At 42.3% G+C, this 70,426-nt stretch overlaps 4 protein-coding genes and 1 non-coding gene across 11 annotated transcripts; 1 reads left to right on the top strand and 4 right to left on the bottom strand.

Moving 5' to 3' along the window:
• Positions 1-4,097: 4,097 nt before the first annotated feature.
• Positions 4,098-5,869, bottom strand: LOC132673451 (gamma-crystallin C). Its single transcript, XM_060626121.1, has 3 exons — positions 5,753-5,869; positions 5,400-5,642; positions 4,098-4,437 (listed from the first exon to the last, which is right to left on the bottom strand). Exons 1-3 carry the CDS (start codon positions 5,759-5,761, stop codon positions 4,165-4,167), a joined length of 525 nt encoding a protein of 174 aa, XP_060482104.1. The 5' UTR covers positions 5,762-5,869; the 3' UTR covers positions 4,098-4,164.
• A 4,945-nt stretch (positions 5,870-10,814) lies between these two features.
• LOC132674019 (U6 spliceosomal RNA) lies at positions 10,815-10,920 on the top strand. Its single transcript, XR_009608347.1, has one exon. It is a non-coding gene; the product is annotated as a U6 spliceosomal RNA (small nuclear RNA).
• A 2,436-nt stretch (positions 10,921-13,356) lies between these two features.
• Positions 13,357-15,787, bottom strand: CRYGB (crystallin gamma B). The gene is made up of 3 exons (XM_060623270.1): positions 15,722-15,787; positions 15,384-15,626; positions 13,357-13,697 (listed from the first exon to the last, which is right to left on the bottom strand). The coding sequence occupies exons 1-3, from the start codon at positions 15,728-15,730 to the stop codon at positions 13,422-13,424; spliced, it is 528 nt and encodes a 175-aa protein (XP_060479253.1). The 5' UTR covers positions 15,731-15,787; the 3' UTR covers positions 13,357-13,421.
• Positions 15,788-25,396: 9,609 nt separating this feature from the next.
• LOC132671882 (gamma-crystallin A) lies at positions 25,397-27,402 on the bottom strand. Its single transcript, XM_060623271.1, has 3 exons — positions 27,291-27,402; positions 26,944-27,186; positions 25,397-25,733 (listed from the first exon to the last, which is right to left on the bottom strand). Exons 1-3 carry the CDS (start codon positions 27,297-27,299, stop codon positions 25,461-25,463), a joined length of 525 nt encoding a protein of 174 aa, XP_060479254.1. The 5' UTR covers positions 27,300-27,402; the 3' UTR covers positions 25,397-25,460.
• Positions 27,403-28,964: 1,562 nt separating this feature from the next.
• CC1H2orf80 (chromosome C1 C2orf80 homolog) lies at positions 28,965-55,815 on the bottom strand. 7 transcript variants are annotated; one of them, XM_060623265.3, is made up of 10 exons: positions 55,696-55,815; positions 52,975-53,104; positions 51,136-51,217; positions 49,033-49,115; positions 47,384-47,471; positions 46,900-46,971; positions 36,265-36,352; positions 35,598-35,716; positions 32,657-32,713; positions 28,965-29,431 (listed from the first exon to the last, which is right to left on the bottom strand). In XM_060623265.3, exons 2-9 carry the CDS (start codon positions 53,013-53,015, stop codon positions 32,690-32,692), a joined length of 597 nt encoding a protein of 198 aa, XP_060479248.2. In that variant the 5' UTR covers positions 53,016-53,104; positions 55,696-55,815; the 3' UTR covers positions 28,965-29,431; positions 32,657-32,689. The 7 variants fall into 7 exon arrangements, with proteins under 7 accessions (XP_060479248.2, XP_060479251.2, XP_060479250.2 ...); XM_060623268.3 differs by lacking the exon at positions 32,657-32,713; XM_060623267.3 differs by lacking the exons at positions 28,965-29,431; positions 32,657-32,713 and adding an exon at positions 34,489-34,661.
• Positions 55,816-70,426: the final 14,611 nt, after the last annotated feature.

Here is a 70,426-nt window from a genome sequence, read left to right as displayed (position 1 = left end):
ATGTTTTATCAAGGGAATTTACAAAACTTCGGACTTGCAGGTACGCCAAACAATAGCAAAGACAATAAGAACACACCAGCAAGCACAGATCTGAGGTGTCTGGTCGGAATCTGTTACAGCCCTGTCTGGAGGTAAACTGAGGATTAGATGTTTCAGCGTGGCCAATTGTAATTCAAAAGGGAGAGCAGTGTTAAGAGGCTTCATCTCAGAAAGAAGAATGAAAAGGGAAATTCCTAAGTTGGAGGAAATAAGAAAAAGTGAAAACACAAAAATCGATGACCTCTCAGGTTATTATACAGTAAAACCCAATTCCTAGAAAACCCATTTCTGGTAGGAATCCCGATACCCCTTTTTCTCTGGGGAACAAGAGTACGCAAAGCTTTTGACTCAAAGGAGATTAACTGCGTGAACACAAAGAGAAGTTATAGCTAAAATGGTGTGGGAAGAGGAAGGAATAAATCTGGAAGCTGAGACTCTAGGAAGACTTTAGAAAGTATTTATTAGCCTGGAAGAGAATAGTTTGATGGGCTGGAAAGAGCACTGGAGTGGAAGATGACCTATGCCTTTGGCCTCTTTCATGTCCAAAGAATTATTCACAGTCCCGTGTTGTCTCATGGAAATACTTTGTCTTGACTTTGGGTCATAAGTCTTTGTAAGTCTGTATTTGTGAATAAACACCAACTAACGTACAATATGATGATTTCCGTTCTTGTTAACCACTAGATAAAGGCATATGTTTGCAAAATTACTTCTGTTTACAGAGTGGAAAAATAAGTAGAATAAAAAAATCATCATTTTAATTAATAATTTAAAAATTAATCATTAACAAAATAAAAAGGTTAAAATTGTCGTTTTGCTCAGAGTTGTTTCTGCGGGGAGAGTGTTGAGAGGTAAAAATAGTAAAACATGAGAAAGAACCAAATGCAGAGCCCCAGGGAACACCCAGAGGAGCATGGTGGGAGTGGGCTGTGGGGACCACCAATACAATTACAAATTTATGATACATGTAGAGGACCAAACAAGGGAGTTGGGTTTGGTATTTTCATTGACTAGGAAGAGAAAAGGCTTTATTTCAGCCTGGAGAGACAAGGAAAAAGAAAGAAAAAACCAACTCACAGTTTTCACAGAGCTGAAAAGTGATTGGCTCGGGCCAAATGTGCCTTGATTTTAATGCTCTACAGAGAATTCCTGGATTGACAAATGTGTGTCAGACCAAGGCCTCAAACTGCACTTAGTGTGCTAAGTGAACATAAGCTAAGACTTGAGAATCCTCACGCCTGTGGCACTGAAGCAGAGGTCTGTACAAGTTGCCTGGAATGACTGATGGGGACTGTCTTTGGAGGGAGAATAAGAGATAAGGATCAGGCACCCTCAATCCTGAGCTCTAGTCTGGGAAGTAGCCCTTTGTCACTCCCGAAATATTCAGGTGGTTTCAAACAAAAGTGAAGGCAAAAGAGACGAGTTCAGGTTAAATTTTACTGCACGCAGAGTCAAAGATTTTTGTAGCTGCTGTAAATGTCAGTCTACAGAATGAAGTGTATGAGAAGTACCCCTTTCCTTATTTTCTATTGTTGAAATATTTCATGAATCTAAGTCTCATTCCACTAGGATGGACAGAAAATTGAACTGCAGTCATTGTTGGGGTTTTGTCTTCTCACTTTCCCAGGCTCTACAGTTGGGTTCTGTGGGCATTTCATGGCGGTATTGGGTGTGCTGGGAAGTCCCGTGTTAGCCATTGGCGGTGGCTGTCCCCAGCTTTCACACCAGCGTGGAAATGAGCATTGGCAGCCCCGAGGGCTGTGGGAACTGGGATGTGTTTTATTTGGCCGGCACAATGTTTAGATGTTTTTCATGATGCTTTAGGTTGGTTCGCACAACCCATAGCTCCCCATACTCATCATCACTCCTTGTTGTCTATAAGAAGTTGTTTTATTTATTTACATCATTTCTCAGGCCCCTGAGGGCATTGAGCTGCAGCCTCAAACAAGAGTTTTCAAACTCTGCTCAGTTTTTGCCAGATGAAAACACTATACATCAGAGCAAAATCCCAAGCATTCTTCCTTGGTCGGAGCCATAGTTTACTAGGAGCTTGTGTATCTTGGGGTATTAAAGTGTCCTTTTGTAAATGTCTCTTCTTTTGTAAAATGATGTACGAAGAGATGGTGCTTAGTTTTACAATTTTGCTGGTTTGTTTAAATTTTAAGTGTCCTTGCTTGGCAAAACAAAAATTGGCAATCTTATGTTGGTCTCTATTTAAAGAAAACCGGTCTGGGAAACCTAAGCTACTGAGAATCATTTGATTTGATATCATGATTTGAGCCATTTGGTATCATAAGAAATATGTAAATAAATATTACTCCATTTATTTTCCCTAGAAATTTGTCTCGGGATGACTTTAAAGTACTAAATAAAAGTACTTGATAAACAAAAGTGATTATATATGTATTATTTAGTACCTGAAAAGTACCTGACTTTAAAAAGTGATTACATCCTTATGTTTAACATAAGCATCTCATATTTCTGGGTAGAGCTCTGTGGTGGTAGGGACAATGCCTTTCATTTGTTTGGGTTGTTTCATCCCCAGTACTAACATATGACAGGCCTATGGTAGGTGCTTAGAAAACGGTGAAGATACTAACTCAAAAAAGTTAGGATCTTTGGGTGGCCAGTAATTGGGCAGAATCTAATAAAATTAAAAATAACTTGTGCTTTGATTGGGCGGTCTCACTCCTAGGTCTCTATCCTCCAAAAGTTATGGCATGTGTAGATAAAGGTACATGTACAATGATATTCTTTGCAGCCTTGTTTGTAAAAGGAAACTTGGACAAGCCCAGTCACCAATGGGTAAATGGTAAAATAATCTAGGGGGTCTTCAAATCACGGAATGCACTGCAGCCATTAAATAGAATAAGATACGTATCTAGATCTATGTCCGTATCATTTTTCATGGTAAAAGCAAGCTGCAGACTAATATGTGCAAGTAAGTAAATAAATAAAAAGCATGCATTTCATGAGATGTCAATATAAACAGGGAAAAAATTCAAGAAGGGTGCCCATCAAGTGTAAAGCAGGGTTGGGGAATAGGGGCGCCTGGATGGCTCAGTCGGTTGAGCGTCCAACTTCGGCTCAGGTCATGATCTCACAGCTCATGAGTTTGAGCCCCGCGTCAGGCTCTGTGCTGACAGCTCAGAGCCTGGAGCCTGCTTCGGATTCTGTGTCTCCCTGTCTCTCTGCCCCTAACCCACTCGCATTCTGTCTCTGTCTCTCTCAAAAATAAAATAAACGTTAAAAAAAAAAAGCGCTAGGAAATAAAGAGTGGGATCAGAAGGACCCTCTCTACTTCTTTCTTTATAGAGTTTGTGAAGTAGTAGGATTATAGGAGGCTTTTCTTCAGAGGAAAAATTTTAAAAATAAATTAATTCTCTACTAATGGAAAGATTTTCAATTTTTTTCAACATGCAAGGCTTTACTTGTGAGCAAGCAGGTTTTACTTCAGTCAAAGTCTATTTAAAATATTTACATATATCTCATTAATTGCTTTGCATTAGCTGCACTTCAGGTAGGGTTTGGCCCAGGGGATATACTGGCCAAGAGGTGCACTGGGGGCTGGAGCCACTTTAGAAAAGGAAGGGGGATCTATGACCCACCCAAAAGTATGACAATGTCCACTGGCAGCTTTGACATTAGTCATGTAATACTGTGCTCAAAAGTAAACAATACTACAATTCCTTATGTAGCCTAAACAGGCTTTTTGCCAAATGGGCTTCTCTTCACTGCTCATCTGGGACCTCCTATGGCTTCCACTCACCTGCTGGGTCAGAAGGAAACTCCTAGAATGCTGTTCCTCAAGACCCTCACCTGAACGCCTCCCTCCTCACCAGTCACCCTCTCCCATTTTTCTACCTTGACTTCCCTTTCCTTGTTAGACAGGCTACCTCATCCCTCCACCCCCACTTGGGAGCCTGTTCCAGACTCATTCTACCTTGAAGTGCTTCTAGAACTGAGCCCTCCCCACCTAGTCACACCTCAACCTTTAACAGGGAGCCTTTAGAGGTAAATTAATTGGCACACAATGAAAGAAAAACAGAAGTCAGCAGTTGCCAACAATACAGACTAAATACTTTATTAGGTTCCAAATTGAGAAAATGGTAGTGTGAACCTATTTTAGTATAAATCCACCACCCTCCTCAATGCGCCTGCCTTAGCATCCACGGCCCCCCAGTCGTGGTACCGCCTGTATTCTTGGGGCCTCAGCAGGTATTGCCGCCCCTGGTAGTTGGGCATCTCATAGAGGACCCAGCAGCCCTCCAGCACGTGGAGGGAGCGGACCTCACTCAGGTGGAAGCGGTCCTGGATGCAGGAGCAATCCTCGCTCAGCTCCATCATGAGGCCTTTGTGGTCCTCTCTCTCATACAGTCGCAGCCTGTGAGAGCTCGTCTGCTTGGTCCACAAAGACAAGGAGCAGAAGAAGCAACCAAACAACAGATGAATTTGGTAGGTTGGGGGATGGGACTACCAGTGTCAACACTGAGACTCTGAGATTGCTGCATATGCTGTGGATAGCTCTGTGTTCTACCAGCATTTAACAAATATTTGCATATTCAATTTTTATTTCATATCTGGGAAATACAAATTTTAAGAGGTTCTAAGTCTGGGTTAGAGTGCATTAAGAATTCAAATATCTAGACTCCTAATTCCCTAATTTCCATTGATTCCTAGGTGATAAGTCAAATGTATATTTTGGGGAAAAATACAAAGTATTTTAACTAGTATTATTTTAATATGAGTATCATCTCCCCAACTTATATACATACAAGTGTACAAATAAAGTTGGACTTTTAAAATTACATACTTCAGTGAAAATTGGTTTAATTAGTCACTTGGAACCAGAATTCAACCGCTTTTCCAAATCAAGGGCAATTCCCTTCTCCAAAGTTGGACACAAACTTAGAATAGCCTGTATTAACAATAGAGTTTCCATTTTTACAAGTCTGTGGTGGAACCTATCTAATTCATTCATGGTCAGTTCTTTACTACTAATTAAAATTACAATTTAAAAAATTTTTAATTTGTTCGAAATACTACCTTCTTAAGTCCAACCAGCTCCTCATTCGCAAGTTTCGGTCTCTATCTCTGTATATTACATTTGTTACATAATGGTAACAAAACTTTGTAATTGACATAACGGTAGCAAAAATGAAAACTAAGACCGACTCTTCCCATGAGTGAATTCCTCTCATATTCTCTGCTGTTTCTGTGCATTTATCTCTCTGGGCTTAGGCAGTAACCAAAGCCCACTCTACCCTTCCGTGTCTTTAAAAGAAAACCTGCCTCACGTTAACCCCCCAGTAATCCAGTGAGGACACTCAGGCAGCGTGATGAAATGAGGTCGGACTCACCTGGGGGATGAGACAGCAGGAGCGGACCACGTCGCTGACGCCCATCCACTGCTGGTAGTCCGGGTAGTCCCCGCGCCGCAGGAAGTACTGGCGGCCCTGGTAGTTGGGCTGCTCGTAGAGCATCCAGCAGCCGCTGTCCACGCGGATGGAGTTGCAGCGGCTGAAATAGGGCTGCAGGTTGGGGCAGTCGCTGCTGCACTCGTAGCAGCGGCCCTGGAAGCCCCGGTCCTCGTAGAAGGTGATCTGCAAAGGAAGAATAATTCTGAATTAAATCAGTTGCTCCCAACAGATCTGGTATAGAGGCATTTTCTCTCTCTTGATGTCTCTTTTTCTTTAACTTGTATCCTGCTCACCTTCCCCATGGCTGGTTGACACGGATGTGCGAGTTCAGTGCGCTGGGCCGGCAGCGCCGCGGGTCTATATAGCCAGGCTGCTGCTGCGTTGGCAAGAACAACACAAAAGGGGCCCCCGGGGGTGAGTAAGGGGATTTTATGGATCCCTTTTACACGCTGCATTCAGTGGAAATGCCTGTAGAGTTTGCCCTCATTCTCTGGTATATTCTAACGCCGTTCTGAATGCGTCCTGGTTGAGTCCCTAGAGTTGCTTTTATGTGGATTCTTAGTATTTTCTAAATTTATCAGCACCTCAGTCTGAACTTTTGACCTGAAATTCATGTCGCTACGGATATGATTCAGTTATGCCCCGTGTAATTTCTACGGGAAAATCTATGCCTTTATAGCAGTGCCCCCCCACTTCCAGGGGCTGTGATGTGGAATGCCACAAACATGGCCTAATTTTCCTTGATGACAGAGGCCACTGTGACTTAACATTTTTTTTCCTTTATACGATTAGCCAGTCTGGTGCAGGACACAGGTTTGGTTTCTGATCTTTGCTAGTTTTGACTGTGGTGATCTGATGCTTTAAGACATAGCTACTACTCCTTTGGTGGGCGTACTTCATGTACGAGAAATCAGCCCCTGCAAGTGAACTTGTCATAAGAACCAAGGGAAAGGTTTGTTTCTAGGGACTCTGGGCCCAAGACTAAGAAGTATATTGTTTTTTGGCGTAACTTCCCTTTGTTGGGCCCAGGGAGGCAGTAAAGCTTTGCACGCTCAGAATGTCCACTGAGGAGCCACATGAACTTGGCAAGCCACGTGACCTCTCAGAACCTGAGTTATTTCATGGTACTTATCTCCTGGGATATAGTAAGTTGAGAAAGAAAGAAAGAAGCAAACGAGAGAGGTATTTGCCTACAGAAGCTGTCCTGGCATTCAGAGCTAGGGCATGTTTTTCCTCTATTAGACGAGAGAGAGAGAGAGAGAGAGAGAGAGAGAGAGAGAGTCTCTGTCAAGAGGAAGAGAGAGAAAGGGGAACAAGAGAGAGCCCCCCTCCCCGCTCTCGCTCTCTCCTCCCCCTCGCTCTCCCTCTCTCTCTCTCCCTCTCACTTGAGAGCTGCCTCACAGAATACCAGCTGCCGGCAGGGTTCCTCTGAGATCAGGATGCAGTGAGACAAAATAAGGTCACTTCACAATGTTAAGCACACGCGAAAGCAAAGTCACCGTGTCACCCACACAATACCAAACACACCCCTCTCAGCCTCCACAATTAACTGTAGCTTCATCCTTCTTCTAGGCTACCCTCCCCATGAGTAGATTTATTGAGATGTCGAATCATAACATTACCTCCACTTTCTGACAACATCCAGTTTAGACTGAACCCCTGCTTCTTCAGACTCTTCCCCAAATCACCCAACCAAAGTACAGATCCTATAGTAACATCCTTTGCTGAGACCCCCCCGTGCTTTCCCATGGTGTGTGTTTTCCCTTGCTGTGACAAGTAATAAAACCAACTTGTTTTGTGACAGGTATTCTGGGGGTCTTTGGCTGAGGGACACTGACATGAATACATGGGATTATGTGTGCAATGTGTTTGGCACCCACTTGGCACAAATGAGCATTAAGTACATATCTCCTGTTAGTAATAGTGTGACAATACTAAGAATGACTTCAGCCTATTAATCTCTCAAACATACGCAATCCTCTCAAAGATGCCTGAAAAATTTCTTTGCTATGAATCCATTTTGCATATATATGTGTATATACACATATATATACACACATGTATATATATGTGTATATACATGTATATATGTGTGTATATACATATATATACATATACATGTATATATATGTATACATACATATACATGTATATGTATGTATACATACATATACATGTATATGTATGTATACATATATATACATGTATATATAGAGAGGGGGGCACTTTAGAAATCATCTAGTGGCTTTCATTTGGTGGCTTTCAAACTCCAGTGAGCATAAGAATCACCTGTGCTTGTTAAAACTGCAAATTGTCAGGTCCTCTCCTCTCCTGAGATTTTGCATGATTAGATGTGGAAAAGACTCCAGGAATCTGTATTTCTAACCCACACCAGATCATTCTTGCATCAAACTTTAAAAAATACTACTCTGGTTTACTCTTTTTTTTTTTTTTTTTTTGGTAAAGAAAACATGTTTTAGCCATCTCCAGCTAATGTTTTATTAGCACTTACGCATCATTTTCCTTAAACACGTAGGCAGAAGAGCTCTCTGCTTTGTTCTACAAAGTTTTATATGCACATAAAAAGAGAACCAAACAGAAATACCAGTATTATATAGCTGACTAGATAGGAAAAGAGGTGAAAGGGTCAGAAAATGCATAGTACTAAACTTCAGTCTTGTTTTTTTCAGATCTTTCTCTTTGTCTCTGAGGCCCCTGTCTTCCCTTCCTTTACCCACTCCTCCAACACCCCCCTAACACCATCACTGCAGTTGCCTTTCTTGGACTCTCACGATATCTCAACTAGACTGTCCGCGGTCTCCTGACTTTGTCCAGCCTTGCCTTCTTCCAAACTACATTCTGTCAGGATGCCAGGGTGATCAGAAGCAAAACACATAGGAGTGCCTGGGTGGCTCAGTTGGTTGAGCATCTGACTCTTGATTTCAGCTCAGGTCATGATCTCAGAGTCATGGGATCAAGTTTTGAGTTGGGCTCCATGGTGAGTGTGGAGCCTGCCTGGGATTCTCTCTCTGTCTCTGTCTCTGTCACCCTCTCCCCTGCTTGTGCTCTCTTCCTCTCTAAAATAAAAAAAAAATTTTTTTTAAATAAGATAAAGTAAAAAGAAGCAAAATGCATCAAGTCATGTTCTTGCTGTGGACCAAATGTTTGTGTCCCCTCCAAATTCATATGTTGAAACCCTAATCCCCAGTGTGATGATGTCTGGAGATGGGGCCTTGGGAGATAACTAGGTCATGAGGATGAAGATATCATGTTAGAATTAGTGTCCTTATAAGAAGAGCCAGGAAAGAGCTTGCTTCCACTCCTTGGGCAAGGAAGCTGGCTCTCACTGGATACTAGATCTGTTGGCATTCTGACCTTAGACTCCCCAGTCTCCAGAACTATGAGAAAGAAATGTTTGCTTAAGTCATCCAGTCCATGGCATTTTTTTATTTTAAAATATTTTTGAGAGAGAGAGAGAGTGCACAAGCAGGGGAGAAGAGCAGGTTGGGGGGAGAGAGAGAATCTCAAGCAGGCTCCACACTCAGCATAGGGCCTGACATGGAGGTCAATCCCACAACCCTGGGATTGTGACCTGAGCCAGAATCAAGTACAGTTCCTTAGCGTGGCATACCTGACCCGAGATCCTCTGTCTGTCTGAATCGCTGAATCACTTGTAGTTTCCCAAATGCACAATGTTATTTTCACTTTTCTCATTTACCCCCTAGTTTTACTGAGATATAATTGAAATATTACATTATATAAGTTTAATGTGTACAACATATTGATTTGATACATTTGTATATTACAAGATGCTTACTACCATAGTGTTAGCTAACACCTGTGTCACATCCCATAATTAATTTTTTTTGTGATGAGAACATTTCAGATCTACTCTCTTAGCAACTCTCAAGTTTATAATACGGTATTATTAACTATAATCACTATGCTGTACATTAGATATCCAGAACTTATTCATCTTACAGCTGGAAGTTTGTCCTATGTACTTCTTTTGTTTTTTAACGTAGCGATCCTTCCCACTGAGACACCAGTTCTACATTTTTCACCCAGAGAAATCTTACCCCTTTTTTAAAGGTTCAACTCAGGTATCAATTCCTCTGTGAAGATTTTCTTGAACCTTTCCTAATCTTTCAGGCTGAATTTAGTGCTGCCTACTTGGTTCTACCAAACATCTTGCTCATACCACTGTGATGGTGATGATCGCTTATCTAATTATGTTGTTTAGACATCAGTTTCTCGAAATAACTGAGGACAGCTCCTTTCTGGACTATTCCACCTTTATTTTTGTATTCTCACTGATCGGCAAAACAGACAGGCACATAAAGGCAACTCATTAAATGCCTGGAGGATATGAATGTTATTCCCTAGTCTGAAATCCATTGTTGCGATAGTCCATGAGACCTATTTTGAATGCTCAGCACAACAGGCATATGGGCTCCCATCAGAGTTCAGTATTTGCAACTTTCAATGTGTAGGATGACACAAGCACTCTGCATTTGATCTATTTAATGGGCCTTTATAACAGGGGAGATGAGTAAGCAAAAGAGAGAAAACAGGAATGTTGTGTTGTCCCCTAAACCCTCTGTTCCTTGGTCATTCTGTCTAATTTTTGTGTTTCCTGAGATGCCAAGTTAATGTCACAACAGCAGTGGCCAATTCCAGAGTATTGCTAGTGTCCGAGGTCCAGCCAGCAGTTGATCTTAAGCCCACCCTCCTGCTTCCTGGTAATTCATGTAGCATTTGTATCACATACAGGCTTGGTTAAATGAGAAAAGGTCAACCGGTTGGCAGCTACTTAGACCAAACTATCCCAAACAAGGAGGCTGGGAGAGAGACTAAAGCATCACCATCATAGCCCCAGCCTCTGGTTCTCTTTCTCTGCTTGTCTTTGAGGACTATTCAATAAATGACAAGAAGACAGGGGGCAACCTGTCTTAATGACCCACCTCTGCTTAACTCCTATGGCATTCCATTTGGATCAAATTGGCTTTCGTGTTAAACATAATACATTTCTTCTTGCTCGGGTGGTTGTGATTGTCACTTTAGCTTTAATAAACCCACAAAGAAGAACCCCTAAAGTCTGGAGGAGAAGGAACAGGACAAAACTAACATCAGGACCTAACCCTGTGGCAGCGAGGAAGGATCATTGGAGAGAGAACCCACAAGGAGGAACACTCTTTGAGGGTATCCATCAGTATGGCAATTCTTGGCACTTCTTTACGGAATGACCTCAGTTGCTTTGCTTGGTGGGTCTTCTATAAGGTTAGATTGGCCAGAAGATGCTATAGATTCAAAGGGAGAGAAAAGAGGAAAAGGAATAAAAAGATTTAGATTCTGGTGCTTACTTTGGCAGCATGCATACTAAAATTGGACCAATATAGAGAAGATTAGCATGGTCCTGCACAAGGATGATGTGAAAATTCTTGAAGCATTACATAAAAAAAAAAAAAAAAAAAGATCTAAAACCTGGGCTTATTACAAACTAGGACCTATGTGAAATACTGGTGAGTATAGGGTATATAGGCTGACAATGGGGTTATCTTGAATTGTGTTTTCATCATCCTGGGGAAAAGGTTAGTGGGATCCTGTAGGGTATCCCTTCTCGCATTCCACTCTTGGAGCCTGCTTTCATCTCAGACCCTTTCACCTCTCTGAGGCTCCAGTGTGCACTTTCAAGAGAGGAGGGAGAGGAGGAAGCATAGGTGAGGGACTAGTTTGAGCGTTATTCCTCTCCTGCCACCATTACTCCCCTCTGTTGGCTTTTTTTTAATGCTGGGATTAGAGGGAGGATACCATTCTCTTTGCCTGTTCCCCAGGGATGGAAATATAATTTTCACGAAGAAAAGCTTGATCAGTGACATCCAGGGTCTCTAATTTTACATGCTTTCAGTTCAGGTATTTCAGGATAATTTCCATGTCTGCAGTCTGTGATTTTATGTCTACCAAACAAATAATGTGAAATCCAGCACTCCAAGAAGCTTTTGGCTTTGTAATTTATGCCTGATGTTATTATTACTGACAAACAGAATTCTGGCTGATGTTTCCAGTAAGCTAATACTATCGTTGGGAGTTTAAAGGTTGAAGAACTGAGAGTTAGGAATAATTGATACCAAATAATTCAAGAATCTGACTATTTTCCAGGGAAAGAACTTTTATAAATAGCCTAACCTTGTGCCCCAGTTTGCCTGGAATACTCCTGGTTCATGCCTCTTGCCCCAGTGTAATCCTTAATAGAATACCCTTTCATTCTTAAAAATGACTCAGGTTAAGCAACAAATTAGATGCTTGCTCTGTTCATAGACATGGAGATATGGAGCCCTTGAGGGCATAGGATGGAAGGAAGCTATAAAGAGTGAACAGCCATGTGGGTACAGCTCAGAATAGAGGAGAGAGGAACAAGAATGAGAAAGAAGACCAGGCCACCCGGTAGCAGGTTGGAACTTGCAGACTGTTTAGAGCAAGGCCATCTAATCTTAAATTTGTACTGTTGTGCTGCTGTGATCTAAACATGTATCTCTCCTCCCACAACCTGTATAATAAAGCTGTCTGCACCCATGAAGGCTTTATATGAGAGATAGTTCAGGAACTCAAGGAAAAGAAACTGTCTCCCATCTGAGTCAGTGAGATGCATGGGGCTGGTCATGTGGGGGAGAACAAAATGGTCCACCCAATGACAAGGCAGGAGTTCAGAGTGGAGGGTTACTGGGAAAAGCATAAACAACCCATTCCCTTTCCAGAATTCCAAGAGACTTTGAGGATATATGTGTTGGAGAAAGTGGGTACACAAGTACCCCACTCCACGTGAGATGACACTTCAGCCATTTCATTAGAATCTCAAAGAATGGGGCACTTTAGCTGAATTTTGATCTGAAGCCATCAATTTCATTGTGGAACTTTGTAAGAAAGATCCAAGAACCATATTTAATTACTGCAGGATGATACTAAGGATGTTGTTTGCTCAGTACTCTCTTTACTAGGACCCCCATGAAAACTTTCTTTTAGGTGTTGGTACTGGGAACGGGTAGGTTAGCCTTGAGTAATTAATTGATTTGTGTTATGGACTCTGTTAGTCATGGGACTTATCTTGTTTCCCCTCTCTGTCTTGGCTGCTGGATTCAAATCTGGCTTTGTCTACGGCCAACATAGTGCAGTAGATAACAACATGCAACTTGGGCTTGAACCTCACCCCTGGAAAATAAACATACCCAAAGGAAACATACATGCCATCAAACAAACTTCTCCAGGAAGTTTCAATTCCTTGTTTTCCATTTAGTATCATTTTCCATGTATAGTCATAATTCTTTACTTCCTATTAAAATGATACGGGGCTGAGTTCCCCCATGTGTATGTGGTTTTGGTAGAAAACCTGAAATTCTTCTATAAAGCATATACAGCAAAGAGACAGTGAATTCTGTTTGGACTGAAAACCTCATGGAGGAATCAAGTACTGAACATGGAATTGGCTGCTGTTAGAAGGATAAGGCACGTAACAGGTGAGGGTGGCCGGTTTGTTCGTTTGTTTTTGAAGCTAAAGTAAGGGTCTAGATGCTGAGAACAACTTCCCTCATCAGCTAAGGCTTGGACTATATATAAAAGATGGCGGGGATAACCTAGAAGGACAACTTGGGGTGTTACAATAGCTATTTATTTATCATTGTAGCTGCAAAATTATCCTTCTAAGACTAAGCATAAATGGCTTTTGCCGAGTCGAATCGAACCTTGAGCCTACATGGGCTAGTCTTTAAAAGAAGGCTGGTGATGATATCCTTTACTCTTCTTATAGTTTCCCATCATGAAAACATCTGTCATTATGTTTGGTGAAGTGCCATTATTGCTTAGGAAGTCTTAACAGATTAAAAAGAAAAGCAGGACTCCATAGTGCGAGAAACACAAGCTAAATATTTTATTGGATTCTAAAAGAGAAGAGCGGAGAATGTAAGTACTTTAGTAAAAATCCATTACTCGTCTGAAAGAACCAACTTTGGCATTCATGGCCCCCCAGTCAAGGTATCTCCTATACTCCCCGGGCCTCAGCAGGTACTGCCTTCCCCTGTAGCTGGGCATCTCATAAAGGACCCAGCAGCCATCCAGCACATTGACAGAGTGGATTTCATTGAGATGGAAGCGGTCCTGAAGAGAGAGACAATCATCTGTGACCTCTGACATTTGTCCCCTGAAGTCCTCTCGCTCGTAGATCCTCATTCTGAAAGTGCCGGTGTGCTGGGGTGGCAGAAAAGAAAAAGTAAATGAACACAAGTGGAGAGAAATGAAAGTGTTCTAGCTCCTGCACCTCCCTGGCCACACCTACCCAGAACTTGTTGGAGTCCAGGTTTGCTTCCAGAACAATCACGTTGCAGTGTTAAAGAGCCTTGCCTGCCCCCTACCCCATCACCTACCGAGGCATCTAGTGATTTATGGGTAATATGAGGAACAGAACTCAGCTACTCTTCACTGCCATCCACATCTCTGTCCTTAGCAACAAGATTTGTCCAAAATAAAATTGATCATGTTAGTGCTTGTTGTTAGAGAAGGTCCTTCTCAAAGGTGAAAAGTGTAAGTCATTGGAAAGAAAAGTCCCATTCGATACATTACTTTTGTTAAAGAGGAATCAACATTTAGCTATTTTATGTACATTATGGAACACAGGATTATTAATCTCTTGTAAAAAATAAAATGACACATTTTCTTTATCTCTGTGTTCAGTATCAACTTATCTGGTGTTTAAACTTCCTTTCTGGTCTCTTCCCTTCCCATCTTTATTTCCCTCAGCAACAAGAACCATCTCCATTAAGCTCTGTTTGGATGACACTATACCCGTGCCTCCCACACTCCAGCACATTCCTCTAAGAACTGTGAAATCACTCTCTAAGAAATATTGAATTCAAACTTTGATTTTGGATTTGGCCTTTCCTTTAATTTATACCTCTAAGTAAACTAATAGGTAGTGACCTTGGTATCAGAATAAAAAATAGAGGGCAGGAAGATAATTAAATAGGAAAGTGAGCCAAAGCAAGCAAACATATATTTATCAGGTAAGCAGACCCGGAGCCCCTGGGTGGCTCATTGGGTTAAGCATCAGGCTCTTGATTTCAGCTCAGGCCATGATCTCATGGTTTGTGGGTTTGAGCCCTACATCGGGCTCTGTGTTGACATGCGGAGCCTGTTTGGGATTGATTCTCTCTCTCTCTCCCTCTCTCTCTGTTCTTCCCCCGCTTGTGTTCAATCTCTCTCTCTCTCTCTCTCTCTCTCTCTCAAAATAAATAAATGAACTTAAAAAAAATTAAGCCGACCCAGATTGTATCTATCTGAGTTTTGATATATTATTTCTGAGTTGATACAGTTCAGAATGATGACATTAAGTTATATCTTGGGGCGCCTGGGTGGCTCAGTCGGTTAGGCATCCAACTTTGGCTCAGGTCATGATCTCACAGTCATGGGTTCAAGCCCCATGTCGGGTTCTGTGCTGACAGCTCAGAGCCTAGAGCCTGCTTTGGATTCTGTGTCTCCCTCTCTCTCTGCCCCTCCCCCACTCATCCTCTCTCTCTCTCTCTCTCTCTCTCTCTCTCTCTCTCTCAAAAATAAACATTAAAAAAAAAAGAGGTTATATCTTACACAGATGGCAACTTGTTTTCTATTTGTCCTGCTTTTTCCTAATTAGACTTTGGCCTTTTAATTTTTTATTCCATTTAAAATATAAAAATCTGGGACCATGTGAGTAAAAAAGCACACACCATAGGGTTCGTGAAGACCGACTTCCCATCTGAGACAGCTTTTTAGAACAGACCACATGCGGTAGCCTCACTCCCACCTTCTGCTGTGTAGTTGGAATGATTTGGTTGAAGAATGGTATTCGTTCATGGCTTTCACTTCCAAAGCGACCAGAGACAAAGACAGAGCCACACTCACCTGGGGGATGAGGCGGCAGGAGCGGACCACGTCGCTGACGCCCATCCACTGCTGGTAGTCCGGGTAGTCCCCGCGCCGCAGGAAGTACTGGTGGCCCTGGTAGTTGGGGCGCTCGTAGAGCATCCAGCAGCCGCTGTCCACGCGGATGGAGTTGCAGCGGCTGAAATAGGGCTGCAGGTTGGGGCAGTCGCTGCTGCACTCGTAGCAGCGGCCTTGGAAGCCCCGGTCCTCGTAGAAGGTGATCTGCAAAATGGAAGGTGCGGGAGCGTAAGGCCATGTGCCCCCGCTGAGGATGCTGCGCCAGGGCAAACCCCCGGCATCAGGGACCCAGCACTTACCTTTCCCATTTTGGAGAGAGTGGTCAGGAGGTGTTCGCTGGGTGCTGTGTGGGCCGAGGGGGAGTGCCGCTGTATATATAGCAGCCCTGACTGCTGCCTCCGCAGGAAATCACACAAAAGGGGCCCATTTCGGTGAGTAAGGGGATTTGCAAGCTCCCCGCTCCCCCTCCCCCTGGTCATTGGGGTTAGCTGAATGGTTCTCTCATTCTTTCTGGTAGGTTCGGGTTGTTCTCATTCACTAAAGCTGTTGTTGCCACCAAAATGAAAAGAGTCTTTACTCTTTTAGTTGAGCAAAAGGATGAGCGAAATTCTATCCCCCGTGCTTTTATTTTGTCGCCTAATCTGCTTCATTGACTCCTCAAAGGTAATTAAACTAAGTAATGTATTCTGCTCCGGGACTGGTGTATTTTTTTAAAACGTATTAAAAAGCAGAATTTAAATAATGAGGAATCTTAAGGAAGAGGAAACCAAGTGAAGCAATCTGTGAAAGTGCTTTAAAAAGCACAAAGCTTAGTTCGGGTTCAAGACTCTGTGGTCATCATTGTTTGTATTTTGGGGTCTATCTGGAGTAAAATCGATACTTGACTGGAAATTCATAGGTTCTTGGGGGCTGGGAATTCTCTCTTGTTTCTTTGTGCCCCGGGCCCTAGAGCAGAGGGTTGGCACATAGTGGGCCCTCAATACCTGGCTTTGACCTGAGAGAAAGCAGATAGTTATGACTTTCCTTCACTTGCTGAGGACTCCCCGAGAGCCTAAATCCTTCCTTCTGCCGGTGGCTGCCCGGAGTACTGCTGTTCTTTGGCATTGTATTCCTGCCCTCCTTCAATGTCCTAATCTTGGTATCCTTGCCCTCCTTCAACGTCTTAAGATGTTTCTTCTCTCTCCCCCATCACGGACGCTTGCTCACTTGGTAAGGGTGGTTTGAGCTACTGTAAGGAGTAATGTAGAAGCTCTCAAAATACCAATGACCTACTTCCTCAGACTTTTGAGATGTGGATGGCACCCAAGCCAGATGGCAGCCTTTGGACCGTATGGATCTCACAGTGTGGTATGGGACCCCTGAGGCCCCTGGGACACTTTCAGGAAGTTCAGAAGGTCAAAACAGTTTTCCCAACAATATCAAGATGTTATTGACCTTTTTTCACCCAGTGGAGTTTATGTCCAGAGGCTATATGACTTGAAGAGATTTGTAAAAATGTCTAATAATGCCAATCCTTTCACTAAATGTTTTTGTTTTGGAAAATACAGTTATTACTCATAAAAACGTGTTATTTATGTTGACATGTAATAGGTTTACCCTCTAAGGCCTTGCGGCAGAGGCCTACACTCAGGCCCTGTCAGTCGTATGGTCGCCCTGTCGGTTCCAATGGTCAGCTTCCAATGTTCGAGCATCAGGGACCTGGACTGGGGGCGGGTACGGGGTGAGTGGTGCTGTCAGGACCTACACCCTCACAAGTGACACTAACTGTGACCACCTACCCTGCCTATCCCGTGCCTTGCATCCACACTGCTTCCTCTAAAGCTGTTTTTCTTCCCAGTGCTTACAAACACCATGAAATTGTTGAATAGACACCGTTTATGGAGAATGCATTCAGGGACCAATGCCTACACACCTCCATCTGCACGCACTTCTGCAGTTTCTGTGGCTGTTTGTGTAGTCTCCGTTTCCCCATTTATAAAATAGGAATGGTGATGAAAATCAAATAAGATAATAGATTTGAAAGTACATGGAACATTGTAAAGCAATACCAGTGGTAAAAAAAAAATATATCATTCACATTTTAATAAATGCTAAAGATGATAACGTTAATAGAGCTCAGAGCCTGGAGCCTGCTTCGGATTCTGTGTCTTGCTCTCTCTCTCTGCCCCTCCCCTACTCTCTCTCTCTCTCTCTCTCTCAAAAGTAAAATAAAAACATTAAAAAATGTTATAAATAAAGAAATAAGTTTCTGCTTCCGGGCTTCGATGTCATGGTGTCTACACTTCTGCTTATTGTATACAGACTAAATGCGATCCGTGGATAATTGCATATATTGGAACGCTTGATCTAATTTAGCAAAGGTCTTCTGTTTGGTAACTTTGATTTCATAGTCAAATGACGACTACCATTTGGAGGTGGTCTTGAAGCAAGGCACCGAGAAAAGGAATAACATAGGCAAGGGCTGTGTGGTCAGAGCAGAGAGATTCCTTGAAGTCCATCCACTGCTGGTGTCAGACACCCCGGCACGGAGCGTCCAGCTCTTGCTGTCCACCTGCACGCACCCTGTTGCTGTGGATAAACAGGTCTGCAGGTTGGACTGGTCGTTGCTGCCCTCAGAAGAGGTAACTTGCGATGGAATGTGCAGTAGGGGAAATCCCCCCAAGAACACGTTGCCGTCAGGTCGTTGACAAACCCCCGTTCTACACCCAGCCCACTGTGGTTGATGGACTGAGAATACAGAAGCCAGGGTCGTCATCAGCCATAGCAGAGACTCAGGGTATGTGTGCTTGTGTGCGTGTGTGGGTACATTTCAGACCCACTGGTGAGTTAGGCCTGATTTGGCCAACAGTAGCATTTTGCCCTTTTCCTCATTTCTATATTACCAATGCAGTCTTTTTAAATGTGTTTGTCTTTCATTCTCCCTTACCTAATAGCTGTGTGTCCTTTCTGTTAAAGTGCCTTGGAGGTCTTTGAGGTGGTGCGGGAAAGGGAAGTTGATACGTAAAGCACAGGTCAGAAGAAGTGTCCCTGCTCTCATTGTTTGATTACACTCTTTCACGTTTAAGTAGAGAAATAGTAGGAATAAACACAATCCAGCTGAAAAACTGTGGGGGCGTGTGTTTTCAATCTTGACAGTGCAGGAGGGCTTATTGGGGAGAACCTGTTCCCATTCTGCCTTTTGAACTCAAGATGTCTGTGAGGATCCAGGCCCAGGGAAGGAATCATCCCTCGATACTGGAACGCCTTCCCTTCCCAGAGGCTTATCAAAGCTCACCCAGTCTTCAAGGCAGCCTAGGCCCGTCTTCCTAGGACACCCCCTCTTCAGGCCAGCTGTTACTTGGCTGTCCCTTCTCCGAGCACCTACATGCACTTCGTCACCACCCAACTTAGTACTGCAGCCTTGCCTTTCTTGTCGAATTCCTTCTTTTCCTTGTCTTCAGCAAGGTCATGAGCTCAAGAATAAGGGCATGTCACACTCCTTTATCCCCCATGATGATTTATCAGTTAGGTGGGTGGATAAATAGAGCCCTGGAAGCACGAAGAACATGAAAAAATAATGATTCTAATTCTATTTTGGAAAACGATAGTTCTCCCGTGTGAGGTCACCCGTGTGGACGCTCAGAGACACGGAAGCCAGTTTCTCCCACTCACTCAGCTACTGCTCTGGTTCTGATGCTTCCTCTTCTGTCCGCCTTTGTTGACCTGGGAGGACTTGAAGGGAGGTAAAAATGGCCCAGAAACCAGGCAGGCTGGTGTGTGCAGAGGGCAGCGAGGCCTGCCGTTGGGGTGGGGAGGTTTTAAGCACCACCGGGGTATGCTGTGAAGGTCTCAGAACTTACCTCTAGTGTCTAAGCGTGAGAGACAAGAGAGGTGGCCTGAGAAAGAGAACGGAAATGAAGGAAAAAGTGATAAGCAACATTTTTGTGAAGGAAAATGATAAAGAAGATTCTTAGCTACTTCCTTGTACTTTAAAAGATGGATGGATCAATGGAATGAGACTTGGGGTCCCGGGGGCTGCAAGGCATGCTTTGTAATGTCTCTTTGTATTATCAGCCAGCAGCCCAGGCTAAAATATGTCAGAGGTTAGGGCACTGAGGCCAATGAGGCTTTTATCAGAAATATTTGAATACTGAGTTTATCTCTCAAGTTAGGTACAAGCATTTTATTTTTCTTTAAAAGTAACTGTAAAACTCTCTTTTGGAAGAACTGGTCTCATTTACATCAGGAAAAAAATTAGAAAGCTGTTTAAGGTCCTCTAGGAACTCAATGGTTAAATAAACTTGTATATCAAAATATCTGAAAGTATCTACTGTAAGCCTGGCTTCTTCTTTAAAAAAATTTTTTTTTTAATGTTTATTTTTGAGAGGAAAACAGAGCATGAGTTGGGGAGGGGCAGAGAGAGGAAAACACAGGATTTGGAGCAGGCTCCAGGCTCTGGACTATCAGCACAGAGCACGATGCAGGGCTCGAACTCACAAACTGGGAGATCATGACCTGAGCTGAAGTTGGACGCTTAACTGACTGAGCCACCCCTGCGCCCCAAGCCTGGCTTCTTGTAAAAACAAAATCATTCATTTGGGAGCCATTATAGTTGCCTGAGGCCTATTAGGAGCCTCAGTGAAAATAGTTCATTACCCTTTGCCTCTCTCCCCACACAAACGTTTTAGTTTATACGCTGGCTTTTCCTGAAGCATTTGCGGACTTTTCTCCTGACTCACTGGTAACCACTCCCAAGAGAAATCTCTCGAGTTCGTCAGCACATCGTTGACATGACACTCCGCTGAAGGAAGCCGTGTCTACCTTCATTTACGTGGTTAGGATTGAAACTGCAGCAAATTTTACAGCACTCACTTGGCTCGGGGTGATGAAATAATAATAGGTATTAATAAATAGCCTACCTATTAATAATAGGTATTAACGAATAGCCTACTGTATAAAGAGTGTCTAGTATGTTCCAGACATTATACCAGGAATCTGGTACAAAGTACATCATGTAGCCAACACAGCAGTTATTATGGAAACTCCCAAATGTTTGTGAGGTCTGGGGCAAGAGCATAAATCGAGCCCCCTCCAGCTTCTCACTCCCTCACGTATACACACTCTATCTGCATGCTCCTTGCCCCCTCCACTTCCCATAAACAGCCGCCTTTTGACTCCCAGTGGCCTTGGGAGGATAGGCCAGGCAAAGACTCTCCTTTAAGTCTTGGAAACAAGGGTCTAAATAGAGGGAATTCTGGAGCTCCAGGTAAAAGGTGTGTGGTCTAGAAGAAGTGTAGGCTTGTCTTCAGGATCCAACAGATTTCTGTCCTGTGGGAACGATTATAGCTGGGAGTCTAGAGTAAGGCTCTCTGAAGCACCCAGTTCAAGCCAAGATCTCTGACTAAGTCTAATAACAGTACTGATCACCATAGAGAAACAAATCCAAAAAGGTAGATGTAGCTAGTAAGTGGAGGAACTGGGGATTGAACTCAAGTCTGTCAGCCTCCAAGGCCTAAACTAATTGCCTCTCCATGTAATAATGGTTTGTTTTAGGTATTACCTTTCTAGGTATACACTTCTAAATTATACACTTCTAGGTATCTCTTCCCTAAATTACACATTTCTCAATGTCACACTTTTTTTTTTTTTGTAATTTGCAAAGGTCCAGCCTCCAACTGGCCTGCTGTGTCCCTACAAACCCTGAAATCTTTGTCTTTAACAGTTCTGGTAAATTCTAGTGGACTCTTCAGTGACTGATTGCTGCCAGGCTGAAGAAATCAGCATTAACTGACCATAAAGAGCTCTGAAATCCCCTATTTATTTATTTGGGTGTAGACTTCTAAGACAGTAGTATTGGGTGACTGTCAAAGGGACATTGAAGATGTTCACATTTCCTTGACTTAAAAGAATTTTCTAGAGAACAGCTCATTTCTTCCGACCCCTTTTCCTTATCAAGTCCATGTATGTAGCACAATTAGACACAACTGATAGAGTCATGGCTACTAGTAACTGAGCTCCTGCCATAGGCTAGCTTCTGTACATGAGGTAGCTCATATATTCCTCATAAGATTATGCAAGCGGGAAAACGGAGGCTCAGGGAGGATAAGCAAGTTGCTTAAGGTCACCCAGCCATTAGGTGGTCAAGCCAGAATCCAAGTCCATGGACCTCAGAGTCTGCATTGGTAACCACTGAGTTACCCCACTTTGGTAACCACTGAGATACCCCACTTTGAAACCCAAAAGAGTCTTAAAGTATCAGATCTGGAAGGAAATACAGAGCTCATCTTGTCCATACTCTTCATTTTACAAAGAAGGAAACTCATGGCAGACTGAGCTTTGTGAGATGAAATGCTATTTTCTAAGCCTATAAATTCACCAGATTAAAACAAAACCAAATCCTAAATTAACAAAGTTATTTTCAGTGACACAGGTCACTTGGCTTTTCATTTTTTGTTAAAAGAGAACTCATATGAAAAAGACCCCAAAAAACAACAAAGCTCATATGTCATTAGTCACCCAACTATAGGACGACACAATGATTTAGCTAGGCCAGCAAGAAAACCTCAAATCTTCTGCATACTTGGTATTGATAAAAACCATAACATTTTGATAATATGTGTATATTTATAATTTATCCCACAAGTTCCTTCAACAAGAAGGAATCTTATTTTAAAAGAATCTTCATTACTTAAGGTTTTATGCAGAGCATTATCTTTTTAAAGATTTATTTATTTATTTATTTATTTGATTTTTTTGTTTGTTTGTTTTCAGGTCATCTCTATACCCAACATGGGGCTCAAACTCAAAACCCCAAGATCAAGAGCTGCAAGTTCTATCAACTGAGCCAGCCAGGTGCCCCAAAGCATTATTTTTTAAAACATTTTTATTGAGATATTATTCGCATACCATACAGTTCACCCATTCAGAGTATATAATTAAACAATTTTTTGCTTTTTGGGGTTTTTTTTTTTTTTTTGAGAGAGAGAGCAGGGGAGGGGCAAAAGGGAGAGAGAGAGAGAGAGAGAGAGAGAGAGAGAGAGAGAGAGAGAGAATCTTAAGCAGTCTGCATGGTCAGCGTGGGGTCCTTCTCGGGGCTCGATCTCATGACCATGAGATCATGACCTGAGCTGAAATCAAGAGTCAGATGCTTAACCAACTGAGCCACCCAGGGGCCCCTAAGGTTTAGTGATTTTAGTATACTCATAGATAATGTGCAATCATTGTCACAGTCAGTCTTAGAACATGCACATCACCACAATGAGAAATCCTGTACTCTTTAGTTTCATTCCCTATCCACCCATCCCCCACCCAGCCCTAAGCAACCACTAATCTACTTATGGTCTCTGTAGATTTGCCTAATCTGGGAATTTCATATAAATGGAATCCTATAATACATATTCTTATATGACTGGCTTCTTTCACTTTGCATAATGTTTTCAAGGTTCATTCATGTTATAGCAGGTATCAGTATTTCATTCCTTTCTGTGGCCAAATAGTATTCCGTAATATGTATATATGACATTTTATTTATCCAATCATCCATTGATAGGCATTTGGGTTGTTTTCACCTTTTGGCTATTGTGAATAGTGCTGCTATAAACAATGCTTGTTTGAACACTCCTTTCAACTCTTTTGAATATATATCTAGAAGTGGAATTGCTGAGTCATATGATAACTCTATGTTTAACTATTTGAGGAACTGCCAAATTGTTTTCCATAGCAGCTGAACCATTTTATGCTTGCACCAGCAACTTATAAGCATGCCAATCTCTCTATGCCCTTACAAATATTTGTGATTTTCTGGGTTTTTTCCCTAAAATTATTATAACTATCCTAATGGGTATTAAGTGGTATCCCCTTGTGGTTTTGATTTGAATTTCCCTAATGACTAATAACGTTGCACATCTTTCCATTTGTTTATTAGCCATTTGTATATCTTCTTCAGAAAGATATATATTCAAGTTTTCTGTATATATATATGTATATATGTATATGGATACATGTACTCAGGTATATAGTTCGTAAATATTTTTTCCCATTCCATAAGCTGTCTTTTCACTTTCTTGATAGTGTCCTTTGATGTGTAAAAGGTTTTAATTATAATTAAGTCCAATTGATTTTGTTGTTGTGGTTTATGCTTTTGGTGTCACGTTTAAGAAATCATTGCCTAATAAAAGATTAAAAAGATATATGTTTGTGTTTTCTTCTAAGTTTTACAGCTTGAGTTTTTACACTGAAGTCTTTGATTTTTTTTTTGAGTTAATTTTTATATATGGTGTGAAATAGGGGGTTAACTTCATTCTTTTTCACGTCATTGTCCAGTAGTTTCAGCACCATTTATTGAAAAGCTACTCTTTCCCCATTGAATCATCTTAGCATGCTTGTCAAAAATCAGTTGACACATGGGTTAGTTCCTGGACTCTCGAGTCTATTTTATTCATCTATATGTCTACCCATATAGACACACAGGTACCCAGGACCTCACTGCCTTGCTTTTCTTGTTCGTTTGTTTTTAATGCTTATTTATTTATTTTTGAGAGAGAGAGAACAAGAGAGAGAGTGCACATGCACAAAGAGGGGAGGGGCAGAGAGAGAGAGAAAGAGAGGGAGACACAGAAGCTGAAGCAGGGTCCAGGCTCTGAGCTGTCAGTGCAGATTGTGACCTGAGCTGAAGTCAGATGTACAACTGACTGAGCTACCCAGGCACTCCAAAAGTCTCTTGACACATGGGTTAATTTCTGAACTCTCGAGTCTATTTCATTCCCCTCTATGTCTACCCAATGCGAGTACCTCACTGTCTTGATTACTGTTTTTGTGTAGTAAGTTTTGAAATCGAGAAATACTCCTACTTCGCTCTTCTTTCTCAAGATTCTTTTGGCTTCTCTGAGTCCCTTGCATTTCCATATGAATTTTAAAATCAGCTTCTCAATTTTGACAAAGAAGTTAACTGGGACAGGGCACTATTTTTGCTTATATAAATTTGGAAAGAGAATTGGCATTCTGGGAGAGCAGCTTTAAGTGGAAAGAAACTCCAGAGGTACGCAGGAAGTAAATATTAATACTTCATTCTGCATGATTGAGTCTTTGGTAATTGAGTCCTGATAAAAATTCATATTGGAATCCAAAACAAAGATGACCATATCGCACTGTTGAAAATGAGGGGACACTGAGGGTGCCTGAATTTTCTGCATTTGTAATGTAGAATAATAATATAATAATTATTGTATAATAATTTAAAAAGAACAAAGTGTGTTCACAATCTTTCCTTATCTTTTCATCATAAGTGTACTGGGATTTAGTGAAGCAGGAATTTCTTATCCACTTGTAGTCTTCAATAAGGTAATTCAGGCACAGAGAGGATAAGAAGTGACTTGATCAAAGAGATAAGCCAGTTAAGTAGGGTAACCAACCATCACGGTTTACCTGAGACTGAGGGGCTTCCCACGATGTAGGACTTTCGTTGCTGAAACTGGGAGAGTCCCTAAAAAAACTCATCTGAGTTGGTCACTTTACTAATAATTAGCAGAAGCAGGAATGACTCAGGCCCTTTAACTCAGCGTACACACTTTTCCTACCAGTTGAACGCATCAAGCATGCTTGACTTTCTCTACCTTGGGAATTCTGCGTAAAAACCCGTCTTCACTCAGCTTTTCTTGACTCGTCTTATCTGGGACTTCAGCTGCCCTAAGCTTTCCAGCAATCTCTTGTCTTTGGTGTCCCAGCCACAACTCATTCTATTTTCTTTTTTCAATTGTCTAATAGTTTTTCATTCTATCTGCCCTTCCTCTCTTTTGCAGATCGTGGGTTGCAGAAGCAGACATAGTGCTTCTCCCTGCTTCCCATGACGCGAGTGGGGCCTTCACAAATACCGTTGCCTGACGGAGAGGAAGTCCGTAAACACTCAAAACACCTGATCTTCAGCGTCAGGTAAGTTGCCAGGGGTCACCATTCCTTAGAACTCAATTATTGTTTAAATATGAACAAGAGTCACTTAGTGCCAGGAACACAATTTGTATCTTTATTGCATTTTGACGTGGATCACAACAAGAAACACACAGCCTAGTACAAATCGATGACCCGTCTCAGAGAGCCCACTCTGGCATCCATGGCCCCCCAGTCATGGTAGCGCCTGTAGTCCCCCGGCCTCAGCAGGTACTGCCGCCCCCAGTAGTTGGGCAACTCGTAGAGGACCCAGCAGCCCTCCAGCACGTGGAGGGAGTGGAGCTCATTGAGCCGGAAGCGATCGTGGATACAGGAGCAGTCCTCAGTGAGCTCGGACACAAGGCCTCCGTAGTCATCTCTCTCGTACAGCCTTATCCTGTGAGAGCTGGTCTGTTGTGACAATAAACAAAAGAAGAAAAATCAGTTGTGTGCCTCCCTGATCTCCGTAAAAGTGGCTCAGTCAGCCTGTACCTTCATGAAGCATGGTTTTCAAACCATCCTGCCGAGTATGTGTCCTTTCCTCACATTGTTGGAAATTCCTAACAAGTCAGGACGAATATTAAAATAAGACTGTGGACTTATTGTGGAAGAAACCAGTGGACTGTCTTGTGGAAGAAACAAACATTGAAATAAAGGTCACAAAAGTCCTTTGTAGGAAACCATCGGGCCCAACTGTAGTTAGTGAGTCTGCAGAGAGGATGTGAACTCTTTTCCATTATGGCTGCATATAACTGAGTCCTAAACAAGCTTGTTTCTAAGTCGCTTTTCACTCAGAATGTACAACAGTTTGTATTTACTCTGACATGTCTTGACATTTTACCAAGTCACCTGAGCCATTTGAAGTTCTTGCTTCAAAGTAATTCCTCTTATATTTATATGTCTTTTTGCATCTGCAAATTTCTCTAGCCTACTTTTGGTTTCACTTCTTGAATCTGCTTGTCATACCACATAATTTGGTATCATCGGCAATCAGAAACACAAACTCAACATGTTTAACAAACATGAGCAGTGCTCTGAGGAGGGCCATGCCCATGAAATCTCAATTAATGACCCTGGAGAGAAACTAGGTGATAATGACTCCTGGGAGGCACGGAGGAAGCTGAGACATATCGTTCTAGTTTCTAGACCCTTATGCCATAGAGGCTGCATAGAAAACAGTCACTAATACAGTCAGCACACATTACACTGATATTGTTCTCCCAGAGTCTATTAAGTGTTTCTATTAATAAAAGGCAATGATCTAGAACAGGCTTTTAGCTATTCTGAGCAAGGTGATGTTTATTTCGAATTTAGGGATCATCTAAAAGCCACCAAATTTAACTTTAGCGCTATGTTGTTGTGATTTCTTGTGCCCTAAAACAATCTTGTCCTTTTTTTTTTTTTTTAAGTCTTGTCCTTAAGTAAGAAAAAAAAGAGAGACAGGTTCCAGTGATTCATAAGCCTACTCACAATTTTCTTTTCAAGGCTTGAGAGCCAGGTATTGCTATCCTTACTGTGAACACTAGTCCTGGGTTGAAACAAACTGACTTTTTTACAAACAGGAATTTACGACGACGGATCAGTGATGCTTTCGCATCAGTCTGGTTGAACCAAGACTCACGTAAGGGATGGCCCGGCAGGAGCGGACCGAGTCGCTGAGGCCCATCCACTGCTGGTAGTCCGGGTAGTCCCCGCGCCGCAGGAAGTACTGGTGGCCCTGGTAGTTGGGGCGCTCGTAGAGCATCCAGCAGCCGCTGTCCACGCGGATGGAGTTGCAGCGGCTGAAATAGGGCTGCAGGTTGGGGCAGTCGCTGCTGCACTCATAGCAGCGGCCCTGGAAGCCCCGGTCCTCGTAGAAGGTGATCTGCGGTGGAAAACAAGGGGACAGCCAGAAGTCAGCGGGGGAAGTGCCCCGAACACAGCAGGCGCTCAACAGACATGGCATGGCACCTCGCTCAGGTGGCTCACCTTCCCCATGGTTGTCGGCAGCGATGATCAGCATCCAGTGTGATGGGGACAAGAGTGGCAGCCGGTATATATAGCAGGAGGGCTGCTGCGTTGGCAAGAACAACACAAAAGGGGCCTGGGGGTAGTGCGTGAGGGGATTTCTATGTTCTCACTCTTTTTTTCATTTGGGATCATGGGGCAGGGGGCTCTTATTCTCTCTGGCATTTTCGAGTTCTCCTCACTAGCTCCAGTGAAAGGAATTGAAGTCAGCAGAGCCATTATGACCTTGGAGACAAAGGGCGCACTTCTCATCCTATGCAGCTCTCTAGAAATACATTACATGCCCAGCATTTTGTGGTGTTTGCCTATGGAAACTGCTGAGATGAGGTTGGTGGTTCCATCTGGGGTGACTCATGACAATCCTATGAGTTCCAGAAGGACTTGAAGTGCTAAGGGTGACCAAAAAAATCCTCTAATTGAGCGACAATTACATTTTCTAAACTACCTCATCAGTATGATATGGTTTTGATAAAAGCATTTTGCGTATGTTTATGTAGGGGAAAAAAAAGATAACAATGGTGTATGTATCCACCAAAATGTCAGTTGTGGTTATCAATAAATGGCAAAGTGATAGGTCCTAGTTTTATGTTTTTATTTCTCCTTTTGGTTGTTTTTGATTGCCTTATATTTTTTTTTTTTACATAAGTATATATTACTTTCATGGGATGAGAAACAAACTCAATTTGTAATGTATAACTTTGAGTTGCTGGTGAAAAGCAGCAAATTTTGAAACTAAGTATATTTTGTTTTGAGCTCGAACACTTCTCCTTGGGCTAAAAATAAAGAGATTTCCCGAGACCCTGTGAGACCCTCTGAGAGCAGGAAAACATACAGGATCCTTCCATTCCCTCTCTCCCACCAACGGTCGTCTAAGGTTGCTTTTTGTTTTCAGAACTAGCATCGTGATTTGTCTGATTTTTCTTTTCCTGGAGTGTCACTGCTTTCTAGAACCCAAGTGACTGCCCAAAGAGCTTTCTCCACCGCTGCCAACCTATTGACTCGTCTTTGTCCCCTGTGGGTATGTAGAAAGATGGTAGTTTGTGATTCATGGAGGGCTCCGAGAGGATAGCCAACCACAGCTACCAGTAAGTGTTCACAACACCATTTGGGCAAGTCCTTGGGCAGCACGTGAAGCAGATGTGCAGATGGCAAAAGGAGAGACAGCAATAGCCACAGAGGAAAAAAAAATGTTCCCTCACAATTAGCAGGGCTAGACCAAAGAAAACCCGCGAAGTCCTAGGAAGCTAGACAGTGTATCCACAGGTCACTGATGTATCTTCAGTCTCCACCTAGTGCTGCAGGCCTCAGGTAAACCTCAGTTACAGCCGCAACTGAACCCGTGTGGAAAAGGAGGCATCGGTCTCCCCAGCCATACCACCGCATCGGGACACCCCACCATTTTCAGCAAAAGCCAACAAACGAAACACCGGTTTTTGCACCTGTTTCTGCAGAAAGGTGACACATCAAAACCTCAGAAGAGGTGAAAGCTGTACTCACGTTCATTTGGTCAAATTATTGCTACATGTATTTACAAGCTAAACCAGTGCTTAATCAGCATTTTGCAAAGTGCTGAAGGACTAGAACATTTTCTTTTCCTAGTAGATATTATATTTATTGAAAGAAAGCCTACATTTTTCCTTTACTGCTTTACTGAAATGATTTTAAATGTTTCCATCGGAGAACATAGTAAGGGCAGTGAATGACAGATTAATTTGATTTGGGGTCAAAACTTCGGGAAACTGCCTCCTACCCCCCTCACTCTGCAGTACTCAGTGCTAAACACTTGTGGCATTGCTGCAAAGCCAGTCTGTTCTGACCTAGAAATACTACATAGTCTTGAAATTCTCCGACCAGCCGTCTTCCAGTGACAATGAAGTAGCTTAAGATATACATTTTTTAAAAACCACACTCTAGCCACACAATAGGATTCTAAGAGAAGAAAGCCCAACATCCAAAGTAACCCTTCAACAAACTTTGCACCAAAAGCTAACCATAAAGAAAAACGTGCTGGCAAAAGTTACAGTGTTAGGATGATGTTTCTTTTCCCCTCCTGGAGACTTTATTATAGACTCTCGTGGTGCAATTCCATGTTTCTAAGTGACCTGCAGAATAAAAAATAAATAAAAAAAGATTTTGGTATCAAGCACATCAGTTTCAGATGGACACAGACATTAGATTTCAGTCTATAGGGAGTTAAGATCAAATATCAAATACTAAGTTACTGACAAAGATGGATTAAAATCCATGTAGGAACAAAAGAATATCCATGGAATTGTTCTGAGAGGTTTAGGAAATTGAGTTATATTTCTCAACTAAATACAGTATCAGATCCCACACTGAATCCTGTACAGAAAGGAAAAATGTTTAGAAAAGGACACTATTGGGCCACCTGGGTGGCTCAGTCAGGTGAGTGTTCCATTTTGGCTCAGCTCATGATCTCACAATTGATGAGTTCAAGCCCACATCAGGCTTTGTGCTGACAGCACAAAATAAATAAACATTTTTTAAAAATTTTAAAAAAGAGAAGGACATTATTGGGTCAATTGACAAAATTGATATATAGGCGGTAGATCATATAAAAATATCAAAGTTGGAGGCACCTGGGTGGCTTAATCTGTTAGGTGTCCAATTCTTGATTTAGGCTAAGGTCACGATCTCACGGTTCCTGAGATCAACCCCCATGTTGGGCTCTACACTGAGAAGGAAGAGCTTGCATGGGATTCTTTCTCCCTCACTCTCTGTCCCTCCCCAACCTGTGGGCATGCATGAATATGCTCTCTCTCTCTCTCTCTCTCTCTCTCTCTCTCTCTCTCTCAAAATAAATAAATAAACTTAAAAAAATTATGTACTATATACCAAGAGAAAGAGAGACACACAGAGGAAGAGAGTTAGAGTGACAGAGGCAGATAAAATGGTAATGCTAATGGAGCAAAACACAAATATTTGGTGAATCTGAGTAAAAGGTGTATGAGGAATCTGTGCCATTCTTGCAAACTTCCTCTAAGCTCAAAATTATTTCCAAAGAGAAGCATAAATAATAAAAGTTATACTTCTTTTGACTAACCCTACCCAGAGCAAATCAATCTTTTTTGCCCCTGAGCAGTTGCGTGTTTTTCTTATACTATATTGTCTTGAATTGTTAATATATTTCTTATGAATTTAAACTTGAATCGCCCTCTCTCCATTTCTGATGAAGGGATGCTGAAGTCTCCAGCTGTGATAGTGGAGTCAGCGATTTCTCCTTGCAGCTTTACCTGTTTTTACCTCCTGTGCTTTGATGCTCTGTTGTCCCATGCGCACGTGTTAAGGATTGTCTTCTCGGAGAATTGACCCCTTTATCATTTTATAATGCCTTTCTTCATCCCTGACAATTTTCCTTGCTTTGAAGTCAGCTCTGTCAGAAATTAGTACAGCTTTTCCTTGCTTTTGATTAGTGCTGGCATGATTTATTTTGTCTATCCATTTATCTTTAATCTATATGTACCTTTATATTTAAAGCGGGTGTCTTGTAGACGACACATAACTAGGTTTTGTTTTTCGATCCACTCTGACCGTTTCCTTTTTTTTCTGCTTCATAATTTCATCATGAAGACATTCATGCAGAAGAGTTGAAATATTTGTACAATGAAGATACACACGCCCCCACCTGGATTCTCCAGTTAACAGTTTGGATTTTCTCCTCTCTGCTTCCATCGCTATCTCTTGTTGCATGCTGTGTTCCTTACCTATTAGAGCTCTTAGCATATTAATCATATTTGTTTTAAATTCCTGGTCTGATAATGCCAACATCCCCTGCCGTATCTGTTTGTAATGCTTGCTCTCTTTCAATTATGTTTTATGCATCTTACTATACCTTGTCATTCTTTCTTGATAGTTAGATATGATGTACTGGGCAAAAGGAACTCTCTGAATACGCCTTTAGTGATGTGGTGCTGGGGTGTGTGTGTGGGGCGGGGGGGAGGGAATAGTTCAATAGTCCTCTGATTAGAACTCAATCTTTGGTGAGCCTGTGTTTCTGGACTGTGAGCCTCACAAGTGTTTCTCAGTTTTTCTTCTCCTCCAGCTGGGACAAGATGACTACAGCTAACTGGAGTTGGTATTTCCCTTCCTTTTGGTCAGCTGGGCTCTGATAAAACCCCAGAAGGTGAGGTTCTAGTTAACTAGTTTCCACTTGGGGCAGGCCAGGTTAAGAACAGCGTGCTGTATTGAAACATGATTCCTTTTCTCCTCCTGCTGCTGGAAGCATGAAAGGAATTTTCTCCAATACTTACTGTGAGAACCTGCAGAGCTCCTGGAGGTAAATTTCACAATATTGTGGGTGTCCTGCTATGACTGGTCCCCCTGGAGTTGTTAACCCTCTGAGTTGTCTGCACTGAGGTTCCCGTAATTTGCCGATTACAGTTGAGGTTTTCATACTCCAATGCTGTATCCCTGGAAGCTTCCACTTGTGAGTCTTTGCTCTCGTAAACCGTAACTTCCTATTCCACCTGTCTGTCTCTCCAACCTTTGGGGGCAGAGGTTTGCCTTTTGACCTCCCCTGTCCTACAGATCCACGAGGAGTTCATTTCTCAGCCTGTTCAGCTTTTTACTTGTTAGGATGAACGGCAGTTTCTAAACTGTGTGGAACCAGAAACCAGAAACCCTCAAATTGCCCTCTCTCCGTATCTTGTTCCGGTCCATGACCTTGTGATTTTGTCAGGAGTGATAGTAACGGAAGCAGTTGTATTATGGCTAGCTAGGTCCCGGCACTTTGCTCAGCCCTTCCACATAGGCAGTCCTTGTAGCGACCTTATGAGATAGGTACCGCTGTAATCCTCTCTTTATAAATGAGAAAATGAAGCACAGAGGGATTCACTTAACAATTCACTCCAGTTATCAAATGGGAGAATCAAGAGTCAACTCTGAGCTGTGTGACTCCGGAGTCCATACTCTTAATCATTATAGCATGCTGTTTGCTAGCTCTTTTGTATGGTCCTGTCCATTCCGAATCCATTTCCTGGTAATGTGCTCAATGTCAACACTTTTCTAGGGTATGGTGTTGCTCATATTCATTTTGACTAAGAAATGAGGAGCACCTGGGTGGCTCAGTTGGTTAAGCATCCAACTCTTGATTTTGGCTCAAGTCATGAGCTCACATTTCATGAGTTTGAGCCCCGCATTGGGCTCTGTGCTGACAGTGTGGAGCCTTGCTTGGGATTCTCTGTCTCCCTCTCTCTCTGCCCTTTGCCCACTCGCTCTCTCAAAAATAAACATTAAAAAAATTAAGAAATGAGTTACCAATGTCAATATAATACAAAAGAAATCTTTCAAACTATTTTCCAAATTACCTGGATTAAAAAAATATATATTCTCCTTGTCCCTTATTTTATGAAGCAGTTCTGTGCCTGGAAATAAATAGAAAGTTCTGAATGAGACATCGTTTTATCTTGAGGTTGTAAATGTTCACCAGTTAAAAGACACGGTACAATATCCATAAAACATATGGATAAAAAGACTAGGAAGCTCAAATATATAATTTGAAAAACTTCAAGCAATAAACTGTGAAAGCATATTTTCCATTTAATAAAGATATTGCTTTCATTAATTTCTTTGTTATTTCTAACAAATCAATAGGACACATGTATGTATATTTATATGTACATGTACAACAAATATTTTAATATCACAAGAGATATTAACAGTGGTTATTTCTGAGGAGTAGGACAGGAGTGTGGGGAAGGCGGAATTCTTTTATTTTTCAGTTTATATTTCCTGTATTGTTTGAAAGTTTTACTATAAGCACATATTACTTTTATAATGTTTTGAGCTAATTTAAAAAGTACATTACCCAGGAGTTGGAAAAGATGCCTAATGTACACAAAGGAAAAAGAATGAACATAAAGTCATAATGAAAGTAAAAAAAAAGTCATAAATGTGTTTTCTGCTGTTTGATTATCAAGAAGAGGACTTTATGGAAGGGATTCACCTCAAGACCTGGCCCTACTGCAAAACAGGCACTTATTTTTTGGACACTCCTGGGCTTACAGGCAGTAATTAGCCTATAGAAACGGCTGGTCCCTAGAAACGAGCCTGTCGGTCGGTGTAGACAGAGCACAGTGGTTTGAGAGCACTCGGGACAATGCAGTTTATTGCCAATTCAGTAATGAACAATAATTACTGAATATCCACTGCTTGCAAAGCACTATATATACATGTGGGAAATAATAAGGAAAGAAAAGATCTGCTTCCATCAAGAAGCCAACAATCCTTAATGGCGGTGGAAGAAAACACACAGGAAGTGAAATTGTATTTTCAAAAAAACATACCAGTGAGTCATCTTGAGAGCCAGATTTTCGGTACCTAAGATGCATAAATGGGCCTATGAACTCCCGTTTCAGAGATCTGCTTTTTCATAATTAAGTTTAACATCTAGATATCAGTGTGTGTGTGTGTGTGTGTGTGTGTGTGTGTGTGTGTGTGTGCACATGCATACGTGAGTGTACATCTGTGTGTTATTTCTGGAGTTGTTACTTTTTTTCCTGTTGTTTTGTTTTACTTTCTAAAACTTGCCATCTCCAAACTCATATTAAAAAAAACAACAACAGCACACACATCTTACTTCAAATAGTTCTTCAGTAACACAGATACGGTTCTAGAAAAGCCACGTCTTTAAATCTCATTATAGCAAATATCTTTAAAAGAAAACAATATAGTAAACCTTTCCCAATAGTGGGATTGATATGTTACTGGAACAACACTTTTTTTAAAAATTTTTTTTTATATTTATTTATTTTTGAAAGACAGAGAGAGACAGCGTGAGCAGGGGAGGGGCAGAGAGAGAGAGTGAGACACAGAATCAGAAGCAGGCTCCAGGCTCCGAGCTCTCAGCACAGAGCCCGATGCGGGGCTTGAACCCACGAACCATGAGATCATGACCTGAGCCGAAGTCAGAAGCTCAACCGACTGAGCCACCCAGCTGCCCCAGAACAACACTTCTTAAAACCCTGATATGACCAAAGAATTCAGGCAGTTCCAAAAGCAATTGTTATGATAAGGATACATTTCTTACCAGCCAATAGTTTGCCTCTAAAACCTGAATAAATCCTGAGCCCTGTGTGGTCCAGTCTATTCAGAGATTCACATTAAAAAATGAACAGTACAGCAACCAAACTAGAAAAAATTTTTATTTGTTAAAGTAATTTTTTAAGTTTCTTGATTTATTTTTGAGAGACAGCATGTGCAGCGGAGAGGCAGACAGAGAGAATCCGAAGCAGGCTCTGCACTGTCAGTGCTGAGTCAGTCCCATGCGGGGCTTGAACTCATGAAACCATGAGATCATGACCTGAGCTGAAACTGAGAGTCAGACGCTTAAGGGACTGAGCCACCCAGGTGCCCCATAAAAAGAAATTTTAATTTTCACTTGTGTTTCTGAAAGCAAACCCAATTCATAATCCAGTGTACTAAGTTTCAAAATTCCCTTTCCTTGTCCTAGCTTATAGCCCTGCTGCTGACCCATAGTCCCTCATTCTGCAAAGCGCTAAAATATCCCAGACGCCCAGCTGTACCACTTATCTGACTCTTCCCCCTCTCAGCTTTTATTATGTTGACGAACTGGGTTTCCTGACATCTTTATAAATTTCCTTTTCACTTTGCACATTACAGTAAAGAGCCAGGGCGGGAAGGGCAAAGAACTCGCTTGCCTTTTTCCTTTTTCTCCAGCCCAGTGCCTCTCTGACCTTTCTCTGAATTCTGCAGCATAAATGTGCCAGGAATCGGATGGACAGGGCAGAAGCAGCAGAGATGCAAAGCAGGCAAAGATAAATTTTCATTAATGTGAAAGGGACCAAGAAGAGAAACACTTAGGACACAGGCATTCATATAAGTCTCCTCAACACATTTACTTGAATCAAAAAATAACAGCTGATTAATTTGTGAATAGTATTTTTTAAGTGTTAAAAGATAATAATGGCTAGTATTTATTTAGGGTTTACTAATCTAATCTCTTAAAATGCATAATCTAATCTCTTAAAATGCATAATCCCAGTTACTCATCCCAACAACCTGGACAGTAGGTAACCTTATTTTTCCTGTTTTGTAGAGGGGGAAACTAAGGCACAGAGAGGTTAAGTAGCTTGTCTGAAGTCACACAGCTTCACACAGCAAGGAGTGGCTTGATATTCAGACCCACAGCATCTCTCTCCAAAGGCTAGACTTTTAACCACAATGTAAGTAAAATACTCCCCAAACTCTCCGTTATCAGTTTGGTCCAATTTGCATTTTTAGACCTACTTTGTTCTTGGGCTGGATGTCCAAAGATACAGTTTTTGATGATTTCCATGCTGTGACATTTACTTCCCTTGCAGAGCTGCTGGCGGTGTTTTTGTTTGCTCCCCTTCTTAACTTGACACCTAGAGACACATGCAGTAACCGTATTGGTATAAGAAACTTTTTTTAAAAGAATGAGTCCACCCACGGTTTTAGATTCTTCCCTTCTAGAGTGCTTTGCTCCCAGGGCTGCCTGGGTGGCTCAGTCGGTTAAGCGTCTGACTTCACCTCAGGTCATGATCTCCTGGTTCACGAGTTCCCGCCCCACGTCAGATCCTGTGCTGACAGCTCGGAGCCTGGAGCCTGCTTCAGATTCTGTGTCTCCCTCTCTCTGCACCCACCCACCCCCTACCTCCCACTCTGTCTCTGTCTCAAAAATGATTAAAAACATTTTTAAGAATTAAAAAAAAAATTAGAGTGCTTTGCTCCCAATGCTAAAGGGTCTGAGAAATAAGACTTCTCTGACTTCTATAAAATGAAGGGAAATTAAGTCATGGATGCTTCTGGTTTGTTTTTTCTTTGTTCAACTGGACAGAAGAGTCTTATTGCTATAACAACTTTGGCCTTACTTTGTGTATTCACCTCCTAGTTTTACTTAAATTTCTCAAGCAGTGGAAGTAAGCAGGCTTACCCTGTTTGCGGGCGTATTCTGCTGCTTTGGGTGCCGTTAACATGGCAAAGGGGTGCAAGGAGAGGCGGAAAGGTGGAGCTCGGGGAACCTGAAAGGAAAACAGTCTTATTTTTAGTTTTTAAATTAAAAAAATTTAATGTTTATTCATTTGAGACAGAGAGAGAGAAAGCGCACAAGCAGGGGAGGGGCAGAGAGAGAGAGAGAGAGAGAGAGGCATAGAATGTGAAGCAGGCTCCAGGCTCCAAGCTGTCAGTTCAGAGCCCGTCACTGGGCTCGAACCCACGAATCCCGAGAGCATGACCTAAGCCTAAGTCAGACGCTAAACTGACTGAACCACCCAGGCGCCCCTTAAAAAAATTTTTTTTAATGTTTATTTATTTTTGAGAGAGAGAGAGAGAGAGAGAGAGAGAGAGAGAGAGAGAGAGTGGGAGCAGGGGAGGGGCAGAGAAAGAGGGAGACACAGAATCTGAAGCAGGCTCCAGGCCCCGAGCTGTCAGCACAGAGCCCGACGCGGAGCCCAAACCCACAAACTGTGAGATCATGGCCTGAGCCAAAGTCCAACGCTTAACCGACTGAGCCACCCCAAAACAGTCCTGTTTTTAAAAGCTGCACACACTTTGTGCCGTTAACAGCCGCGAGTTGCGGCACTTGGTCTGTTGAGGCAGCCGTGGGCCCCTCACACAGTATGGACGTCTGCTGGTGGAACTCATTCCTCACATCGTATGCACATTCATTCGCTGCCTTTGCTGCTGCGCTTGGTCCCCTTTGCCCAGAAGGCTCGTTCACACGCTGACCCCACTCCTCACATCGTGATAACCATTCCCTCCTTTTCTGCCTACAGGCTCCTCCTTTTCCATTGAGATAGAGCTCAGATATCACCTTTTCTGAGAAACTCGCCCCGATGTCTCCCACCTCCACTCTCCTATGCTGGCACCCCACCCCCCCACCTTACCCCCCAGGCAGAATTACTGACTCACTCCTCTGTGAACTCAAAGCATGCATTCACGTAGAAGAGCCGCAGTGTGTAATATCTGCACTTAGTCATAACCCACGGTCTGCTGCTCTACACTGGGGACTTCTTCAAGGTTAGGACTGTCTCTTCATTCATTCATTCCTTCGTGAGTTTTTACTGAGCACCTACTACAGGCCAGGCCCTCTTTTAGGAGCGGTGGTTACTGAGACAGACCAGGTTCCTGCCCTTCTGGAGCTGAGTAAGGAATCACAAACAATAAATGATTAGACAACCAGGGTAAGCCTACATTGTGATGGGCTTCATAAATGAAACAAGATGGTGTACTAGCAAGTGACTGGATAGCCACCACTTCAGAGTGGCCAGAGGAAGCCTCTAGAAGGGAAGCAGTGTTTCAGCTGAGATTTCCAGAGTGAGTGGCCGACGGCCCTGGGAAGAGCTGGAGAGGAGTACTTCGGGCAAAGGGAATGAGAAGGTCCTCTTGGAATAACCTGTGTTTCCAGACACAGAAAGGAAGCCAGGGTGGCGAGAGCATAGCGAGAAAGGGGAAATTGTAGTTGGGGCTGAGGAGGGAGGCAGGAGCCAGATGCCCTGGGTCCTTGTTGGCCATGGTGTGGAGCTTATGTTGTATCGATTCCAGGAATCAATGGAAGCCACTGACATATGTTTAAGCAGTAGGTTGACCAGGTCTGGTTTAGCTCTGCTGCTGTGTGGAGCATGGGTTGGAGTGTGGAAGCAGGGAGCCCAGTTAGCTAATTTAACCTCTTCTCTCCAGTGCCTTAGAGAGGAGGCCCTCAAGTGTCATTGGCTGGTTGAATAACTCCCATTCCAGTCAAACAATAGTGGTTAAGAGCAGACACTTTCGTTTCAGACTGGCTGGCTGTGAAGGCAGGCTGCACCATCTACAAGATGTGTGACCTTGGGCCTGTCACCTAACTCCTCCTGTTTCTTCACGTGATAATAATAACACCGGCAGTGACCTTACAGGGTTGTGGTAGGGATTGAAAAGTTAACATATGTAAAGGACTTAAAATAGTGCTTGGCACATAGCACCACATATTAGCTTTCAAATTAATGACAAGAGTAATTATTATTTATGTTTGTTATCACCATCATAATCATCATCTTCCTCCCTGACTCATCTCTCTCTATTGTAGTGAATTACCCAGGGCAACAACTTGGCCACCATTTCCTTTACAGGATCCTGCCTGGAAATAACTAATCGAATAACTAATAATAAATAACTACTCAGAGCCAGCAGGCCTGAAGTAATTCATATCCCTCTGCAAGACCAACAAGTTTCTGCTTTCTCACCGAGAGAGCTTCAGGCATTACATTTACAGAATTTACAGAACTCTTATTTCTAAGGAGCAAGATGTGATTATACAATTCTCTTTATGTGTACATTTCAACAAATATGGCATTTCATCAATAGGACACTTTTACATGATGTACAACTGAGGCAAATACCGAAAGACAAGGACAATAAAATAAATACCCATTTTTAGATTTCCAGGTCAGTAGAACATTTCTACCCTATCATCCAAACTCTTGATGATCAAGTTCCCACATCACTGGTATTCCTTCAAAGTAAGTAGAAATCTTCATTTCCACGAGAACTTGAGTTTAAGATAATTGTGTGGTTTATACATAGGTGGGATTTGGCAGGGGGGGGGGGATAGTTTTTATTTTTTATTTATTTTATTTTATTTTTCTTTAAAGTTTATTTATTTTGAGAGAGAGAGGGAGAGAGAGAGAGAATTCCAGGCAGGTTCCACACTGTCAGCAAGGAGCCTGACGGAGGGTTCAGGCTCATGAACTGTGAAATCATGACCTGAACCAAAATCAAGAGTTGGACACCTAACAGACTGGGTCACCCAGGCGCCCTGGGGGTGTATTTTTTTGTGAAGAAAGGTACTGTATTTATGTATTATTTTGCAATTTTCAATAAGAATAACTGAGCAGAGAGCCAGGAGAAGCCTGTGTTCCTTACCACCCTGTGGAACCTTGGTAGTGGCCCCGATCTGCCCACCTCCAGACTCCTTCACATGAGAAACAGACTCTGGTTTTCACGATTACTATAGGTTTTTGGTTATTATCACACAGAAAACATGGATTAAATAATAAATGAGGTTGTGTTCTCTTTGTTGACAGAATAGTTTATAGCCACTTAAGCAGGAGCCCTTCTGAATTTGACCTCAGCTTTTGCAGTGCCTGGGTGACTCAGTAGGTTAAGTTTCTGACCCTTGATTTTGGCTCAGGTCATGATCTCACAGTTTGTGGATTCGAGCCCCTCATCGGGCTCTGTGCTGACAGTGTGGAGCCTGCTTAAGAATTTCTCTCCCTCTCTGTCTGCCCCTCTCCCACTCATTCTCTCTCTCTCTCTCTCTCTCTCTTTCTTTCTCTTTCTCAAAATGAATAAATAAACTTAAAAAAATAAATTTGACCTCAGCTTTCCTTTTTTTTTTAATTGAAAATATGTTTATTTGAGAAACAAAATCCCTGCTTTAACTGCATCTGTAACAAAATAAGAGGGATACAATCAAAATAGTAAACGTTTAGAGAGAAAAATTTATAGCTTTAAGTGTATATATTAGAAAAGCTCAAAATCAATGATTTAAGCTTCCCCCCTTAAACCGGACAGAGAAGAGCACGTTTGCTCAAATAAAAGAGAAGGAATGAAATAATAAAGAATTCCAAAATAATAGAAAACAAGTACACTACAGGCTTTTTAAAAAAGAAAATCAGGGGGCGCCTGGGTGGCTCAGTCGGTTAAGCGGCCGACTTCAGCTCAGGTCACGATCTCGCAGTCCGTGGGTTTGAGCCCCGCGTCGGGCTCTGGGCTGATGGCTCAGAGCCTGGAGCCTACTTCCGATTCTGTGTCTCCCTCTCTCTCTGCCCCCCCCCCCCCGTTCATGCTGTGTCTCTCTCTGTCTCAACAAATAAAAAAAGTTAAAAAAATAATAATAAAATAATAAAAAAAAAAAAAGAAAAAGAAAAAAAGAAAAGAAAATCAAAGCCAAACCTCAGCCTTTTTTTAAATGGCTAATATATTTATAGAGTATACCTGCTATCCAGCATTGTAAAAAATTAAACATAAGCATAAGCAACGGCCTCCGTCTTCAAGAAGTAGATATCTATTCAGAAACATGGCCCTAAAACACTGAAAGTAATAAAATGAGGATTCGTATTGGCGGGGCGATTATGGCTATGAGAACGGCCCTTCAGAACAACATATGCCAGGTATAAGAGAAAGAAAACTGGCTTATACGTTGTTCTCGATGCCTTTGAAGATTCAAGACTTTGTTTTTCATGCTCTAGCTCCCTATCCACTGGGGAAGACAGACCCCGATGATTTTAAAGGTCACTGCCAGCTCAAATATTCTATGGTCCTGATAATCTGATGGCTCATGCAAGCAGTTCCTATAGCTTCCTGTGTGGTTTGTATGAGAAGTTATTTTCCAAGTAGGGTGAAATTTAAATCCTAAACCTAGAGTTGGTTGTACATTCTTTTTTTCCTTTAAAGCTATTTCCTAGTATCATCATCGTGTCAGTGTGGAAGTATTATGGCAATTCTTATTTCTTGATTCAAGTTCTCCTTAGGTGCCATATTATGTCCAAAGCACATTCAACGAAAGTTTCTTCTAACTGGAAGCATGAAGAGGGAGAGAAGATGGGGATGTGTCACGTAGGAATGTGCACAAGAAAGGCCCCGGAAACATCAGTAAGGGCTGAAGAGCATAGACAGGAATCTGCACGAACCTTTCTTTCAGCCTTGAGCAGTAACTTATTAACATGTCATCTGGTATCACTGAGACAGAAGGTGGAAAGTTCCTGATTCTAGATGTCAAAGTGATCGGGTATATGCGTATGACAATCATATTTTCCAAAGTAAAAGCAGGGCATGTGGTCTGGAAAGACAGTTGGATCTGTCCAAGAAGTTTTTCAAATGTGCTTGGGATGGGGCAACATCGTATTTTCCAAACATTTTAATGTCTGTGAAGAGAAACGGCAAATTTCAAATAGGAAGAGTACTGGAAAATCCAGGACTCGACTGATTATATATCCTGTAGTAGAATAAACAAACAAACAAAAAATGGACAGAAGATTTTCAGCAGGCACTTCACAAAAGAAGAACGTAGAAATAGCTGCTCATTGATAATCAGAGGACTGAAAATTAAGACCACAATGTAAATTAAGGCCTCAGCCACTTAACAGACGGACAAGCTTAAAAAGCCTGAAAGCAGCAAGCGGATGACCTACACTGCAGGTAGAAGTGTAAATTGGTACAACCATTTCGGAAAGCAATTAGACTTTATGTAGAGTTGAAGATGCACATCCCTGTGACGTAGCAGGTTCACACCTAGTTACAGACCACGCAGAAGCTCTTTCACTGAACACAAGGGCGGGGCGCCTGGGCGGCTCAGTCGGTTAGGTGTCTGACTCGATTTTGGCTCACGTCATGATCTCACGGTTGTGAGATCAAGCCCCAAGTCCGGCTCTGTGCTGACAGCGTGGGGCCTGCTTGGGATGCTCTCTCCTCCTCCCTCTCTGCCCCTCCCCCACTCATATGCACTCTCTCTCTCTTGCTCTCTCTCAATAAATAAAGAAACAAATAAATTATTTTACTGTACACAAAGAGACATATCACAGAAATCATCCCAGTGTCTATAATGGAAGAATATATAAATAAACGGTGGCATACTCTTCTACAGCAGAATACTATACGCAGTGAAAATAAACTGTGTGTAACAACAGGGATGAATTTGTGCAACATAGCATTGAATGAAGAAAGGAATAAAACATTTGCTCTATTTACGAAGACTGTCTTTTATATTACTTATATCAAATTCAAAGAATATGCAGAAGTAAACGATACATTGATTAGACATATATATGCGGTCAAACTAGAAAGAAAGAAAAGAAAATGATAAACTCGTGATTCAAGATAGTGGAAGCCTGGAGCAAAAGGAAGGGTAGGGGCAGGGAGAGCTCCCAAACTGTCGATATGTCCAATTTCATCCACTTGGCGGATCTGTTGTTTGCTTGGCCTTTATACTTTCAACATTTATTGTGAGTGTTCATTTGGACATCATGGATATTGAAAGCGTGGTTTCCAATCTCCCATCAAGAAGATCTGCCAATACTGAACTTTTGTATAAACGCAGTAGGTCCCTGTCTTTATCATGAAAACACTTTTTCATTTTTGTCTGATTCAGGCTGGGTCAAGAAGAGAAGACACTTGGCGGATTATTGTGGTGAGTGCCTGAGGGTGGGGCTGCAAACGGGTCTGAGGGTGGAAGATGGGCCTGCTGCGGAGAAATCAGGCTGCTATCAATGGACTCCGGGGGGTGGGGGGAAGGAGGCTGACCATCCTGAGTGTGCTGAAGGCCCCCCACCCTGTGCCAGCATCATGCACCTGATATGAATGCTCAGAACGATCTAGCAGGGTTGGGTAAGTGGAATCATGCATATTTACACATAGGGATATTGGGAATTGGGGAAGTTAATAACTTATCCAAGGCCACACAGCTGGTAAGGGACAGAGCGGGGACTGGACACCAATCTCTGAAGAGCATGCTTTGAACTTTGGATGCAGTTAAGCGATGGCGGGTCAGACTCTGGGGTGTGGCTACAGGAAGAGAGAAGGAAAGCAGAGAGGTTCCGATGTTCTCTACCACCTCTCCTCGTCTTTCTCCTGTCTCGGTTGCACTGATTTTTACTCTCTCTGCCTCCCTTTCCTTTTTCCTCTTTCTCTGAGAAATGGAGCTGAGGAATGTTTTTATTGCTGGCTTGCTTTGTTGAAGGCAGATTTATGCTCCTTTTTTTTTTTTTTTTAGTTTAAAATCGAGTAGGCTATTTTATATCTAAAGTAATTGTAAATAACTATCATTGGTGTGAGACCTTTACTTGATTTTTTTTCTATAGGTCCAAGGCCCTCAGCAGAAAAATGGCTCCCTGTCATTAAATAACAGCTCCCTATCAAGAATAGAACCTGAGGATAATTGACAGAACAATACTGGGCCTATGATGCCTTTCGGTCACCAGGTGGCAGCAAATACTCCTGAAGAAAACCATCAAGCCTTTGCACAACCCACTATATACTGTAGCCAATTCTAGTGGCCAGAAATTTACATAATCTGATTAGTATTCAACAGGGCTTTAAGCTCTTGCTTGGGGAGGATTTTAGCTGTTGTCTAGGAGACAATTTTATCCAAAGGAATCAAGGTTTATTCAGATAGGGGCGCCTGAGTGGCTCAGTTGGTTAATCGTCCCACTCTGGATTTCGACTCAGGTCACGATCTCCCAGTTGTGAGATGGAGCCCCGTGTGGGACTCTGCACTGAGTGCTGAACCTGCTTAGGATTCTCTCTCTCTCTCTCTCTCTCTCTCTCTCTCTGCCCCTGCCTGGCTTGCAAGTGTGCACGGGCTCGCTCTCTCTTTCTCTCAAAATAAATAAATAAATAAACATTTAAAACAACTCGAAAAAGTTTATTCAGGTATATGCAGTAATTCCAGAAGAATCTTTGTCAATAACTTCTTTTGAACAACCTCATCGCCTAGTTAAATCAATTTTTTGAAATTATGTTAAACCTTGAAAGACTTTTATTTTTTTTTAACGTTTTTATTTATTTTTGAGAGAGAGACAGAGTGCGAGCAGCGGAGGAGCAGAGACAGGGAGACACAGAATCTGAAACAGGCTCCAGGCTCTGAGCTGTCAGCACACAGCCCGATGCAGGGCTCGAACTCATGAACCACGAGATCATGACCTGAGCCGAAGTCTGGCACTTAACCGACTGAGCCACCCAGGCACCCCTGAAAGACTGTTTTAAAATAGCTCTTCCACTTTAATCTTTGAAATGCTACATCTCCATTGAGGGTTCTACTAATTTTTTAAATAAGATGTGGAGGAGGTCCCTGAGTTGAGCTGATATAAAGCCACAATAGAAAGGCCTGGGTGGGCATTCTTGCAGCAGGGAGGAGCTTGTGAGGTCCACAAGGGTAGAGGATCCTCAGACTTTTTTATTGTAGCTCAAGTGGTATCATACCCTTTGTGATCATTTGGTGTCTAAAATGGGCAAAGTTTATATTGTGTTAATAATATATTTGGATGCTTGATGAGCTTTTTAATTTTTGAACATTTAGAGCAGTGGTTCTCAACTAGCTGTGATTTTGCTTCTGAAGGGACATTTGGCAAAGCCAAGAGACATTTATGGTTATCACATTGGGGCAAGCTATTGGCATCTAAAGGGTAGAGGCCAGAGATACTGCTAGACATCAACAATGCTGAGAACGGCCCTACACACACAGCAAAGAATTATCTGGCCTGAAATATTGAGAAACCTTGATTTATAGGAACATAGAGGAAATCGAATACCCAAATCCCAAGTACCAGAACCTTAACTATAGTTACTGAGGTTACCATGTGCCCAGCACTGGGGGCTTTACTAATTCACCTCATTTCCCGCAACAATCCCATTTTCTTGTCCCAGTTTTTACGATGAAATTGAGGCTGAAGGAACTCGATGACTTACCCAAGACCACTCTGCCTGGAGCTGGTGGGGCATGGGTTCACACCCAGGCAGTCTAGCTTTAGAATCCTCATGCTTAACCCCTACACAAGCTGCCTTTCCTGTACAAACCAATAAATGAGCTGACAGATCCTGTAACAATAAATAGACGCAGACCTTTGAAGGAATGCCCCCTCCATGACCATATTATCTATTTCCCTTCCGAGCTGGTCATTATGTAGTCCATGTGCACATCTAGGCTTTTTGTTACTGGTCACCCATTGTCCATTGTGAGGATAGAGAATGTGTATAACTGAACAGAGAAGGTGCGTAATAAAGTCTCTTTACTGAAAAAGTGAAAGACCAGATGTATAGATAGAAATTGGTCAGCCTTCCTCTAAACAGCATGACTTCCTGTTCTGGCCCTTTGAAAGGAACCTGGCCCGAGCTACTCAGACACCCATGTTTGCAAACCTTCTTAATTGATAACCCAGCCAAAACTAGAAAGGTTCACAGGGCCATCCCTTCCAGGATTGATTTTTTTATATTTGGCCTTTGGCCATTCGAGTGAGACCAACCAATCAGTGCCTGATGACTGCCTAGTTGTTCCAAGGCACCGGAAGATAAGGAAAAACACAATGGCTAAAAGGAAAGGGTTAAGCTGAGATATTAATGTGTATGTGTTGGGCGTATTGGGGAAAGGGGGAAAGAGGGCAGCCTGAAAGGGAGAAAGCTGCAGGAAAAAAAAAAAAAACAAAACGAACAACCCAGCAGGAATGAAGCATTATGGCTTGCTTGGCTCTCTAAAGAACCAAAAGGGTTGGGCTTTTTTTAAAAACCAAAAACAGCTTGGTCTCTGAGGAAAACTGGGCACAGAGTGGCTTTATCTCAACCAGGTGGAATGTCAGGTCCAGTACAAGATATAAAACCCATGAGAAAAGTAATCTTGCCTGATTCAATCACCATTATATCCCTTGCACCTACAACCATATTGAATGAATGAATGAATCAATCAATCAATCAATCAATGTAGTTGAAGCTAGAGTGATCAGAGAAAAGGTACTGACTTCCTCTGTGATCAAGGGAACTTGAGTCTCAGAACTAGAGCCAGTTTACATATGGATTAAGGCGATGGGACAGTGGGATTCAAAGTTACAACACTTCTTAGTAAATGCTTGATTTTTTTTTCCTTTTTTATCTTTCTTTTTGTAAATGCTTGACTCACAAGCTGGACATGGTGAGTTCTTGATTTGCTGTATGGTCTGCGGGTAAAGAACGGGGCGGGGGGGCTTTTCTGTGACCATAGCCCTGCCCCTGCCCTGGCCTCCCTGCCAAGTGCTGGTGGGGGCATCCACAGTGATCGTGTGAGCAGAGGGCTGTGTATGTGGGTGTGGGTTGTCCCTCACTCCCACTGCACATCCCCCTTTCCTCATCCATTTCCTACAGGTATCTAAAGGTAAACGGATAGGTAGTTCACATCTAAATATCACCTCTTGTTTAATGCTTACTAAATGTCCATACATCCATAAGTAGCAAAAACGGAATTGGCTGTAAAGACCATTCACGATTCTAAAAAAAACAATTTTTTTTTAGATCAGTATATGGAAGAGATCAAAGAAGGCAAGGACCGAGGGCTCTGTAGAAGAGGTGTCAGAACTCGGGTCACTGGACTTGTGATAACTGCCGCATCTACTGTTGTGGTTAAAGGACTCTCGCGGGAAGAAGTGTGGCAGCAGCAAACTACAGAATGTATCACAAGAACAAACCTTGCACATCTTGCCTGAGTTCTGGATGTTCTGGTGCATCATGCAAGGGGAGTTCTTGGGCTTGCCAAACGTGCATTACAGAGTAAGCGAGAGATTCTGTTCACCAGAGACAGAGGCAGAATCTAGACTCAGCCTGGCGACCTGTTTGCTGCCTCTACTTAGCCTTACGCAAAACACATTTGTCCTTATGAACACAGCCCTCATGTGAGGAAAGCGTTTTACAAACCTTTATGAGCCAGGGAAGACGTGGTCCCCTCTGGTTTTGTATGTTTCGATTAACAACTGTTATTTCATGCAGTTGACAATGTTAAAAATCCATTATAAATGTATAAAAATAAAGAAATCCTCTCTAAAGTTTCCTCTTATTGATAGTCTCGGGTCTCCCCTACCTTGGTGGCCCCAGCATTGGTAGAAGAATCGGCTCCATACATTTTAAAGACTTCCTCAACTGGGAGACTGTTCTGTTAAAAAAAAAAAAAAAAACAACAGCACCAACAAATGTATTATCATGTCATGGTTTTTCTTTTATTACGACACAAAGCAGTTGTAGCTCCAACAGGTACAGCATCATGCCTGGATAGCATGGGCACTAAATCAGTAATTTCTGAATAAGCAGGTAAATCAGAATCACCTGTATCCAATTATTTATGTCTTTCATTCTGGTTTTTTTTGCCTTTTAAATGAAGGTTTTCACAATACCATATAGGCATAAAAGACTTTTTACTGTATCTTTAAAACCGGAACATTTAATATTAGTAAACCTTAAGCATTTAGGAAGAGCGGTTGAAAAATAAAATAAATATGCATTAATGTCAAAATGCACATAAGTAAATATAAAATCCCCATATAGGCAAACAGTGTTCTTTACCTTACCATTAAGATTCCAGCATAAGATGATAAAATCATTGCTTCTCTTTCTTTCCGGTTTGGATATGTGGGTCTGCCATGAAATGGCATTTTCCTAAGGGGGAATAGGAGTAAATAACAATGGAAGGTTTATTTTTGGGTTTTTTGGACATCTATTAAGTTTATAATAATAATCCATAAGTAATCTCCAATGGCCATGTGTTATGCATCTATTTACAAAATTAATGTGGTGAATCTGCTTTCAGTAAAGTACACACTTAGAATTCTGAATCTTCCAACAATGGTGATGAATTTGCCTTCGTTGGTCCATGTTTTCACAGCTAGCAACCATTGGCCACTATGGTGGACACTTAATGGTTTTGCCAACCCGTATCCTCTTCCCCTTCTTGATGGGGGGAACTGCTTTACCCACTGTAAGCCTATGTGCTTCTCGGGAAGCCATGAACACCCCTAGATTCCAAGGGTAAAACACTGTGGACTAAGCTAGTCAGCGTATTCCATGCCCCCCACCTTCCACCTCCAGACAAATCAGGGGCTGAGGCACAATTGAGACACAATCTTGTGATTTTTTTAAAAAATCTATTCTCCTTTGGACTGGATGTTGCAATAAAATGGGCTGAAATTAAGAATAATGTCCACCCAGGGGAAATAGTCCAGAAGTAAATCCTGATGACACGATTTGAGTTTTGAATTAAGCCCTGCCTAATGCAGACCGACTCACGGACTTTTCAAACGCAAAGTTAATAAATTCCTTCTTCCCTCCTCTTTTGGGGGGTGAGGCTTACGTCTGGATTTTCTGCTTATTACAACTAAACCCTAACTGATACAGCGAGCCAGGACAAGGTGTGTGTTCTAAGGCAATGGAACAGAAAAAATAACTGGCCTCTGGAATAAGCTATTCAATCCTGTCTTCATTAGACATGGCAGAAAATACCAATAATCCTGGAAAGGATTGACACAGCTGCAATTCAAACACCTCAGCCCAGGTAGATATTGAGCTAAATGCTTAAGAAATTGTGTTTGATAGTCCTCAGAAAGAGCCTTTACCCACAGAATTGACTGTTTTAAAAATCATGGCATGGGCACAGTAAAGTATGGTCCATATTTCTAAGACAGAACATTATGTGGGAGAAGGATCTTCATCTGACAGAAACCAATGCATAGATACAAAATATACAAACAAGTATATGAGTTCTCCAAGTTGACAACTAGTTTCTTCAGGTTTCTAGCTGGAAAGGGATGGATACTCACCCTGCAGTGTTTTCAATGGTTTTTTTTTTTTAATGTTTATTTATTTTTGAGAGAGAGAGAGAGAGAGAGAGAGAGAGTGCGTGTGAGCAGGGGAGGAGTGTGAAAGATGGGGACAGAGGATCTGAAGCAGGTTCTGTACTGACAGCAGTGAGCCCGATGGGGGCTTGAACCCATGAACTGTGAGATCATAACCTGAGCCGAAATTGGACCGTCCAATGACTGAACCACCCAGGCTCCCCACCTTGCAGTATTTTCAAATCAGAGTGCCTTGTGGTGGATGATGCCAGATAGAAGTTTTCTCTATCACTACTCATAGTCATATATTTGAAAGAAAGAAAGAAGAAAGAAAGAAGAAAGAAAGAAAGAAAGAAAAAAAGAAAGAAAGAGAAACCATTTCCACTTACACTTTCTCCCACTCCAGCCAAGTGAAGTCTTCCAAGTGATCCAGCCATTGTAAAGCAACATTGATGGCCAAGTCATAGTGTGCCTGGGAGCGGGAAGCAGACAGAAAAGGGATGGGCTTAGACATTGGCCGAAGCACTCCCTGGACCCAATGACAATGGCGCTGCTAAGCCTATTCTACTATATTGTCACATCCACAAAGGTGAGGCTCATCAGCTAACCTGATTCCCAGACAGAAATATTTAGGGATCTTCAGTCATTACATTTACCTCTCACTAGAACCGATTTTTGTTTTTGATTTATGGTGACAGGAAAAGAAAGGATGGATTCTTGGAAGGAAACTGGGAATCTGGGTTCAAATCTAGGTATTGCCAACAACTCATGGTATATCTTCGGGTAAGCAATTGATGTTTTCAGCACCTCAGTGTCCTCAAATTTTAACATAGAAAAAAGTGAAGGTGGGGGGAAGAGGACTTCAGAGAACAATTTTGAATTCTGTGAACAGAACGTCAGAAATGTGCTCCCAGGGGCACCAGGGAAGTGGTGTGTCCACCTGGGGTGTCAGGGAGATCCCGGGAGTCTTCAGAGAGAGGGCCCTGGTGGAGCTGGGGCTTGAAGTATCAGGAGAATTTCTACAGGTGGAGAAGAACTTGAGGGTGGAGGGACCAGCATGAGCAAACGACTGGAGGTAGACCCCAATGAGTGGCTTGCTAAGAGTCTAGTATGCAGTAAAAAGCTGAGGACCAGTTCAAATATTCATTCCGTGCCTGTTGACCATCTTTTCCTGGTAATTTCTAAGCATATTCACCTTGTCCCCATCCAAATATTCTTTCTCCTCTCTCTACCCTGTCCCCCTCCAGAAAAGGGAAGGTTGGTTTTGTTTTTGGGGTTTTAGATGGGTTCTAAGGTTCTAACTTTTTCGAAACAATGTACAGTTGACCCTTGAACACCCAGGGGTTAGATGCACCCACCCCTGCAGTCTAAAATCTGTGTACTGTGAATAGCCTGCTATGGACTGGAAATTTTACCAGTAACATAAACTGTCAATCAACACATATTTTATATGTTGTATATATTATATATTGCATTCTTATAATACAGTAAGCTAGAGAAAACTTGATTAAGAAAATCATAACAGAAAATACATTTACAGTATTGTACTGTATTAAAAAAAATTCTGTGCATAAGTGGACCCACACAGTTCAAATCTGGGGTCAAATCAAGGGTCAACTGTACTTCTTCCAGTGACTAAACAAAACTAGAGAGTGAACAACAGCAAAAAGAACTGTGATTGGTGGTTGAAACCTAATGGAAAGGTTGATGCAGGACTAGCCGTGTGGGCGTGGCCTGTTTGCTTATTACAAATACAAATTCCCCAGCCACGCACCCCCAACTTCCACAATCAAAAGGGCCTTGCGATGAGACCTCATTAAAGTTTGAAAGCACTTATCTGATCGATTTAAGTTCCCCATTTAACATGTGCACAGAGATGTACTTTAGAACACCAGGCCTAACTGCTTATTCAGCTCTAGGGAAGTCAGGCAGGGACGGAGGGTAGGGCAGGGACACATCCTTTCTTCCTTAATAGTGCAAACAGGTAAGCATAAAGAAGCTGAGGATTTACTAATTTCTTGTGAATTAGGCCTTTACATAATTTCCGTGAAGGGAACTTTCATTACAGAACATGAATCTGAACTTCAACATTAACAATGATGACGGATTTTGATTATTCCATTCTTTGGTTTTCTCCATGAATGCAAACGATAAGTAAGTAAATAAATAAAATTAGAGAACTGCATAACTTATTTTGTCAAAAAAATTGTTGAACAACATGTATGTAACGTTTAACTTTGCATCCATTTTGCTTTTTAATCTTTTCTAGGAGCGAAATAGCCAAGAGCAAAGAGTCTCATAACTTGGACTTTCTCGTTATTTTTGCTTTCAGTGTAATGAGTCGAAAAGACCGTGTGGAGGACTCTAGGATGAGGACACTACGGGAGGATCAAGATTAGGCTTATTTAGGATATACATTAGGTCCTTGCTCTGTCCCCTGAACACAAAAAAAAACACACAAATGTGACTTGCGTCGGCATGCCTTTCTTTACCATATCATCTAGAAAGGTGAGTTGCCTTCTTCCTTTTGGGTCAAATTCATTTTCCCGAAGTCTGATGCCAATATAATCTCCCCTTAAAAGCAAGAGAGCAGCATTGAACCATTGGGAAGGAGAGGGGAGCTCAGTTTGCCGAAGCGCGCTCTTTCCAGTGCCTCCCCTCCCCCACCAAAACCCAAGAGCTCTGGTAGCTCAGCTAATATTCGCTTTGAGTTAAAAGGCAATTCTGCAACGGTGCAGCTTTAAATGTTCAACCACCATGAGCTTACCTCACATTTATCTAAAAATAAGACTCCCGTAGTCGGAACAGGATTCATGGGAAAGCAGGAGGCGGGGCTGCATCACAAATTCCCACACGCAGAAAAGGTTTTACAAAACCCAAAGGATTGAGATCCACTGTTTAAAACAAAGATTCCCTTGCTGCCCGTGTTAAACCCAGGCAGAATGTCCACAGTTGAAAAATTCCAGCTCTGTGATATTCTGTATGGATGTATTCTCTCGCCCTAAGGCCCCTTTTCCCCCATTAGAAAGCAAATATCCTGAGAAGTTATACAGAAAAGCGTACCAGAAATTCCACTTTTAGTGTGTCCTGTGCGATCCTTCCCTACCAGTGATTTTAATGAGGGGTCCTGGCAGGAAAAGAGAAAGTGGTTTACCGCCCCCCCCCCCCCAGCCCCCCAGGGAGAAGAGCCAGAGGGACCTGATAAAGGAAAGAGGATTCTGGCTCCCCAGGTCTATCTGCACACTTTTACATAAGGCCAGTTCTGTTTTCAAGGTCTTTACCAAGCACTATGGGCAAGTTACTGTGGGGGGTGGGGTGGGGTGGGGTGGGGAATGGGGGTGGTAAGTTTGTGTCTGGTTTCTTAAAGTTCTGAGTCACTAGGCTAAGATTTTTTTAAAAATTCTCAAATTTTTGCTTTCTAATTCCAAGGCAATTTATTTAAAGTAGCCTAAATGTATTCTTTAGATATAAAATTATACTTATATCAGTTTTGAAATGCCAGTTCTACATGGAGGAATTGACATTCCTGATAATAGGGTTTTTTTTTTTATTATTATTATGTTGGCCTCCAAGCCCATACATGTAATTATGTGTAGTCCTACATATTTTATTCCAGTATTTCTTAAGGACTTGTTAAAACATAATTATCTTAGTAGGTAGAGAAAGGACATTGGATGAAGACTGTGATAAGGTCTTTGATAAAAAGGATATTATTGTTGTGCCTATAATATATATGAAACAGAACAGCCTTTTCTCCCCTTTTCATATGGTCTGTGATTTTCACCAACCTCTTAACAAAGTACCAAATCATAGAAAAGCTACCATAGGAGAAAAAAGATTTTTCCATGGGAGAACTTGGCTTTTTTTTTTTTTTTTTAAGTTCAAATGGCAAGAACAAGGAGATGAATTATTTAGTTGATAAGACTAACAATGAAAGAGGCAGGCTACACTTATAAATGTACCTTTGGGCACATTTTGCAGAAATCTCGCCTGTGTTCCTGGCAGGGCCCTTTCAAAGGCACACCCTGTCCAGTAGAGGCAGCCTGGCCTGGGGGTTCAGCTGTCAGGTTCCAGAATGGGGATGCCTCGGATGTGCAGTTCACGGTCTTGGCAGAAACATCTCTCCCAAGAGAGTCAGCATCCTGCTTTGCACCACACGTGAGGCTTCTCAGGCAGGAGGCAGAAGCCAGATCATCTAGCTTTCTCCTATAGTGCAGGAATCCATTCTTCTCTTAGATTTTTACCCTTTGCCAATATCCAAACCATCGATGACCTGAAACCCACCAAATGCCGAGTGTAATAAACGAAAGCTTATTCTCAATCATACTTACAGGAGTTTTTTCATTTCCTTCTTTAGGAGCTTTCTTTCCATGATTAAGGCTTGTCCAGATGAGCAGATATCTGTAGCTTACACTGCACCTGATATCCTTGGGGAAGAGTCAGCCTCTTTGAGCCTACAAGCTACAGCAGCAAATCAGAGAGAATTTGAGTTAAGGATGCTATCACTCCAAATACCAGTCATGGAGTCCTAGACTCTGGAAGGGATCCGGGAGTGTGCAGAGCTCAGGCCTCTTATCCAGCCGGTTCCAGGTTGGAATTAAACTGGCTTGGGGGTGGGAGGGCAGTGCACTGTACCTTGAATTTGTCTGACACCTCTTATTCTTTCCAAGTTTCCCAACATTCACCATTTACTTATCCTTGCAATAAATAAGCAAGTAAAATAGTCATGGCTCATGTAATAGTAGATGAGACTATTTGGACAGAAACATCCAAACATGCTGTGATCTGAACATGTGAGTTCTGTGTGCATTCCACATAGTGACTCCCACTGAATCCACCTTGGTACAATGGCTCATAATGGAGTTTTCTATAGAACCTGTGTACAACTTCCTATGGCCGGTAGGTCCTGGAAAGAATACATCATCATGGCAAAGGTGAGGCCATGTCTTCAATTCTTATCTCCACATTGAACCAGAAACCGGAGTTTAGGTGATGGCATCAGAAGGCATTTGAGGTCACAAAAAGGAGTTTATTTAAAAAATCATCACTTTTAAATGGGACATCTAAGGAGAGGTATAAGTAGAATATCAACTATGTCACAATGTTTTATTTCTTAAACAAGATGGAAAGCAAATTGTGATGGTTACTTTTATGTGTCAGCTTGGCTGGGCCACTGTGCCCATATATTTGGTCAAAAATTATGCTGAGTGTTTCTGTGAAGGTATTTTTTGTATGAGATTGACACTTAAGTCAATCAACTTTGAGTTGAGCAGATTACCCTCCATTATGTGAATGGGCCTCATCCAATCAGTTGAAGGCTTGGATAGAAGAAAGATTGATTCCTCCCAAATAAGAAAAAATTCTGCCAGAAGAACTCTCCTCCGAGTCTCCAGCCTGCCAGCTACCCCTTCAGATTTTGGACTGGCCAAGCCACCACAATCATGTGAGCCAATTCTTTACAGTAAATTTCTCTTGTACATGTATATACATTATACATAGATACATATGTGCTCTGTTTCTCTGGAGAACCCTGAGAACAAATATAAAAAAATGTTAACATTTGTTGACTCTGGGAAGATAAATCTATAGGTGTTCATCATATTACCTTCTGTGCTTTTGAAATTGTGCATGTGTTTTTAAATTGCCACTCTAAGTACGGTTTGAATAAAACTTTAGAAACTTCTGGGAAAAAATGTAGTCTGTAAACTACATTAAACATGATGCTTGATTTGATTCAACTCTCTAACAATACGCAGAGAGAAGACAGGATGTCCTTAATTTACATGAATTCTTCACCAGACCAAATTAATTATTTTGGACCATTTTTGCTGCCACTGCATCTGCTTCAGTCTTGGATGGGATGTGGAAAAGATAAAAGGGGGGGTAACAAAGTAGGAACATTCCACAGGAAATGAATGAACTGTATAGACAGTAATATAGCTCTCTAGGAGAGTCAAGTGGGAGAGAAAACTATAAGCCAGAGAGGGGACCTCATAACCTAGAGAAGGAAAAGCACTGGGCGGGGGAGGCCAGATGCCAGGATGTAGTGTCTGCTGTACCCACTGACTGACTGGCATGGTTGTGGCCAAGCTTCTTGGGTCTTCTGCATTCCAGTCTCAGGTGTTGTCTAAAAAATGATGAGCCTGGTTAATATCACCAAGAGCATTTTTCACCGTACCACTCGAAACTTCATAAAGGCTAGCACAAATTATGATTCTTCTAATTCACTGAGTTGGAAACGCATTTGTCGGCCGAACATTTGTCTTATTTCAATTCGTTCACAAGGGGGCAGATAGGCTCCCTTAGCTTTGATGCTTTTTTAAAAAGCAAAAGACTTAGCATTTGCTTTAACCCATTCTTGTTTGTAATTCTGAGCCAGCCCTTAGAATTTCAGACTTAAATTATAAAATATGCATTTCTTGCCCACTGTGATAACTTCCCCTTGGACCACCCTCCCCAACGCCATTCAACGTGGCATAATAAACAAAGGTTTAAATCTTAAAAATATGAGCGATCCTCACCCCCAGGAGGTCCAAAGACCTAGTAAGGCTATCAGCTAGCTGTGTCACCTTGGACAAGTGAATTTATGTCTCTGTGTTTTTCTGTTTCCTCTTCTGCAAAACAGTCATTGAATGATTGGAGAGGTCCCTTCTAGCTGTAGAGTTCAGTGACTTCGTACATTGAGTAGCTCTGTGTGGTTGAAAGGGGGCCATTTGCATAGACTATTTGGTTTAAATTTGAATTCAGCCAGTCACTCTTCTTTTCTGTCTACAGAGCTTTAACAAAAACCAAGACTCTGGCTGGAAATACACACAAAGGGTCTAATGGAAAGATGTTAGCTGTCTCAGGCATTAGCTGTTTCATAGAAACCAACCCCCCAGAAGTCACAGCCTACATACTCTGTAAGAATATCATGCCCTGAATATCTGTAAATATCTGTATACTCCATGCAGATCCCCTCCCTGCACCCCTGTAGCTATGATACAGGACTCTCAGATTGTGTTCTATTAGGTGCCCAGCCCTTAATAAATTCCCCTTTCAGAATCTCTTACCAACCAGAGACGGATTCTGGTGCTTTTGTTCTCTCCCTGCTTCTGGAGGCGTGCTGGAGCATTGAACATCATCGTCTTGGGCTGGTGCTCACAGACATCAGGAAAACACATGCCTTTTTTTTTTTTTTTTTTGGTTGCTAGGAAACAATGACTGAATGAAAATAATTTGTTTTTACCCATCCCCTCCCTTCCTCCAACCCCTGCCATCCTGCAGGGGAAAGAATGTCATATATTTAGACAGGGTTGTGATCCTGACCTGGAGTTCACGTATCTTTTTACCTGAACAGGCTTCGGTTTCCCACCTAAATGATTAATCGGAAAGCCTAGAGGATGCAAGAAGTCCCCCTCCCCTCCCCCAGGGTTTTTTATAGCACTTGGCTGCAGACCCAGGAGTCAACTGACTGAGCAGGGATTTCTGGGGAACGTCTGCCCCGAAGCATTCAGGGTGATTCCACCTGATGATAGTGCGGTGGGAGTCCTGAAGAACCATCACCTTGGTGCAAGGCATCACCATTTCCCCCCTGCTAGGGGGTCTCCCTGCTCACACACTTGTCTCTTCATCCTGAGTACTTCTTCCCCTGCTTCAGGCTTGCTCACAGTTTCCCACCCCTCTTAGCGGAAGACCAAAACTTGCCACGGCCTGTGTGCAAGTCTCCCCCATACTCCTGGACAGAGCAGAGTTTGTTCTGGCCCATTGACACCGGGGCGTCTGTTATCAGGAGCACTTCCACTCCTCCCCACCGACCAAGTCTCTTGGTTACTTGATGTCTCAGGTGTTCTATGAGTGACAGTAAAAACTCTAGATCTGGACTTTTAGAGAATAGTTGTTCACTCCACAATGAATTTATGCTCTATCCAGACCTTCCCAGGCTTTGTGAGCCTAAAGTTTATACAGTTTGAATTTTATGCAAATTTAAGACAAAAATCGTAAAATTGTGAATACAAAATTGAGTTTTTTTAGAACCCTTGATCACAGGTTTCACTTTTTTTTTTTAGAGAGAGAGAGAGAGAGAGAATCTTAAGCAGGCTCTATGTCCAACACACAGCCCCACACGGGGCTTGATCCCATGACCCTGAGATCATGACTGAAATCAAAAGTTGGATGCTCCACCCACTGAGCCACCCCAGGTGTCTCAAGTTTCACATTTCAAAGAGTTGACAAATACCACACATTAAAACTATACAAAAAAAAAATCACAGTATTAATATTAACTTTATTATTAACTGACATACCCTAAAATTCTTTTTTTTTTTAACATAATACTCTTTGATTACTTCTTAATATGACCGAGATTTTGGGGTCACCTGGGTGGCTCAGTCAGTTAAGCGTCTGACTTCAGCTCAGTTCGTGAGGTTGAGCCCCGTGTCGGGCTCTGTGCTAACATCTCAGGGCCTGGGGCCTGCTTCAGATTCTGTGTCTCCCCCTCTCTCTGCTCCTCCCATGCTCATGCCCTGTCTCTCAATAATAAATAAATGCTAAAAAATTTTTCTTTAAATACGACCGAGATTTTATAATATTATATTCTATTGAGACATTAGAAAGACAATTCAGTCTTGCCTCTAGTGTGGCTGTTCACAATTATTTTTAATTGTAAATAAAATACTAGAATAAACTAGAATTTGTTTTTCAGCTTACTGACTCCTGTTGGTGATGCCTACTCTATAACATTTGCCCCAATGTTTCAGTTTTCTGCTCCCAAGATGCTCCTTGCCAGAGGGCAAACCCTGGAGAACTTCAGCCTTGACCTTGCTAGGTCTGTTCACCCCTGCCTCCCTTCCCCTCTCCCTATCACCACAGCTGAAGTCACTGCAGCTGGCCCAATAAAACTAAGATCTATCAATTGCAGTGCTCTCCTCCCCAGCTTCAGTCCTGGAAAACCCAGATAGGGTCTCGGTGCTCAATGGACCAACAGGGATTGCTTGTTGCTAAGACTCAGCATTGGCGGAGGTAATGGTAGCAACGTGCCTTGCACCAATGCCAGGGCAGCCACCAGGAGGGAATGGAGGGTGGTGCCTAGGCTGCCTAGGTTGCCTCTGCTCACCTCCCCCATGGGGAACTCGTGCAGCCTTTGAAGAACCCAAGAAAGTGAGGAGCCCTCCACATTGGCTGCTTTAGCTTTGTGAGAAAACCCACCTCTTCTTATATTTCTTATTCTCAAGACATTAAAATAAAAACAAAACGCAACAGCCCAAAGCGCTTTTCTACCACATCAAGAAATTCTCAGTTCTCACAACACATCTTTGAGGCAGATATAAAAATAATATCCATGTTTTATACATAAGGAGACTAAGGGATAGAAAGGGCAATGATTTGTCGGAGGAAAAATCCACTTGGGGTCTGACTCCCCAAGGCAATGCATCTTCACCAGACTTTTTGATGTATTCTTCAAACTTTCTAAGATTCCTGTAGTATTCAAGATATCTGCATGTAATAATATTGACTTGACGTTGTGGAACATTTCCACAGAATGTAGATATGAATTTTTCATCGTCATCAAGACTTATATTTAAATTACTGAAAAGGGGTCGCCTGGGTGGCTCAGTCGGTTAAAGCGTCCGACTTCAGCTCAGGTCACGATCTCGAGGTCCGTGAGTTCGAGCCCCGAGTCGGCTCTGGGCTGATGGCTCAGAGCCTGGAGCCTGCTTCCGATTCTGTGTCTCCCTCTCTCTCTGCCCCTGCCCTGTTCATGCTCTGTCTCTCTCTGTCTCAAAAATAAATAAAAACGTTAAAAAAAAATTTAAATTATGGAAAAGTAATACTACTACACAATAGACAACAGAGTGGTAACTATGTGATTTTGGGTAAGTTGCTCAACTTCTGTACTTTATTTCCAACTTCTGTAAAGTGCAATGAAAATCTATCTCATAGGTTTCCAAATGTTAGAAATGTCATATATTTGGCCTAGAACATTATAGGTCTGTTATAGGTTGTTGTTGTTATTATTATAGTTTTGCAGCTTAATCAATTAAATTTATTCATCCTTTGTTCTTTAAAATGTATTCTTAGCAGGTTTGTATTGAATCCCCTTAGACAGATGGTAAGCTCCCAAAGTGTAAACATGTTTTCTATCTTTGTGTTCCCCAAAAGAGAGGTATAATGATGCTTTGCACATATCACGATTCACTAAATATTGTCTGGCATGGGGAAATTTTTTATGTCCTGAACGTAATGTAAACTCTGAACACATTTAGCAAATAGAAGCTCTGCTCTCTCATCTGTAGGCATGTTCTTGCCCTTAGTGGTCGAACAACTGAGGAAGGGGGGTGGTCAGCAGGGGTTGACCAGATGGTAGTGTTTTTAGCATTTGCATTTGGTAAGGAGAAAAACCTGTATGCACCTGTAAATAGCTTACGGCCAGCCACCATATGTGAGCATACAGGTTTTGCATGAGGGGGAAAAAGAGATGAGATTTAGTAATCTTCTCTGTGAACACAAGAGACCAGACATTGGAGAGTTACAAAGCTCTGACTCTACTCACCCTAGGATTTAGACATGTCTGAGCAGATCTGGGCAAGTCAGGAGGACCACAGATTTGTACACCAAGATTCCATTTGCATCAGTGGTTCTCAACATTGACTGTACTTTAGAATCACTCGAGGGGCTTTTAAAACTCCCTGGATCAATTAACTCAGAATCTCTGCGGGTAGGACTCAGGCATCCATATTCTTCAGATTTCTCCAGGGCTTGCAATGTACAGATCAGGCTGAGAATTACTGGCCCGTGAAAGACTGAGGAATAGCCTAAGTATTTGGGGGTGCCATATTCAGATCCCTTTCACCTTGATAGTCACTGTGAGTGCAGCAGTGATATTTCCTTTGGTGGGCACCAGCTGCCATCTTTCCTTGGGGGCAGAGCCACCATTTTATTTTATTTTTAATAAAATTTTTTTTTAATGTTTATTCTTAAGAGAGAGAGAGAGAGACAGAGTGTGAGCAGGGGAGGGGCAGAGAAAGACACACACACAGAATCTGAAGCAGGCTCTGAGCTGTCAGCCCAGAGCTTGTCGCAGAGCTCAAATTCATGGACCACGAGATCATGTCCTGAGCCAAAGTTGGGCACTTAACTGACTGAGCCACCCAGGAACCCCAAAGCCACCATTTTAGACTTAGCAAGATATGTTATACAGGACATTCGGCTGCATGTAACAGAAACACAACCTTTACCTATCAACTTTAAACAGGTATCTTATTTCTAGATCAACATGGATCCATATGTTTTTCTTCCTATCATTAGCTTGTGAACATCACATTTATATTACATTATAATTCAAGTATTTTTTGGTATTAAATTTCAACAATTAAAATATACTACCATTTTTATAAACCTCTTTTGAGTTTTTTCTTCTTATTACGCTACAAGCCTCTAAACGTGGAAGTGCTGTTCTATTCTGTGGCTGGCTTCATGAAAGATACACAACAGGGCAAGGACCATGACTTCGAGAAACAAACAGTGAAGAAGTAATAGGTAATATTGCCACCTTTATTTTTTTCCGAGCGAGGTTTTGGAAGCGTGGTAGGGATTGGGCTGACCCAGAGGTCATCGTTCTCAACCAACCTAAGGAGATAAATCATTCTGAAATACTGCCTTTGCAATAGTATTTCTTTTTTTTAACATTTATTTATTTTGAGAGAGTGTGTGTGCATGAGCTGGGTACAGGCCGGGGGGGGGGGGCGGGGGGAGAATCCCAAGCAGGCTCCAAGTTGTCAGCGCAGAGCCCAACAGGGGGCTCAATCTCACCACACAAGATCAGGACCTGAGCAGATATCAAGAGTCTGATGCTCAACCAGCTGAATCACTCAGGCTCCCCTGTAGTAGTCTTTCTTGAAACAACAAACAACTTAGAAATTAATCTACTAATCCAATAAGAAGGGATAAAGATCATGCTTCAAGTTACCATTGTTCTCTTATCTAAGAATAGATATTTTATAGAACTTTTTTTTTTTTTATTTGAGAGAGAGAGTATGTGTGTGCACGTGCAAGCGGGGGAGAGGGGCAGAGGGAGAGAGAGATCACGCACACGTGAAGAGGGACAGAGGGAGAGTGGGGGAGAGAGAATCCCAAGCAGTTTCCACACCGTCAGCACAGAGCCTGATGCGGGGCTGGAACTCATGAACCGTGAGATCACGACCTGAGCTAAAATCAAGAGTCCAACACTTAGCTGACTGAGCCCCCCAGGCACCCTGGACTTGGTTTTTAAATGTAACCTGGGTGTACATTTAATCCAATGGGGCTGAGGTAGAGTTTGTAATAGGCTTCTAATTGTGATAAGGAGCAATGTTAATAGACTAGTTCTTTACCAGAGTTGAGGAAACCTCAGTTTCCCACAAACCCTCCCCGCAAAGCTCATAAATTTCCACGGGGGCCTCCTGGGTGTCTTGTGTAGTTTTATTCTGCCACTTCTGCAGTTGGTCTCCTGCTTCCCTGGTCACTGCCAACGTTTTCACCTTCACCTCCTTCAGTCCATGTGGCTTGAGACTCAGGTCACTCTCAGCTTCTTAGGACTGAACTGTAATGTCAACCCCTTTCCTGGGTCAGACTCATCCTGCAGTCACCTCTCTCAGGTATGGAGAAACCAGCCCACACATACCCAGGTTCATTCCTCCTCACGGCTTACAATGCATTACAGTCTGATACTCTGGGTGACTCAGATTCTGATTATTTTTACTTTGTTGGATGGTTGGTGTCTTAAATAGCTTTCTCTTTCTAAGCCTCTGTAATAAGTCTGTGTTTGAGAGCAACTCGAGAACTCCTGGGATTATCCATGTATACACTCACAAATGACTGCTCTCCTTTTGCATGGTTCTGTAGAACACTTGAACTAAGCTTGAATCCCTGAACCAAGTATTTTCACTTGGTTCATGGTATGGATTCTTTCTGTGGTCTCTTCCATTCCTGAAGCAATTAGATCCCAGGATCCTGGGTGAATATTCTCAGGAAATCCTAGGTATGTGTGAATTTGCCACAGTTATGTGATTTAGATTTTTCTCTCTGAGATTCCTGTTTCATAAAGAAGGTCTTTGTAGGGAAGTAAACAGGATTCGGGGAGGATAGTCAAAATAGCCAATTTAATTATTTTTACATTTCTTTTTAAAAGCTATCGGTTAAAATGCTTCAAGCAATGCTCAAACGCGCTCTTGCTAAAAACTCCAATGGCATGGAGATACATTAAGTCATGTGGTACAGCCTCCTTCCATCTCCCAGCAAACTTTTTTTCCTCTAGTTGTAAGCATTATGAACATTTAAGTATGTGTCACTTGAGTCATAACACAAAGCCTTTATATACATAGGTAAATGTAGAAACACTTGTGACATGTGTCTCTTTTCGTGTAATGGGATTATAGTGATATTCTGTATTGTTTCCCCACCCCCTTAAAACCTCCTTAGAAAGCTCTCCTTATTGGGATATATAAATCTGCCTCATTTCTTTGAACTGCTGTGTACATCCCATAGTATTACATCATAATATATTTAACAGTTCCTCTAGAAAGAGACCTTTGGGTTGTGTCTAGTTGTTTGCTGCACTAAGCAATCCTGCAGTGGCATCTTTATATAAATACATATTTAGCTTTGTGAATAAGCATGCCCTTAAGATCGATTTCTTGCAGTGGAATTGCCAACTCAAGGGACAGGTACATTTAAATATCGATAGACACTGTTAGAATTGCTGTCTCTATTTCCTCTTCCTCTGACAAGTGAGTGTAGAGTCTATCAACTAATTCTTCTGGTGCAATTGGGGGATCACCAGGATTTTGCATGAACAGCCAAGGAGCGATTTTGGCAAATATTTCAGAGTACGTTGGACTCTCGGACAGTCTTTCAACTCCTCGGTTGCGGATTCGGATCCAGACATGACACAAGCTTTGTGCCCCTCTGGTTTCTGCGGTAAGCATTTCCCTTCATGTCTGTGAGGTTTCTTTCATAATGCCACGTTTTATTAATAATACTTGTAAGACACACTTTCTAGCCTCAGCAGTAGTTTGTGTTCCAACCATAGTGTGGTTGGCAGGTCAGTTGTAAATATCTGACCTGGATTGTACTGAGAAAACCCTTTCCTTCCTTGTTAAAGACTCAGGCAGGGGCAACTGGAACAATTTTTTAATCTTAAAAATCATTCCCTTAGGCTTTCCCAGAGCTTACGAGGGAAGAGAGACCGGATCAACTCTCAGTTTACCTCCAGTGAATAGCGTCAACGCTGTTGAGTGTTGGCTTCCCGTGGCTGCTAAGTCCTTCTAAGTCTGCTGTCCTCTGGTCCCTGGAATAACCCCAGTCTCAACTCTGCAGGACTCCCCATGTTTCTTGAGCTGGGGAATTAAAATGCCATAGCCTGTATGACGCTTTGTGCCACTTTACGACAATACATTTTCTGTAGTGGGGGGGAAAGCTGTGGAAAATGAACGTGCACTCTCTATGTTACGTGGACTGGTGATGGGGGGGAGGGGATGGCGGTAAAAATGCGTGGAGTTTAGAGATACTTTAGACTCAGAAGTAGAAGGGGAGGCAGCAAACATAACAGTTTAAGTGAATTAACGGAGCACTTGTCGAATGCTTGCTGGTTGCAGTATATGCTTATTTCTATTTCTGGGAACAACCTTATGAAGTAATGCCATTTCTTCATTTTGAGATGTGACACTGAGGCTCAGAGAGGCTATATGACATGTCCAGAGCCTCATGACTAGTAAGTCATTTGCAAGAGTCACACTATGTTTGTCTTATTTCAAAATCCTGGCAGATCTCACCACAATGCAGCGTGCACCAGCTTATTGTGATAAACAATAAATTATTTTTTTTAGTATAAGTATATCCCAAATATTCCATCTGGGTATACGTTACTAAAAAAAATTATTCATCATTAAAAAATTATTCATCATTTATCTGAAATTCAAATTTAACTGGACATTCTCTATTTTATTTCTTTTTTTGTTATGTTTTATTTTTTAGATTTGAGAGAGAGAGAGAGAGAGAGAGAGAGAGACAGCACTAACAGGGGAGGGGCAGAGAGACAGAGACAGAATCTGCAGCAGGCTCCAGGTTCCAAGTTGTCAGCATAGAGCTTGACTTGTGACTCAAACTCACAAGCAATGAGATCATGACCTGAGCCGAAGTCGGTCACTTAACTGATGGAGCCACCCAGGCACCCCAGGACATCCTGTATTTTCATGTGCTCCCCTAGATGCCCTAACCTATTAAGAGTCTAGCACAGGGGTGGTGGATGGGAAGGGATGGAAATCTCTCTTCCCTCTCTCCATTTTCTCTTTCTTTTTTTTCTTTCTTTCTGTGCCCTCTTTATATTTCTTCCCCTGCTTTCCTCAAGGTAGCATGACCCATACCTTGTGATATTCTTGCCTACACTCCGGGTTTTGATTATAGTTCCTGGAAAGAATGTGGCTGTTTTCACTGACTTTTACCTTAAATCAACTGGCCTACTGAGGGCGGTATGGAGCCTCTCTCATTTCCACTTCGGACAGCAAGTTTAAAGATTGCCAGTCTCCATTTTAGATAATGCAAGAGAGATAGATGTTCCTTAGGATTAAAGTTGTCAGATTTTAGCTCGATACAAAAGCTGTTCTGAAGAGAGGATATGCAAGAGACATGGGGTAATTATGCCCGACCATGATTAGATCCAGAATTCGTACTGACTGTAAATCAACCAATATCTGCAACCATGTGGCAAGCATTGTTTGTGGCTCTCTGCAGGATTCAGAGATAACGTCCTAACCTTGAAAGGAAAATAAAGGCACTAAAAGAGAAATAGGTAGAGGGGTGCCTGGGTAACTCAGTCAGTTAGGCGTCCCAGTCTTGATCTCAGCTCAGGTCACGATCTCAGAGCTCATGGGTTCGAGCCCCACGTCGGGCTCTGGGCTGACAGCTGGGAGCCCAGGAGTCCGCTTCAGATTCTGTCTCAGTCTCTCTGTGCCCCTCCCCTGCTCATGCTCTGTCTCTCTGTTTCTCAAAACTAAATAAACATTAAAAAATTTTTAAAAATAGAGAGAAATATGTGGAAATAAATGGCGCTTTTCCAAAGCTTGAAGACGTCTGTGGGCACCAAGCTGTGTGCCACTGGCACACCAGCAAGATCAGGACATTTTAAAATGGTGGCTCTGAAAGTTTAGAAGCGGTGATGTCACAGACTCATGTGGTCAGGCCAGGGGTGTATCTGGGTCTCAGACAAACTTGTTAGTGACGCTTTTCTGTTTACCATCAACCTCAGCGTTAAAGAAACCTTTGTGACTGCCCGGCCCGGTTTGCTTCTGGCTGCTCTCAGCCCGGTGGCGGGTGAGGCCCAGGCGGGCCCAGGCACTGTGTCTACCCCCTGTGCCTCAGGGGCGAGTGGGAGTGTTGGCTGCAGTTCTGTCTGGCGCAGGGGAGTGGAGGACTGGTTGTCCAACCTCACTGCCGGTGCGCAGGGCCAAACTTAGGAAGCCTGGGAAACAGGAAGTTGGTCTTCAGCCCGCCTCCGTCTCGTGCCCCACCTCTGTCCTTTGGTCTAGTAGCTGTAGCTGTCGCATCTCTACTTCCTCCCTTCCAGGCAGCGAGCTGGGGAGCGCTGGTCAGGGAGGGCACTGGTGGTTCACTATTTATAGGGAACTCTTGGAAGCCTAAGCGTCCTAGCAATGCACAGGGAGGCTTCCTTGTGGTGGAATTTTAAACCCCTCGAAACCACGATTGACAACCTTCACGTCATCCTTCAGACGTGGAACTCAGAATCGCTTCTGCGGATCCTGAACATGACAGTCCAGGCCCTCGGGCCCCGAATGTCCCTGTGCTTCCCACAAACACATCTTTTATCCTCATCTCCATATTCCTGCTGCAGTTGGACATGAACTGTCCACCCATGTCAACAATATTAGCGTCTGCGATAACATCCCTTTAGATGTGCTTCAAGAATTCCAAAGGACTTGGAAGAAACGTGGCATTCTGGTTTGGAAGGGTACTATCAAACAGTTCTGAGTTTCCCTTTATTTGTTTGTTTTTTTTTTTTTTTTTTTTTTTGGTGGGGGGGGAGGTCTGTGCCTCCATGCTGCCTGAAAAACTATCTGTAGAAACAATCTTCCCTGAGTTATGATATGTGTGGACCGGTAAATGTACTTTGGCATAAGGGGCTATTATTGAAATAACATGAAAAAGGATTTGCCAGTCTTGAGCAATAATGGAAGATATTTGGAGTGTTCTGTTTTTACTCTCTTCTTTTCTTTTTTTTTAATGCTTATTTTTTTGAGAGAACAAGAGACAGAGCATGAGTAAGGGGAGGGGCAGAGAGAGAGAGGGAGAAACACAATCCCAAGCAGGCTCCAGGCTCAGAGCCGTCAGCACAGACTCAGATGTGGGGCTTGAACCCATGAACCGTGAGATCATGATCTGAACCGAAGTCGGACACTTATCCAACTGAGACACACAGTCACCCCTACTATCTTCTTTTCTAGTTATAGAATTAATGCACACTTATTGGAACATTGTAATAATTACAGAAAAGGTATATAAAAAAAAAAATCCTGTTCTTTAAAACCTTCTTTCTTCAGAAGGATAAGGACATTGTCCAGGTGTCTTCCATGCCTGTATGCTCAACCTACTTAATGTTACAGAATAAAGAACAAAAGAAAATATACAAGGGCTAGAAAAGTAAAGAGCTTTATTATTTTTTAATGGAACAGATTTTGACCCCCAAAATGCTTTTTTTTTTTTTATTGTTCGAGTAGGGGAAAGTGTATTTGACACTTGACATCTCTGAAAAGATGAAATTTAGACTTTTAGATTGGCAGTGAGGTAACTCTGACCCCTAATCTCCAAAAAAGGTTGTTTTCTTCAAACTAAAAACCTAGGCACTGATAACAAATAACCTTAGCCCACATCAATCTATCTTTGGAGGTGTGAGTTTAGGAAACAAAGTTGGAAATAAAGTCTGAATAACTTCAAATTATTACTCTGGAAACACTATGCAAGGCTCATCAACAGGCTCCAAAGGGAGTTCTATAAGAATTTGCTTACAGGGAGTGCCTGGGTGGCTCAGTCAGTTGAGCATCCTACTTTGGCTCAGGTCATGATTTTGAGGTCTGTGGGTTCGAGTCCCGCATCAGGCTGTGTGCTGACAGCTCAGAGCCTGGAGCCTGCTTCAGATTCTGTGTCTCTGTCTCTCTCTCCTCCTCCCTGCTCGCTGTCTCTCTCTCTCTCTCTCTCTCTCTCTCTTTCTCAGAAATAGCCATTTGCAGCAACATGGATGGAACTAGAGGGTATTATGCTGAGTGAAATAAGTCAGTCAGAGAAGGACAGATACCATATGTTTTCACTCATATGTAGAACTTGAGAAACTTAACAGAAGACCATGGGGGAAGAGAATGGGGGAAAAATAGTTTCAAACAGAAAGGGAGGGAGGCAAACCATAAGAAACTATTAAATACAGAGAACAAAACTGAGGGTTGATGTGGGGGAGTGGGGGATGGGGGAAAATGGGTGATGAGCTTTGAGGAGAGCCCTTGTTGGGATGAGCACTGGGTGTTGTATGTAAGTGATGAATCATGGGAATCTACCCCCAAAACCAAGAGCACACTATATACACTGTATGTTAGCCAACTTGACAATATATTTTAAAAATAAATAAATAAACATTAAAAAAAAGAATTTGCCTACATATGTGTGATGATGGCACTCTGAGAATATTATGGCACTGTTTCAAAGGGGTCTATTTAATTTTTTTAATGTTTATTTATTATTTTTGAGAGACAGAGCATGAGCAGGGTAGGGGCAGAGAGAGAGGGAGAGACAGAATCCGAAGCAGGCTCCAGGCTCTGAGCTGTCAGCACAGAGCCTGATGTGGGGCTGGAACTCACAAACTGAGATCATGACCTGAGCTGAAGTTGGACATTTGGCTGAGCCATCCAGGCACCCCATGTTTATTCATCCTTGAGAGAGAGAGAGAGAGAGAGAGAGAGCGCAAGCATGAGCAGGGAAGGAGAAGAGAGAGAGGGAGACACAGAATCTGAAGCAGGTTCCAGGCTCTGAGTTGTCAGCCCAGAGCCTGAGGAGAGTCACAAACCCACAAATAGTGAGATAATGACCTGAGCGGAAGTCAGACGCTTAACTGACTGAGCCACCCAGTTGCCCCAGATCCTGTTGAAATAATTAGTGACAAAATGAATGAATCTCTGTTCTTACACTAGCACCTTACTGTTGATTGACTATTTAATAACTGTCTATGCTAGTATTCTTTATTCTTTTACCAAATTTTCTGGACTATTCTTGCATGTTTTTCTTCCCAACAGAGTTTAATTGCTTTTTCAAATTTTCTCCCCTATCTCTTTGGGCTTTTGATTGAAAAATGCATTCCACCTTTAAATTTGTGAATGCTGGACACTTTTATAGTATTGACCTACCATGTGCAAATACACTATATCTTTCCACTTATTACAAAATCTTCTCATGCCCTGTGTCTAAAAAAAGTGAGTTCTCATTTTTAACAGCAAAAGTATAGACATTAAAATTACTGGGAGTAATTACTTCCAGTAATTTTAATCTATAAGAAATGAATTAGTTTAGGATTGGAAGTCTGGAGTCGTAGGTACTAGTTCCAATTGTACCATAGCTTGTGTGGCTTCAGGATGTGGTCAAAGGATAACCAGAGTTCAAACTAACCTAGTCCATTATCAGCGGCTGGGCTGGAAGGAAGCTGTGTCTGTAACGGTTGGATAAGCTTTAGGTAATCATTATTTTCTTCAAGAAGAGATGAAATACTACCTCCATGTCTACAATACCTTTTCAGCAATTTTAAAATCTGAGCAGTTCTGAAAGCTGAAAGGTTTTAATAATGTAATCTGAACTGATATGAGGCTATAGATTTTAATCTGTCCCATAATGAGAAGATTCATGTCTGGTTGTAAATGTTTTGTGTTCGAGTACAGGCAACGAGACCCTTTTGCAGGTGGTTTGTAATATGCAGAATATACCCCTTGTGACCTTTCTAACACCTAAAATCTTGGCTCATGTTTCAAATAAAGGATTCAGAATCTTTAGGGGCGTCTGGGTGGCTCAGTTGGTTAAGCGTTTGACTTTGGCTCAGGTCATGATCTCATGGTCCGTGAGTTCGAGCCCCGCGTCGGGCTCTGTGCTGTCAGTTCAGAGCCTGGATTCTGTGTCTCCCTCTCTTTCTGCCCCTCCCCCCCCACTCACGCTCTGTCTCTCTCTGTCAAAAAATGAATAAACGTTAAGAAAATAAAAAAAAGAATCTTTAGTTTAATAGATTGCCACACTTTAAATCTTTATGATGATTGTTTTAAAACCACAATTTCTGGGAATGGCTGTTTCTTGATTCTAAAGTAAAAAATTCCATTGAATAAATGTTCTTCGACATGGGCTTTGGTAAAGTTAATGAACTAAGTCTTTTTCTGGACACAAGCTCTAAGTGTTGAGTGCTGAAGAGTGCTTAAATCAGCCTTTCTGTATAAAAATAAATACCACCCAGTCTATTCAATGCCTCCACGATTTCTTCTAGACTTGATGCTAATTCTAAAGCCACATACTATTCTGGGCAATGCTCTGAAAGTGGAATTCTATAAAGAAGATCATTCAGAAAGATGACAGAGATGATAAATACTCTACTGTAACCCTCTCCACCACAGGGTTCAGACTGAACGAACTCACTATTATAACCACTATAACATAGCAGTATACAAATTAATCTGAGGAAATATTTAAGAATTTAGTGAGGATTTTTTTCCCTCTAGCTTTCCTTTTCAGATTCCCATTTCCTAAGTTTCTAGTTACACATTCTCTCATTTATTATTTGCTTGGTTAAATCCAACTTCTCTGTTACCATTTTTTAAAGTTTATTTATCTGAGACCGAGAGAGTGGGAGAGGGACAGGGAGAGAGGGAGAGAGAGAATCCCAAGCAGGTTCCACGCTGTTTGTGTGGAGCCTGATTCGGGGCTCTATCCCACGAACCATGAGCTGAAACCAAGACTCAGATGCTTAACCTACCGAGCCACCCAGGCACCCCTCTGTTACCACTTTTTGAACAGGGCTTAGTCTCATTTCTGAGTGGGTTCCAACTCAGAGTGAAAGTTTGGTAGGCTCTGTAGGTTGTTTTAAAGGATACTTTTTATTGGTCTTCAGAGTGAGAAATGGATGCAGCGAGTGATGAGCACAAGCCCTGGAATAACAGAGACTGGCATTTTCATCGTAGGTCCACCCGTTACCGCTGTCGGGTGGGGAGGCAGAGCTCAATTCAGCAGGGCCAGAACTACTGTGATGCATATACAAGTTGTGCCTTGTTCTAGGTCCCACCTCACTGAGAGGGGTGTAGTGGGTTGAGCTGTGGTCCCCCAAAAGATGTCAAGTCCTAACTTCTGGTATCCATAAATGTGACCTTGTTTGGAAAAAGGATCTTTGCAGATGGCACTAAATAAAGGACCTCGAGATGAGATCATTCTGATTAACTGGATGGGCCTTAAATTCAGTGACGAGTATCCTTATAAGAAGAAAGACATAGAGAAGAGAAACATGGCAAAGTATTTCTTCACCTAAAGACGTGGGTGAGGACTGGAGTGATGAGTCTACAAGCCATGGAAGGCCAAGGATTGCTGGAAGGCACCAGGAGCTAAGAGGGAGGTAGGGAATGATTCTCCCTCAGACCCTCCAGAGGGAACCAGTCCTGTGGACAATTGGATTTTAGACTTCTGGCTTCCCCAACTGTGAGAATAAATTCTCTTGTTTTAAGGCATGAAGTTTGTGGCGATTTGTTG

Source organism: Panthera onca, chromosome C1 (assembly GCF_046562875.1).
Source record: "Panthera onca isolate mPanOnc1 chromosome C1, mPanOnc1 haplotype 2, whole genome shotgun sequence".
Classification (NCBI taxonomy): Eukaryota; Metazoa; Chordata; class Mammalia; order Carnivora; family Felidae; genus Panthera; species Panthera onca.
Note: the sequence above shows the minus strand (reverse complement) of the source record. Positions and strands in the feature narration are given on the sequence as shown.

What these genes read in the sequence shown, in the direction of transcription:
- LOC132673451 (XM_060626121.1), bottom strand. An exon ending in CCTGCTGTCTCATCCCCCAG is followed by an intron (nt 4,438 to 5,399) that starts GTGAGTCCGACC and finishes TGGACCAAGCAG; the next exon opens with ACGAGCTCTCACAGGCTGCG.
- CRYGB (XM_060623270.1), bottom strand. An exon ending in CCTGCCGCCTCATCCCCCAG is followed by an intron (nt 13,698 to 15,383) that starts GTGAGTGTGGCT and finishes CTGCCACCCCAG; the next exon opens with CACACCGGCACTTTCAGAAT.
- LOC132671882 (XM_060623271.1), bottom strand. An exon ending in CCTGCCGGGCCATCCCTTAC is followed by an intron (nt 25,734 to 26,943) that starts GTGAGTCTTGGT and finishes TTGTCACAACAG; the next exon opens with ACCAGCTCTCACAGGATAAG.
- CC1H2orf80 (XM_060623263.3), bottom strand. Translation starts at nt 53,015, where the DNA reads ATGGAAAGAAAGCTCCTAAAGAAGGAAATGAAAAAACTCCT. An exon ending in AAGGAAATGAAAAAACTCCT is followed by an intron (nt 51,218 to 52,974) that starts GTAAGTATGATT and finishes CTTGCTTTTAAG; the next exon opens with GGGAGATTATATTGGCATCA. An exon ending in AGAATACGCCCGCAAACAGG is followed by an intron (nt 35,717 to 36,264) that starts GTAAGCCTGCTT and finishes ATGTGTCTCTAG; the next exon opens with GTGTCAAGTTAAGAAGGGGA.